Here is a 72,089-nt window from a genome sequence, read left to right on the forward strand (position 1 = left end):
TTAAAAAATAATAGTATAGGGTAAGTTGATAAAATCTTTTTGTCTGAGTTTATTCATCTGTATAGCAGGAAAAACCTCTATTGGGTTCTAATGAGAATTAATTCTTATAACATCCTTAGGATTTTGGCCATTAGTAATTGCCCAAATGATAGTGACTCCTGCTAGGCACTTAACTATATGTAGTTCTTGCTTAATTCTTATAAACCCTAATAGGCAGTTATTATTGCACCTGTTTTGCAAACGAGGGACCAAGGCTCAGAGAGGTTAATTCACTTGCTCAAGGTCACAGAGCTAGTATGATAGTTGTGTCAAAATATAAATGAAATCCACAGGTGTTCATCGGATGCCTTTTACACACTGTCCAATAATAATTCATGATTTTTGAATGCTGTATAGCTATTGTAATTTAAGTATGTGACATGGCCAGTTAACAGTGCACTCCGGTTAGAATGACGACCATAAGAGTTTATCATGTCTGAGCATGTAATGCTATTACTATTTTTCTACTCTCCATCCTACCAGATTAAGAAAACAATACTGAAACTTCTGATTTATAATTTTGACAGGGTGTAAATGAGAATTATTTTATTAAGAATTTAGCTCTCTGGGTTAGGGAGTGAAAGTTACCTAGGTAACTCCTGAGGACTAATTTACGCAACAGGAGGGTTAAGCTCAATGTGGTGTTTATTTTTTGCAAGGGAGTTTATTCTCAGTTTTATTTTTTGCCAAGATTTATATTAGACTGTTTCCATGTTTCACCAAAGCAAAATTGCGGGCATGGATATATTTTGAAATCCAAGAGGTTTAAGTACTTGATAAGCTTGAGATAACATTACTCTTAATAGCAATTTTTATTTGCATACTGCTGCATATTTTTATCCTGTGTTCTAAGATATTCATTGATTCCATCTCACCATAAGCTCTCAACTTTATCCATACCGATCTCCTCACAGCCCTCTACACAAGTGCACTTCAAGTATAAACTTGCTCACGCTGTTTCCCCTTCCTGGGATGTTCGTTCTCCTCCATACACATCTACCCCATCTCTCATGGCTCAAGTCTGCCCTCCTATAGGATACTTTCTTTAACTGTTCCACCCTAAAGTGATGTCTCCTCTCTTTAAACCTCCACTTTTAGATTTTATAACTTATGGTTCTCCTGAGCAATTCTTTGGAATTCCACTGTGAACTGGGTAAACAGGCTGTTTCCTATGAATTAAATGCTAGGAAGTTTATAACAAATTTCTAGGCTACGCAGAGCAAGGGTAAAGACTTCACAGTAGGCATTTTTCTCTGCGCTTCATTTCTTTTTTTTGTTTGTTTGTTTTTGTTTTTTTGGCGGTACGCGGGCCTCGCACTGTTGTGGCCTCTCCGGTTGCGGAGCACAGGCTCCGGACGCGCGGGCCCATCAGCCATGGCTCACGGGCCCAGCCGCTCCGCGGCATGCGGGATCCTCCCGGACTGGGGCACGAACCCGTGTCCCCTGCATCGGCAGGTGGACTCTCAACCACCGCTCCACCAGGGAAGCCCTGAGCTTCATTTCTTTTTTGTTCTTGTATCAACTTTTTTTTTTATTGGGGTATAGTTGATTTACAATGTTGTATTAGTTTCTGAGCTTCATTTCTGGCTCCATTTTATATCCAAATATTTCTACTTCTATACACACACACTCACACACCTTTTCTTTATCATGCAGTTCTAATATAGGTTTCATTTTTGTATTCTGTGTAGACCTTTTAGTAGACCTTCTTGTGCATTTTATAGAGCGTGCAAGTTGAAACGCAAATAAATGGATACAAGATATATCTGTCAGGGCTTCCCTGGTGGCGCAGTGGTTGAGAGTCTGCCTGCCAATGCAGGGGACACGGGTTCGAGCCCTGGTCTGGGAGGATCCCACATACCGTGGAGCAATTGGGCCCGTGAGCCATAACTACTGAGCCTGCGTGTCTGGAGCCTGTGCTCCGCAACGAGAGGCCGCAATAGTGAGAGGACCGCACACCGCGTTGAAAAGTGGCCCCCGCTCGCTGCAACTGGAGAAAGCCCTCGCACAGAAACGAAGACCCAACACAGCCAAAAATAAATAAATTAATTAAAAAATATATATATATAGAAAAAAAGGTATATCTGTCAGAGTCTTCGTTTTGCAAGTGACAAAATATAACCCGCCTTAAACTGGTTTAACCAACAAAGAAAATGTGTTGACTCATGTAGGAAAAAAAAATCTAGAGGCTTTGGCTGGAGCGTGATCTGCAAGTTCAAAGTATACCACCTAAAGCCTGGCTACACTGTAAGTGACTCTTCTCTGTCTTCTGCAGTCTCAGCTTTATTCTCAGACCTCACAAAAATGGCCCCTGGAAGTTACAGCCTCTTTCCTTATGGTAGCAAAATGGAACCACACATTCAAAGCACCCACACCCCTAAATTCACAGAAGAAGGAAGATTTCTTATTGTTGTTTCTGTAGGAGAGGCCAGATCATTTTCTCTCCAGAAATATATGTCTCTTATCTCATTGTTTCTAATAGGGTCATGTGTCTTTCTTAGAGCAAATCATTTAGCTGCAAGAGCGTGAGTTTTACCACCATTGATTTTTTTTTTTAAATATCTGGTTTAATATGGAGATTGGGTGATTTTCAAAACAACTTTGGGGTACTTTTAGTAAGTTGGAGTTAGAAGCTTGGTGACTCAAAACTTAATCATTCTCTGTGTAAGGAGTTTTGTACTTAATTGCTTTAACTTATTTCTAGGTGTTAGCAATTTCGCCGCAAGTAGATGGCAGGCTCTTCAAGCGAAGAATCAATCTTGGGCTTTCTTTGTAGGTTTCACAGTAGCCGGATACACTAGGCTCCCAGCTGGTTCCCATCCTACCTACTTGTGGCTATTGCTGTAATTTATATGGTAGTTCACTTGTACAACTGGACTTTAGACTATACCTCATCACCATAAAAAGAGAACTCAAGAACTCCTCTCAGGGATTAATCTGTGCAGTGGCAGAACAGGTTTGATATAGGGTTGACTGCTCAACGGACATTTGGGTACTTACTGGCTGAAATCAGACAATTCACACCACGAGATCTGGGATGGAAGATAAACAGTACCCTCCTTGTACATTGTCATAATTGCACTAGGAATATTTTCTATGTCCACATATACCCAGGACCCTGGAATCAGGGATGGGATGTAGAACAACTGGGTTGTGAACTGCACTAGGGCTTCTTCATGCTGTCCTAGTACAGAGAGCCTACGTAGCAAGCATAGCAGATAATGTTGCCAGATTTAGCAAATACAAATACAGCACACCCTGTTAAACTTGAATTTCAGATGAAAAACAATTTTTTTAAAATATAAGTATGGTATATGCAATATTTGTAGTAGTGATACTGATACTGTTGTACCAAGCAGTTTAGTCAAGGCGGTCATTGAATTTTTATAAATCTATGTTGTACGCTGGTTAACAGCTTTCATAATATTTCAGTCTTCATGGGAATCTAAAGTGAAATGGAATCCTGCTTCCATTGCTTACTAGCTATGTTGCGTTATGTAAATTCCCTAAATTCTTTGAGCTGTAGCTTTATTTTCCACAAAATAGAGGAAATAATAGCTCCTACCTCATAGGGTGATTGTGAGAATTAAGTCCTATACAGTATATAAAAGTTTAATTTAGGGCCTGGCATATAGTATGCTCTGAATAAATAATGGGTGTAAAGTATGAAGACAAATATTTGCAGCTATTCATAGAAGGCTTTTAAATTCTGTGTGATAATTCACTTCCCTTTCTCAGTGTAAGGTGGGAACACAAAAAAAATCGAAGCTTAATGAGGAAACCTTTGACTAGTACTGAGTTATTCATTCCACAAGTATTTATTTAGGGCTCACTTAGCACACAGCAAGCATGACTAGTTGCTGGTGATGGGGGTAAAACTGTGTACCCTAGCTTTGGTTCATGTGGAACACGTAACAGTGGAGGGACTCAATGAAAAGACAGCTGGTGCCTATGGAATTTAAAGATTTCAGTCAGAGGATAAGTTCCTATAAACCTTCACAGACAATCTCTCTCAAAATGAAAACTTCTGATGGAGCATTTTGTCTTTTAATGTCTTCCACAGTACAGGGTATCTATTAGGTACTCAATAGATGTTTGTTAAAACAGAGGGAATATTAAATGGGAATTGTTTTCTATCTCTTATTGGAGGGAATTTTGTAGCTTCCAAAGAAATTGGAAATCTATAGAATTGGGGTTTATCTTCTGTCAAGAGGGTGGCCATGTAATTTTTCATCCAAACTGGGACACTTTTAGAAGAGTGAAAGAGAGTGCTAATAATAATTAAACAGACACAATGGGCATATGCTGGAGCCTTCACAGGCAAACAGGACATCTTAGCTGCAATCATCACCTGCCAGCCAGGGGCTGAAACATATGAAGCATTCCAGGTACAAATATGTATTTTCCCCTTGAACACACATAATTCTGATTTGAGCAGAGAATGAAGGGCTACAGGCATAGTTTTGCCATGGTCTAGCTATGCCCACCACACCTGGAATTAGTATTTAATTGTTTTAGTTTTTTAATGGTTGACAGTCACTAAATCATCTTCAGGTTATACACTGAGACTGTACCAAATAATCTTAGACCATCAGTTCTAGAAACAGCCTAGAGGTCATAGGGTCTCATTCCCTCATTGTTCTCAATGATACAGTAGGCCAGAGGGAGGCAGCTGGGAAAAGAGTGAAAAGAATGCTGGACTTCCTCAAAAGACTGCATTCACTATTTGTCCACTACACCTCAGTAAAGCCGAAAACACACAGGAAAAACTGCATTCAAATCTGATTCTCGGATCCAGATGCCAAACTATGGCCCGGGAGACAAACCCAGCCCAACACGTTTTGTAAGTAAAATTTTATTGGGACATGCCGATTCATTTATGTATTTTGTGTGGCTGCTTTCTAGCTACAATGGTGGAATTGAGTACTTGAGACAGACTGTATATTCTGTAAAACCTAAAATACTTATCTGACCCTCTACAGTAAAAATTTTATAAACCACTGCCTTAATCTAGTTATAGCGGCAATCTCTTCCACCTCCATTTCTTCTAACCCCTGCCCCTCCTCCTAGCTACTGGTCATTGAATACTGCACTGCAAACGGTAGACTAAGTGCCCCATGTACATGGTTTTGCTAAATTATCACAAAACCCTGAAAAGGGAGAGTAGCAGTCTGTGTGGTGGTTATAATGCAGACTCTAGAAGCCAACTGCGTGTTTTGCATCCTGATTCCATCACCAGCCAGCTCCAAGAACCTTATCTAAACTTCCACAGCCCTAAGAAGTAGGCCCTTTAATTAGCCCACACTTCACAGCTGATAAAATTGAGGCTTACAGAGGTTATATTTGAGTCAGCACTAGAACTCAAAGCATTCTGCCCCCGGAGCATAAGCTCTTAAACAATATTATACTGTCAATGTGAAGGTAAAATGATACACTAGATATTAAATGCAGTGCGAAAAAGATATGAAACACGGTGCCAATATAAGGAGCCCACTCTGGTCCTTCTTACATGATTATTATTTTTCTACTCTGTGCAGTCAAGGAAGTCCCACATCTTGGGATTGATTCCAAACCAATTAACTAGTAATCTTGGGTTATTGTTTACTGTTGCTCAATATTAAGTATTGGTGACAATAATGATCATTAGAGAGACTTGCCTCCAGATTATACTCTTCTTCCTGTCACCCTAATTTGGTTTTAGAATTTTCAAGTTGGCTTGCTATCTGCATCTCTGTTGCTTTGCTGTGAGCCCCTTACTTGCCTGACTTGGATTTATTTCACTGAGTATAAAAAATAATCTTATTTACATTGCTTTAAATTGCATCTTTACCCAAGCCTTCGCACAGCGTTTGGACAACGCTAATGGGAACAATTATTTATAATAAGAATGAATGTGGGGAAGCCACTGAGTGTGTTTACTTGTTGGAGAATAATTATGTCATTCACATTTCCTTAGACCACAGTTTGTGAATAATATGTGTCAGGGTTTTAATGATACCCCCTTTTTACTAAATAAATTGTAGTATTTTGGGCAGCAAATTGTAGTTTGCATTGGAAGTAAATCATTTGACACTTTGATCAATCACATTCCCCCTGGGTGACGAAGAGCAGCTTTCTTTAATTGCAATAGGCTTGCACACCTGAGGTGGAGGCTACATATTGCTCGCCTTCTGCTAGCAATCATCACTGAAATTAAAAATGGAAAAGTACCATACCATGCCTAATCACTTCATCTTTCCACTGGCTGAAACAACATGTTTTTGGAGGCCAATCTTCTGTTGCTTGCAGAACAAAGGAAACCACCAATTCAGTGGAAAAATAAACTCGCTGACCATATGAAAACAGTCAACAAATTGAAATGATTTTATACTCTTCAACTCATCATTTTGGGTCAAGTAGTTATAACTCGGGGTTGAATCACCATTATGCCAAACACTTATTTAAGCAGAGGAATGCAGAGCGTATCCATAAAACAATTTTTCAGCTGGACTTTAGACTTGCATGTCTTAGTATTCAGAAAAAGACACAAGGGTATTCATTCCTATGCCGAGTTATGCAGTTCTTTCCTTTTATAGTTATCTCCTCCTTGGAGCCTCAGCCTCTCTGAAGTTTTGCCTTTTTGTCCTTCACTCAGCAAGATATCCCTGCTCTGCTTAAGATTCCTCTCCCTACGCAAGGGTCAGGAAAGTGCTTCCAAGCAGAAATCTGACTTGCTCAAAGGGTGTCCTTTACGTGTTTGCCTTCTTTCAGGGAGTTTCTGATAACATAATTTTTTAGCACAGTTATTTCATATATGTTGTCCATTTTTCTAGTTGTTTATGGTGGGAGGATAAAAAACTTAAGATCAATATCACTCATAAACATAGATGCAGAAATACTTTAAAAAATATTAGCAAATCAAGTTCATCAGTACATGCAGAGGATATTACACCATGACCAAGAAACATTATCCCCAAAATGCAGGGTTGGTTTAACATACAAATATCAATCAATGTAATTGACTATATTAAGAGGATAATAGAGAAAAAGCTTTGAAGAAAATTTAAGCCATTCTTATTTTTTGAAAACCTCAGATAATTAGGTGTAGAAAGAACTTCCACAATTTGAAAAGGACAATGCAAAAAAACAGACTTTAATATTATACTTGGTGAAAACAAGCAAGATGGCCAATACTCATTACTTACATCCACGTTTTATTGGATGCCTCACACAAAACAATAAGTCAAGAGGAAAATTTATGAAAATATAAAAGAAAGAGTGGGGGAAGGGAAGGGGGAAAGAGAGAGAATAAATGTATAGCTATATATAGAGAGATGATGATGATCTTGTCTGAGTGTAGAGTTAGTGAGGTAGAACTGACTCACTTAGAGACAGTTATGTTAAAGGAGAAAACGCATAGAGAAACAAAGTGATAACCAAGGAGAAGACGTTGAAGAATTCCTTAGAGTTGTAGAATTTGCCCAAATTAGAAAACTAGGAGTAATCCGTGCCGCTTCTTGTTTCAGTCGTCTAACTAATTAGAATAGCAATGTCCTGACAATACCAATTTAAATCTCCCTAGTTGGAATTTCCATCTTATTTTGTCTTGAACATGGTAATAACAGCCTTCAGTATTAAATCATCTCCAGATTCATTAGGGAAATGAACCCTAATCCATTATCTATTATCTATAATTCATCCTGATCACTGTTTCTAAAAAGCAAATATAATCATACTATTCCACTTTTAAAACTTTTAATAGTTTCTGCTTCCCTTTAATAGGAAACAAACACCCTACATAATCTTTAGAGCTCTTCAGAACTTGGTCTCGTTCTCACACTCAACGCATATCTCTTGCCAGTTTTCTGCAAGCATGTGAACTTCTATTCACTCTAACTTCTTAAATTCCTTAATACTGCCACGTACTCTAAAGAACACTCTCCCTCAAATCCCACAGTTCAGTTTACTTCCCAAATTTATCCTAATAATTGAAGTATCAACTTAATGTTACTTCCTCTGGGACACCATCCCTAATGTCTCAAGTGTAGGGCAGGCTTTCCTACCGTGTGTTCCCGTAACACTCTGTATACCCTTCCCTGAAGGTACTTTTCACACCACGATTGATTGTTTCATTGCTGTTTTCTCCACTCATTTCCTGTGAAGGCAGGTATTGTCCTTCTTGTTCAGTACTGTGCTTGGCACAGAGAATGTACTAATTACGTAAATGTTAAATATTGAGGGAATAAACATGAAGGGAAGTCAGTAAAGGACTGTTTGGGAAAATAGAACCTGAATCAGCAAAGTAAGAGAAGTTGCACTTTATAAAACTTGCATTTGTGAAATTCTTTAAAAATACATAAATTATTTTCCATGCTTCTGTTTTGATTTGTAGAGCACTTTCATCCTATGAAGTGGTTCGTGTTCACTGTCCTCACTGTATAAGTTCTGGAACTAGTTTCCTAGCATAAATTAGGGCCAGGTATAGCAAACCTCAGATTAGAAACATCCTTTGATCCTAAATTCATATGTTTTAGTCAGAGTAAGTAACAATAGCTGCTGTACCAAACAACTCAAAAGCATGGTGGATTTATACAATAAAGGGTTCTCTCTCATTAGTGTTAGAGTCTGGTGTGCGTGGAGGGAATGAGGGTGGTTCTGCTACATAGTCTTCAGTGACATGGATTCTTTCCATGCTGTGCCTCTTCCACCTTCAGTAAGTGGCTTCACAAATTTGACATCACATAGGTTATCATCCATTTGGCAGGGAGAGGGAAAAGGGAAGGAAGAGATCAAAGGGAAGGTAAATTGATCATAGCTTCTTGGACCAAACAGCAAAGTATCTCTTCCCTTTACATTCCATTGATGAAAGCTAGTCATTTTATCTCTATATGAAAGGAAGTTTGGGAAATGAGGATTAGCTGTGCGCTCAGGAAGAGAAAATGGGTTTTATGAGCATCTAGCCAGTCTCTGCCAAAACATATATGTTGATTAATTAGTTCCTTTATTTTTTTGTTTAATAACACTTACTAAAACTGGGAACTATTTAAAATATGGAGAAACAGGGCTTCCCTGGTGGCTCAGTGGTTGAGCGTCCGCCTGCCGATGCAGGGGAAACGGGTTTGTGCCCCGGTCCGGGAAGATCCCACATGCCGCGGAGCGGCTGGGCCCGTGAGCCATGGCCGCTGAGCCTGCGCGTCCGGAGCCTGTGCTCCGCAACGGGAGAGGCCACAGCAGTGAGAGGCCCGCGTACCGAAAAAAAAAAAAATGGAGAAACAATAGTGAATAAAACATAATCCCTGCTGTACACCAGAAACTAACACAACATGGTAAATCAACTATACTTCAATTAAAAGAAAAATCGTAATCTCAAACTTGATGAAACATATCCTAATGATGGCATGCAGATTAAAAAAGTAAAATAGGGCTTCCCTGGTGGTGCAGTGGTTGAGAGTCCGCCTGCCGATATAGGGGATACGGGTTCGTGCCCCGGTCCGGGAAGATCCCACATGCCGCGGAGCGGCTGGGCCCGTGAGCCATGGCCGCTGAGCCTGTGCTCCACAACCGGAGAGGCCATAACAGTGAGAGGCCCGCGTACCGTAAAAAAAAAAAAAAAAAGAAAAAAAAAGTAAAATAAAATTTTCTGTAGAGAAAAGAAAAGCAGTATAGAAGGGTGGAGGTACTACCTCTATAGAAAGGCCAAGGAAAACATCTCTGATCAGATGATTTTGCAGAGAGAGCTGAAGGAAGTAAAGGAACAAGGCAGGTGAATATGGGGGGCTTGGGTGAACATCCTGGCAGAGAATAACAGCTTCAGAGGCCTCATGCGCTTGATGTGTCTGAAGATCAGTAGGTGGCTTCTCTAGCTGCAGCAGAGTGAGAGAGGAAGAGGCGGGTAGAAGATGAGGTCAACAAAGTGATGGGTTAGCGTTTCAGGTAGAGCCTTGTAGATCACTGTGAAAACTGAGCTGGGAAGAGGTTGGAGGAGTAAAGTGATATGACATTTTCACAGTGTCACTCAGAGGAAAACAGCTAGACATCTGTAGAACAGCTCACTAATTCTTTGACGTATGGTGGATGATAATGTCTCATGTATTTTACTTTTTAAAAAATTGAGGTATACTTTGCATAAAGCAGTATTCACTGTTTTTGGAGTAGAGTTCTGTGAGTTTGGACAGGCACATACGGTCATGTGGCCACTAATACAAGCATGATGTGAAACTTCCATCACTCCTTAAAATTCCCTTATACTGCTGCTGGTATATAAACCAGCGGCATGCCAGAGGTATGTAAACCTCTCCCCCATCCCCATGGCTTCATCTGTTTTGTCTTTCTAGGGTTACCTTTTCCAGAATGTCATATCAAAGGAATCATAGAGTATGTAGCCTTTTGAGTCTGACTTCTTTCACTTAGCATTATGAATTTAAGATGCATCCGTGTTGTTGTGTGTTTTGGTATCTGTTCCTTTTCATTGATGAATAGTATGCTGTTGAATGGATGTGCCACATTTTCTTTTTCCATTCACCAGAATTTTTTTTTTCCAGTGTTCATCTCTTTTGAGTAAAGCCTCTAAAAACATTCGTTTGTGTGTGAATGTAAGTTTTTATTTGTCTTGGATAAATATCAGGAATGGGGAATTTTATTGATACTTTAAAAAATCTGATGCGGTTGGGCATTAAACTGCAGAGGAAGGCCATTTATGCATTAACTGACTACAAATGAAGGCCATACCGTGTGCAAGGAGTTAAAGCTACCACAGTGAACACAAGGCCCTGTTCTCTGAGTAATATGGAGACGTGTGTATGCCAACTATATTCCAGGCACTCTTCTAGGCACTAGAGGCAAAACAAAGGATAAAATAGAATTAGCTCTTTCTAGTATATGAGCAAATTAATAATCAAGAAGATATCAAGCCTTGATAAGTACAAAAAAATAATAAAATCGGTGCTGTGAAAGAGGAAGAGGGTAACTCTAGAGGCGGTGACCAGAGGAAATTTCTCTGAGAAAGGCACAAGTAGGCTGATGCTAGAGCCCTGACCTTAATATCTTGGACAACGGTGTTTAGGACAAATGTCTTATTTTGGGAACAGGCAATGAATGTTCAATGAGGTGAAGTAATTGACAGTTACTGAGCAACTATATACCAGTCAACATGCTAAGGGGTTAACCTGTGTTCCAGGTTACAGCATATTCTTCATTTGAATAGAATACCTAAATTCCCAGTAAAACTGTTAACCTGTAAGATATGGAGTAATACTTAGACTTATAAGGAAGAACGTTCATGTATCTAAGTATCAAGTGTATAATATCCTGGTGATCACCACTGCTCTCCTAAGCTAGACATAAATTAAAGCTGAACGAGTAAGTAGGAGTGAGCTCACTCCATGGCTGTCGGCACATACAGTGGGTGTAATTTAACAGTGATGCCTCAGTGCCTCTCAAAATGGCATCTCACTTACTCTAAAAATATGGAATAGATAACACGCCAGAGGTCTTAGGCAGTATGTCAAGATACTTTATAGAGACAAAGAAAGCTATAAAACAAAGCAAACCAACTACCAAGTATTCACTGACATATAAAAGAAATAGTCTGCTTGGAGCTGAATTTTCTCTGCTTCTCCGATTCAGTGTTCTTCTTTCCCAAATGTATACTCTTCTTGAGATACTAAAGCCTCATGGAGAGATGACGGCATTTTCATCTCAGTACTTTATTCCAGTCTTCGTGATCTTTCATTATGTCTAATTTGTGCTTTACATAGATGTGGCAACTGTGGATGTAACTTTGCAGTAGTAGGTTAGAAGAGTCCAGGTAGAATGAGAACAATTGATTTTTGATCAATCACATTACCTAAGTGCTTGAAAACATAGGTGACAACAGTTAAAAATACTAATCTAAACATCGCCATGTGTCCTGCCATCTTAACTGCAATGTCATCAGAATACAAATTCTGTTTGATAATAGTGATACTTCAGAGTTGAAACCAACCTAAAAACAGGATTATCAGATAAATGGTGGGGTAGGACTTAGACCAAGGAATGTGTTCAAATATATGGGTGTTCATAGGGTTTGAAATATGGCAAAAGTTGGGTATGAGAGGATTTCTTGAAATTGAGAGGTGGGACTTTAGAGTACTGACAGGGATATAATAGCATGCTTAACATTATCATTTATTACACCTGTAAATAGATGATACAGAAATGGATGAAAAGACCTCTGGTCCAATGAAGTAGACTGAATGTACATGTTTATGTTTGTTATTTCTCAAAAACACCAGTGGAAAAAAATGACAGTGAAAAAAATAGAGATATAAGTCTACAAAGAAAAAGAATGAGAGAGAAGACCCCACATGAGAGATAGCGTAGCATACAAAGGAAGGAAATGGATGGAAGAATGGCAACAGACTCGAAGAGCAAATGAAGCTGAAATTGACCTGCATAAAGTGAAATAGCCAATTAGCAACTAGCCAGAGTTAGCCACTGAACCTCAGAAAGGTTCAGGATTTGGAACTGTTGTGTAATTCTAAGGTAAATGGAGAGAGGTGAGGCTGAATTGAGAGGACTGTTTGGAAAACTGTGTAAGACTTAGTTGCCCCACTAGCCCACCCCACGTTAGAGCTCTCCCATCACCCACCACTCCTCACACCTATGTGGCCACTCTTTGCTCACCCTCAGTTGCTGAGAGTTTCACTGGATGGGGAAATTGAACCAGAGAACCTCTAGACCTGTACCAGACTGTATGACTACACCGTTCTATTACATTTAGTACTTGTACTTACTTATTTATTTTCATGACTGTTGATTATAATGCTAAATAGATGAGCCATACGTGTGTTTTTTCAGTGTATGGTTGTGAATACAAATATTCTAAGGTTTGAAATATTAGCTTTTACTTTAGGACTAGAGGCACATGTAGTTTTACCTAAAATAACTATTAGTGATCCTCTCCCTTTTTGCAGCTTTCCCCAACATAAGCACTTACCTCTTGAAGTGGTCCTGCGTATTTATTGAGAAAATTTGAACAAGCCTAGGTAAAGTACACAGTAAATGCTACGTAACTACTTGTCTCCATTCTTCTTTCTTTCAAGTCATCGTCCTTCTCTCCCATATGGACATCTTTTTTTAAGCCATCCAATATCCATTCCCTCATTTTTATTGTATTAGAGCCATAATTTTCCCCTGGCTAATTCTCTACTTAATTGCTAACACCTTGGTTTGGAAATAGCCGACTTCACTAAGCCACCTCCAAGGGACGGAGATGAGACCTAAACGTAGCTAATCCATGGCCACGGTCAATGGTTATTGACCTGTATGTAACACAAGCCAATCTAATCACACCAGTACACACAGTTTACAGGAACTAATAAGGAAGAGAAGCCCTTTCCACAGGGATTGCTAGGCAATGAGGGTAAAAGCCTGGAGCCCTTGGTGACCAGCGTGACTGGGGAGCTTGCCTGAAGGCGAAGTCAAAGGACAGCGTGCTGGAAATGCAGCTTGACTCAGTTCAGACTATGGCATGGAGCACCTGACTCAGCTCTGTCTGAACTTTTCAGCTATGTTAACCAATAAATCTCCCCCACTTTCTTTCCTAAGTTGTGTTGAAGTGAGTTTGGTATTTCCAAATATGAGTGTGTGACTCAATCATATTCGTGTATTCATTCCATCCTTTCAAGATGCGCTTCTCTATTACATCTTTTTACTCAGTATTTCTTTACACATTTTTCACTATCCTCACTTTTTTTAACTGAATTCTATATTGTATTCAGAAATTATTCATTATTAAAAATGCTTATTTCCGTAGAACCACACATTGTTTAATGTAATCCGTAAGGATAAGAAAAATTACTTGTTCTTTGACAAATCCTAGTTGTATGATTTGGGGAAAATTCTTAGTCATTCATAAATCCACTCTAATTAAATTTTTGCTTTGATCATTATAATGAAAATTCTCTTGTCAAGGTCACTAATGTCAACCACATTGATATATTCAATGCGCGATTCCCATCCCTCATCTACTTGACTTACCTGCACCGTTTGACAAATCTGATGACCTCTTCCTCATTGAAAGGCTTTTTTTTACTTGGCTTCTAGGACTCCACAGTCACCTGGTTTTCCTCTGGCCTCACTGGCCATTCCACCTCAGTTTCTTTCATGGTGACTCCTCATCTTTTGGGTCTAAGTGTTGGAGGGCTTAGTTCTTGGACCACTTTCTCATCTTCGTTTCCTCCTTTGGTGTTCTCTGTGCATCTCATGGACGTAAGTGCCTCCATAAACCTGACCATACCCACGTTCATTATCTCTTCTGAACCTAGGCTTGGTTACCTAACTGGCTATTTGATGTCTCCTCTTGAAAATCTGATAAACTTCTCAAACTTAACCAGTTCAAAACTGAACTCCTAATTGTCCCACCAAAACTGTATCACCCAAATCTTCCCCATGTTAGATAAGAACTATTCTTCCAGTTATCAGGCACAAATACTTGAAGTCATCCCACACTCCTTTCTCTCTCACATAAGCACACCCATGCCTCAGGGTCCTTGTACTTGCTGTCCCCTCTGCCTGGAATGCCATTTCCTAAGATATCTGCATGCTTCACTTTTTTACATCATTTAAGTTTTCGTTCAAAAGTCAGTTTCTCAATATGGTCTTCCCTGACCAATATGGTCTTCCCTGACCATGATATTTAAAATGTGTGTCTCTAAAGCTGGACAGCCCAGATTTAAATGGTGGTTCTGCCATTCCTTAGCCAACTCTCACCAGTAAGTTATTTAATACATCTTGGATTAATTTATTTATCTTTAACGTAAGGCTAATAATTCTACTCATATCATGGGGTTTTATGAGGACTAAATGAATTCACACATGTATAGTGTTTAGAATGTAACTTATTATTGCTTTCCACGTAAAGTTAACAGGAAAATGATGTTATTAGAAAAGGAAACACAATTTCTAGCAACATACATACCACAGGGTATAAGCAGAGGGATATGCATTATTATGTAAAGCAAAAATTCTCAAACCATGAGACCATCACACTCATTGGCTCTGCTCATAGGTAAATTTCTGATCAGTAGGATGCCTGATCTACCTTTCTAATTCAGAGTTAGGAGTGCTCCTATAGGAAAGGGATAAAATCAAAATTATCTTGTGATGTGATATGCAGCAAAGGTGACAACAGGTTCTTTTTCATCTTCCTGAAATAGATGCTGTAATAAAGAAAACTTCTGACATAAAAGTGAACTACTCAAGAAGATCAGGTTATTTATTTAAAGTGTAATTTTCTATCTGTTCCACAAGGCAACATACTGTGTTGCTTCTCACCAACATAGAAGCTGTATATTTAAAACTCCAAAGCAAACATTGATAAAAGAAACAAAACCACTGGATTTTATTTCCAATTCAAGCAACAGCTTAGACAATTTCTCTTCCCAAAATTGATTAAACTAGGTTATATTTCATTTTAGTTTTGACATTATAGAAACAAAAGAAGGGAGGGAAGGGGAAGACATCAAAATAACTCTTAATTTCTATTTATTTTTAAACATAATTTAAACTGTTAATACACACACGTGCATGCACACGCACACACACACACATTTTGGAAAACTGTGTGAGAAGTTCACCATGAATGTTTACTTAATTATGAAAACTGAATTGTGTGGTCATATTGTTTTTATTATCTATTGACTACATAAAAGAAGTTAGGGGCAATGTTGATGAAAAAGGGAAATTCACATCAGAGCAGAAGCCAATTTTTTAAATTTCAGTGTTGAAATAAGGGGAGATCAGAGCCATGAGGAAAGAGCAGGGGCTAACTCCAGTCACTAACCTAGATCATTTATACTGTCCATCTATTTGACACAATTTGATTTATTTTATGTAGGATACGCATATGGTATCATGCTGGGGAGAAATTAGTCGCTTCTCTAGGTTCTTTCTAAACCAGAAAGCCCATGTCCTTCTACTAACTGAGTTGTTTACCCAGGACCTCTCCAACCCACAGGTTCCAAAACCATTGTCTCCTTAGAACTACCAGAGAGCCATGTCCTCTGCCTGCTGAATGCTATAATCTGGGGGGGGAACAGAAACCCTCACATACTTAATGGCTTTAGTTTATTATTTAAAATATAGATGAAAAATGTCCTACGTAAGAAGAAAATAGCTCTTCCTAAAAGCTTATTTACACACGAGGCTTTATTTTACCCTTCTTTGCCCCTTAGCATTTATTTCACTTGTGGGAACTGTGTAGGTATTGCTCTCCCATCTAAAGATTAAGCAACAGAGGCGTTAAGTGATCAAATAGCAATTATGTCTTAAAGCCAACCTATGAAGTGTGTACTGCTGTCTCTCAACTTGTGTCCTTGTGAAAATTTTAATTTAAAAATTCTTAAAGAGGGGGTTTGAACTGCTTTTTACAGTTCCTAAGAAAAGTCCCCTTGCCTATATGGCCTTCGTGAATGCTTTAGGATGTAGTGAGTTTTGATGCCTAGTTTTCATTCCTTCAGTTGTTTGATAAATACTATGTGAGCATCAACTTTGCGCAAGACACTGCTCAACAGAGAGAGGGAAGTTGGGACTGCGTTGTAAAGCAATAGCACAAAAGCCCACATTAGCTGTTCTCCTTTTGGTGGTTTTATAATGTATGTGTGTGCTCATGTGTTTGTGCATATGTATGTGTTCAAATAGGGAGACCCTGTTTGGCTCAGGTTAGATTTAAATCCCTTATTATAGTAAGCTGTGATCATGGGTTTTATAGACCTAGAAGGCAGGATACACTCCATAAATCCTTTCACTTAACACATATTTATTAAGTACCTCCTACGTACCAGAATTCTAGACACAGATTTCAGCAGTAAAGAAACAAATAAAATGTCTGGCTTTTTGGATCTCACATCACAGTTCATGTTAGCTTTTACTCCAAACAAATCTAACCTGGAGTTTACACATGTAAGAGCCAGAGATGAACATTTACAAACCAAGAAGATCAATAAAGCTCAGCCACTTTTTTTTCCTACGGTCACTCACTTGTTCCTTTATTTAATACATCATTTAAACATATTATATGCCCAGGGATTATGCTAGCCACTGGGGAAACTGAGATGCATAAAACACAGCCCTTTCCCTTAAGGTGTTTACTGTAGAGTTTGTGAGACAGACCCTCAAATCAGCCAATTACATAAAAAATGTAAGTTTTTTAAACATAAGAAAAAATTCCAACCTCGTACACAATGAGATAGAATTGAAACTTAAAACTACAATGAGATATCTATCATTCCTTAACTTTCATATTTACAAAGGCCCAAAAGTTCCAAAACACACTTTATAGAAGATGCTATGATGAAATACCCTTTCATCCACTGAAGCTCAGCCACTTTTTTTTTTTAACATCTTTATTGGAGTATAATTGCCTTACAATGGTGTGTTAGTTTCTGCTGTATAACAAAGTGAATCAGCTGTACATATACATATATCCCCATATCTCCTCCCTCTTGCGTCTCCCTCCCACCCTCCCTATCCCATCCCTCTAGGTGGACACACAGCACCAAGCTGATCTCCCTGTGCTATGTGGCTGCTTCCCGCTAGCTATCTATTTTACATTTGGTAGTGTATATATGTCCATGCCACTCTCTCACTTCATCCCAGCTTACCCTTACCCCTCCCTGTGTCCTCAAGTCCATTCTCTATGTCTGTGTCTTTATTCCTGTCCTGCCCCTAGGTTCTTCAGAACCTTTTTTTTTTTTTTAGATTCCATATATATGTGTTAGCATACAGTATTTGTTTTTCTCTTTTTGATTTACTTCACTCTGTATAACAGTCTCTAGGTCCATCCACCTCACTACAAATAACTCAATTTCGTTTCTTTTCATGGCTGAGTAATATTCCATTGTATATATGTGCCACATGTTCTTGATCCATTCATCTGTCGATGGACACTTACGTTGCTATTGGCTATTGTAAATGCCTTGACTATTGTAAATAGAAGCTCAGCCACTTTTAACTCCAGTGTATGAACCCAAAATGTGCCTAAAAACCAAAATCTTCAGGCATACTAGCTTCAAAAGTAATGGTAGAAAAAAAAAATTGGGGTCTCAACTAGAACTTAATAAATCAGTTATGCCTGAGTATTGAATTTTAGAACGCTTCCACTTCTACCTTAAATATCATTTAATATGATAGTGTACTGGATTCATTTCATAATCTAATTTTTCATTTTGCTTGCAGAATTCCTCAAATATTTTGTAAAAGAGATTATAGTAGCTGAACTTGTTAATGTTGCTCTTTCACTAGTAACATTTTAATTCCTTTCATTAAACTCACAAACTGAGCTTTCTTTAAGCAATGAAATGTGGAAGACCATACTGATAGGTGGTAAAACCTTGCCATGTTCCAGTATGATGTCATTTTAGTCATCACAACAGCCCTATTAGGTGGATTCTCTTTTCAAATTCTATTTTTAAAATAAAAAAAAAAGAATGATCAGGTAATGTTTTCAACGTCTGACTGCTCCTAAGTGCAAAAGCTAGACACAGCCTCACACCTTTCTGAAATTAGTAAAGAGGTGTATGTACTGAATACTTAGTATGTGCTCAGCACAGAGGTAAGATGCTTTATATGAATTGACTTATTTAGTTATCACTATGATAACTCAAGAAAAGTCACATTATTCTCCCAGTTTTATATTCTTACAAGCTGAAACTCAAAGAGATTAACTAGCTTGCCTAATCTTATATGTCTGTTAAGCAGTAGTGGGTATTTGAACTTGGGCAGTCAGGTGACAAAGTCCCTGCTTTCTTTCTTTTTAATTTTATTGAGGTATAGTTAATTTACAATGTTGTGTTAATTTCTGCTGTACAGCAGAGTGACTCAATTATACATGTATATTTTCTTTTTCATATTCTTTTCCATTATGGTTTGCACAGGATATTGATTATAGTTCCTGTGCTATACGATAGGACCTTGTTGTTTATCTGTCCTAATATATATATTATATTATATAATATATGTATATAATAGTTTGTATCTACTAATCTCAGACTCCCAATACTTCCCTCCCCAACTATCCCTCCCCCTTGGCGACCACAAGTCTGTTATCTATGTCTGTGAGTCTGTTTCTGTTTTGTAGATATGTTCATTTGTGTCGTATTTTACATTCCACATATAAGTGATATCATATGGTATTTGTATTTTTCTTTCTGACTTCACTTAGTATGATAACCTCTAGGTCCAGCCATGTTGCTGCAAATAGCATTATTTAATTCTTTTTAATTGCTTAGTAATATTCCATTGTATAAATATACCATGTTTTCTTTATCCATTCATCTGCCAATGGACATTTAAGTTGTTTCCATGTCATGGTATCTTTCCAAATTATAGTTTTGTCTGGGTATATGCTCAGGAGTGGAATTGCTGGATCATATGGCAACTTTCTTTTTAGTTTTTTGAAAACCTTCATACTGTTTTCCATGGTGCCTGAACCAATTTACATTCCCACCAACAGTGTGTAAGAGGGTTCCCTTTTCGCCACACCCTCTCCAACATTTATTATTTGTAGAATTTTTAATAATGGTCATCCTGACCACTGTTATGTGGTACCTCATTGTAGATTTGATCTGCATTTCTCTAATAATTAGTGGTGATGGGCACCTTTTCACATGCCTCTTGCCATCTGTATGTTTTCTTTGGCGAAATGTTTATTTGGGTCTTCTGCCCATTTTTCAATTTGGTTATTTGTTTTTCTGTTACTAAATTGTATAAGCTGTTTGTATATTTTGGAAATTAAGCCCTTATCAGTCACATCATTTGCAAATATTTTCTCCCAGTCTGTAGCTTGTTTTTTTGATTTGTTTATGGTTTCCTTTGCTGTGCAAATGCTTGATTAGGTCCCATTTGTTTACTTTTGCTTTTATTTCTATTGCTTTGGGAGACTGACCTAAGAAAACATTGGTACAATTTATGTCAGAGAATGTTTTGCTTATGTTCTGTTGTAGGAGTTTTATAGTGTCTTGTCTTATATTTGTCTTTAAGCCATTTTGAGTTTATTTTTGTGTATGGTGTGAGGGTGTATTCTAACTTTGTTGATTTACATGTGGCTGTCCAGCTTTCCCAACACTACTTGTTGAAGAGACTGTCTTTTCTCCATTGTACATTCTTGCCTCCTTTGTCAAAGATTAATTGACTGTAGGTGTGTGGGTTTATTTCTGGGCTCTCTATTCTGTTCCATTGATCTGTATATCTGTTTTTGTGCCAGTACTATGCTGTTTTGATTACTGTAGCTTTGTAGAATTTTCTGAAGTCTGGGAGGGTTTTGCCTCCTGCTTTGTTCTTTTTCCTCAGGACTCTTTTGTCAATTCTGGGTCTTTTATGGTTCCATAGAAATTTAGGATTATATGTTCTAGTTCTATGAAAAATGTCATGGATAATTTGATAGGGATTGCATTAAATCTTAGATTGCTTTGTGTAGTATGGCCATTTTAACAATATTAATTCTTCCAATTCAAAAGCATGGGATATTTTTCCATTTCCCAAAGTCCCTGCTTTCAAACATTATAATATGCTGAATCTAGTAGCTACTGAGAAATATATCTGGGCCCAGAAATAAAATGTGGTCCCAGTCAGCTATAAATATTGGTATTACAAATGAGAGCAGATTTTTTTTTTTTTTAATACAGAGTAGTACTCATGAGTTAGGAAAGGAGGGGAGCCAATTTTGTGGGGGACGATCATGAAGTCAAGTTGAGATGTGATGCATGAGAAGTAACTGGGTGACACCCAGTGCTGATGGTGGATAGGAAGTTGGATGGATGGGATGTAACCCATAGAAAGGGACTCTTCTGGAGACATCTATGTGAGAAATGTCCTTAGAAATGAAGCCAAGCTCATGAGTGGTAACACCTAGGAAAAGAATTAGGAGTAATAAGAGGAGAAATTCAGGAGAAAGCATTAAAGACAGTCCACTTCTTTTTTTTAATTGAAGTATAGTTGGCTTACAATGTTGTGTTAGTTTCAGGTGTACAGCAAAGTGATTCAATTATGCATTTATATATATATATTTTTTTCAGATTCTTTTCTCTTATAGGTTATTACAAAATACTGAGTATAGTTCCCTGTGCTATACAGTAGGTCCTTATTGGTTATCTATTTTATATATAGTAGTATGTATATGTTACTCCCAATCTCCTAATTTATCCCTCCCTGCCCCTTCCCCCTTTTGTAACCATAAGTTTGTTTTCTATGTCTGTGGACCTATTTCTGTTTTGTATGTAAGTTCATTTGTATTTTTTTTTAGATTCCACATATGATAGCATATGACATTTGTCTTTCTCTGACTGGCTTACATCACTTAGTATGATAATCTCTAGGTCCATCCATGTTGCTGCAAATGGAATTATTTCATTCTTTTTTTATGGCTAATATTTTATTGTATAAATGTACCACATCTTTATCCATTCATCATGGATATTTAGGTTGCTTCCATGTCTTGGCTATTGTAAATAGTGCTGCAATGAACATTGAGGTACATCTATCTTGTTGAATTATGGTTTTCTCCAGTTATATGCCCAGGAGTGGGATTGCTGGATCATATGGTAGTTCTATTTTTAGTTTTTTAAGGAACCTCCATACTGTTCTCCATAGTGGCTGCCCCAACTTAAATTCCTACCAGAAGTATGGGGGGGGGTGTCTCTTTTTCCACACCCTTTCCATCATTTATTATTTGTAGACTTCTTAATGATGGCCATTCTGACTGGTGTGAAGTGATACCTCATTGTTGTTTTGATTTGCATTTCTCTAATAATTAGCAGTGTTGTGCATTTTTTCATGTGCCTTTTGATCAGATGACCAAAAGACAGTTCACATTTAAAGCCCTGGGAGAGAAGGCTGAACCAGCAGTGTCTGTGAGCCCTGTCATGAAAATTGGTTCCCCATGATGAATAAAACAGGAAAGAAGGAAGGAGGGAGGGAGGGAGGAGGGAGAGAGGGAGGGGAAGAGAAGGAAGAGTTTGCCAAACCAAATACATCCTACCTACTTCTGATATTTATATTCTCAGTAACATTTTCACCCTATTTTAATTCTGCAAAGTAGTCATTTAAAACAATCCAGAGCAAAAAGTTGGATACAGAAAGCTATCTTTTCATATGTATAGACCTGGAAACAGATTTTTCCATTACAGTCTTGGGTAAGTGACTTAACCTTTTCAAATCTTGACTTCTTTTCACTTTTAGAAAAATTAGACCAGAAAAGAGAAGTCTCATATAACTTACTCTGGAATCTTCTCTATTGCTCTGTAAATATCAAGTGTTTTAGAAATACTGAATTATAAATGAGCAATTTTTATGTTCATGGTAAAATAACATGTTCATTATGCTTTTTTGTTTGTTTGTTTGTGATAGTACTGCTAATTCTCTGCAAAAGGGAGAAGAGTTGAAGAGTTTCAGTAATTAATAAAATCCCATTTGTCAAATAGTTTTCCTTGTGCATATATTCGAGAGTAGTATAGAACGAGGAGCCAAGGGGTACTAAAAGAGGAATGAACAAGAATTCCAGCATCAGCTCCCCAATTAATCGACTGCGTGACCTCAGACTCTTAAGGCTAGGTAGCCCTGGAAAGTTAGTTACAGGAAGGATATTAGCTGATTGTATTTATTTAGCACTTTATTATGAGCCAGGTTCTGGCTCATACGTTTTCCATATATTATTTCTATTTCCATCTCACAATATCCCTGCAAGATTTGAATTATTATCCTCACTTCAAAGGTAAGACAACTGAGGTTCAGAGAGTTGAAGTTGTTTTCCTGTTGTGGGAGCTAGTAAGTGTTTAAGATGGAATTGTGATCCAGCACTTTTATGTTTAAAGCATAGACTACTTCTAATAAATCACTCAAAAATAGGTAGCATGTAAAAGTGCTTTATAAGCTGCCAAAAGCTATAGAAATACAGATTGTGATTGCAATAAATTAGTTATTTTAACCAAAGCCTATGAAGTTGATGTTGTCTTTACCTCTCTACTATAATGTTACAATGGAAGTGTAATATAACATTGAGGTAAAATCAACTGCAGACAGTAATTTAGCAAATAGATCCTGTTTTCTGCATTCTGGGTTCATTTGTTACCATAACCCACTGAGACACTTCCCTCCTTGTCAACTAATAGGCTTTTGATGAGACCGTTTTAGATCCATCTAGAGATACATTATAAATCTTAATTTGCTCTATTTATTTAATGAAAGTTGTTGAGACGAATCCTCGTTTTCTTGCAAGTGTAAAAAAATGATTTCCATTTAATTAAAATTAACGACCTTCACACTGACAAAGATTTTTTTAGTTCATAGAATGAAATTTAAGACAGTGCAAAAAGGGGAGCCTGGCACAAATGTAATAAATTGGAAGAAGCCTTCTTTGGCACATGTGATGACAATTACCTTTGCAACATTCAATTCCCTCGTCTCCAAAATCAGTGAGGATAAATTGCAATGTGCTAATAGAATGTTGGAGTCTGGAACAGGTGACACTGCTTTGGTTTTGGTCTCCTGTCTCATTTATGCCTAAATATTGTATTTTACTTAATTTGAAAATTTTTCCTTAATATGAATGGGCAAAAGAGGAGTGTAAATGGAATTTAAATACCGTAAAAGTCACCCTTAATACTGTTATTTTGTGCCCAGTTGAGCTTTGGATATTAATGGGAAAATTAAATTAAAGGTTTTAACATAAAACCAGAAGATTAGGCAAACAGCAGAATACATTTTGTTGTGCATGCCTATTGAGTATACTCCTCATGTAAAGCCTCCCTAGCATACTTTAAGCTGTTTGTGTAATTTATTAGAAAAGTAAAAGTAAAATCCCCTCATGCTAAATTGCAGAAATTACTTTTCCTTAAAGTCAATGGACATAGTAAGATATTTTTAAATAGCTGAGATTCAAGGACAAATCCATTTAAGCCTCTTTTTTAATCTAAAGTCAAATTTCACTTAGCAGATATTGTGAAAATTAAAGGGCAAAAAAAATGAGAGCAGCCATGATTTCTTCCTAAAACCACAGGTTGTCTCATTTGCAGATTGCGCCTCAGTCAGCAGTTCTGGTTCACGTCCAGTGTGGCTACTTTCTTTACTCTTCCTGCAAAGGAGAGACTGGGGAAAATATCCACAACATGTCACAGACCATATTCCTAAGACGTTTATTCAGTGGGCCCTTAGGTGCTTTGAAAAAAAGTTGAGTTGTCCCGGGAATGCAGGGAGAATGGTTAGAAATGGTCTGTTGAAAAAACATTATACCTGTTAAATCATGAAATACTGCTCTAAGTGGACTGTCTGTGGCAATCACCTGGGATGATTAGATGATTTATTGCTCCCGAGGGAAGAAAGAAGAAAAAGGGCAGTTTCTGTTCAGACTTGTCTATCAGTAGCAGTATTTGAGAGTCGTTCTTTTGGAACCAGTGGTGGCATTTGACCAGAACAGTGAGGGATAGGTTAGCCAAAGACTGACTGGATTTATTCATAATGAAAGGCAAGGAAGACAAGGGCTGAAGCCAGCAAGTTTTATTTAAAAGAATTTGTTTTTAAAATAACATCTGAGATAATGCTTCCTCGGGGGTTGTGTGAAAGTAATCAAATGCCAAAGCTGCCAGCATTTAGGAAGCTCTGCAATGGGGCCTGACAAGCTGACAACAGTATCCTGGTTTGTTTTGATCTTCCAGGACTCATCAGGCTTTGCAGCTGTTCTCTCTAAAAGTGCTCGGACAGGAGGAGAATAATTCATTTACCCTGAGCACATTAGTCAGCTTCAGAAAGCAACAGCAGAAAGGCCAAGGGCAGGGCTCGTGGGTTGGTAGATCCTCCCATTCTGCCCCAGCAGCCTCTTTCAGAGCTCTGCAGGCTGCGTAGCCAGAATGCAAGTGGAAAAAAGTGAGGCTGCTGGGTGTACCCAGAATGTCTGTGAAAAGTGTGCACTCAATGGCTATTAAAACTCTAGTTGATATTCACATTGTTCTTAATCCTGCCTTCCTCTAGAGTATGTAAGGAATATAGAGAGAGGTATTTCATATATTTCAGAATATAGGAAATATGTAGTCATTTCACTGAAAACAAGTCTTTTACTCAATGTCTACTAAGTGCCAGGCACCATGCTAAGCACTGGGGACATAAACATAAATAAATATATGAAGTTCTTGCCCTTGATAAGCTTATTTTAGTGTCATAGGCAAGGCATCACACAATTATATCTGTGTATGTATAAATAAACACAAAATATGATATGGCTTCTGAATAGAAAGTATAGGGTGCAATGATTGATTATTGTGGGGATAGCTGATCTAGCTGAGGATATGTCATTTTAATGCAGACAAAAAGAAATAAGGAAGATTTAACAAGGTATGGAATGTAGAGAATAGTCCAGGTATTACGAAGAGCCTAAGGAGAGGGAAATCCTTTTGAGCTCTAGAACTAAGCAAAAGCAGAGGCTACATAAGAGCAAGAAGTTAAAAGGAAAGGTGAGAAGACATTAGGGTGGTTCATGGGTACAAGTGATGAACTACAGGTCAGAAAGGGGGTTGCCTTGGAAGGAATCAATATGAACACATCTCCTCAAATCCCCCTTTTCTGTGACGTGTGAACAAAGGAGAGGACTCATACTCCCTGGTGCAGTTAGCAGGCCAGGGAAAACACAGACCACATCCATTGATGCCAAAGGAGCTCCGATTTTTAAAAAGGACAGTTGAGCTGATTCCCCATGAGAATTTACCTGGTATGGCAGTTGTATGTCTTTGTGACCTGAGTTGACATTTAGGCAACACAGTTAAACAATCAGTAAAAGTATTTTTAATCTATGTGCCTTCATCTTGGACCTACGTATCCTGAATCACTTGAGTGCATCTCACAGTTGAGTGCTTTAGACCCTGGTTCCAAATGATCCCTCTGATACACAAATCAAATAGAACTTATGGTTTCTTGTGATAACTTAAGACGACGCATTCTCACCAGAGCGTGGCATAGAACATCAGGACAACGAGTAGGAAAGGTTTTTGGAGCTTCCCAGTTCCTCATGGAAGATGCTCTTGATATTCTTCCAGTCTAGGGTGAAGTGTTGCCAGGTCAAAGGAGGCTCTAAGAGGGACTTACCAAGCCTCTTAAACTCATGGTCACACATCCCTGAAATTCAGGCATGATTACCTTATTTGTAACTCACCTTTTGCACGATATTAATTAGATGTAACAGTTGGGTTCTTGGTAAAGTTTTGTTCGGAGCCACAAGCATATTTTTGACATTGATTCAATTACGTTGTAACAGACCGTAAACAGATGCCGTAAGTTTCTCACAAGGCCTGGGAAGGGCTGAATATGGCAGACCAGGCTGGGGCCTACCATGGTCACTTACCATGGCAAAAGACAGAAAAATGTACCCAATGAGCCTTTTAAAAAGTCTTTATTTGCACACCTAATTGAAAAACTTACAAGCTGGTTTTAGGTATTGCTTGATTCCAAACTCAGACTTTACTACCATATCTCAACTATGTTCTCTCTAACATGGCTTTATCAATGTGGTAGGAAAAGAACAGTAGCAGTGTCAAACCTTCTATTATTCTTCCACTAAACCCTGAGGAATATAGAGAAGCTTGTCTTTTGTAACCCATAAGTGACAGAGAAGAAATTTTCCTTTCCCAGAATTCTCAGTGTTTCTTCTTTATTATTCTTCTTCAGCTTTATTGAGATATATCTGAAGTATAACACTGTATAAGTTTAAGATGTGCAATGTGATATATAGAGATATAAGATATATTTACCATAATAAGGTTTGTTAACACATCTGTCATCTCACATAATTACCTTTTGTGTGTGTGTGTTGAGAAATTTTAAGATCTACTCTCCTGGGAACTTTCAAGTAGTTAAGTAACTGTAGTCACCATGCTGTACCTTATAAGAATTTATTCATCTTATAACTAATAATTTGTATGCTTTGACCACATTTACCCATTTTCCTTCTCTACCCCATCCTCACCTCCCATCTCTAGCAGCCACCAATCTACTCTCTGTTTCTATAAGTTCAGTTTCTTTGATGCCACATATAAGTGAGATTATAATGTCCTCCATGTTTATTCATATTGTCACAAATAGCAGGAATTTCTTCGTGTTTATGGCTGAATATTTCTGTTTGTGTATGTATGTGTGTGTATCACATACCCATTCATGTGTTGATGGACACTTAGGTTGTTTCCATATCTTGCTATTGTAAATGATACTTCAGTGAACATGAGGGTAAAGCTATCTCTTTGAGATAGTGATTTCATTTCCTTTGGATATATACTTAGAATTGGAATTGTTGGATCATATGGTAGTTCTGTTTATAATTTTTGAGGAAACTCCATCCTATTTCCATAATGGTTGTACCAATTTACACCCCCACCAACAGTGCACAAGGATTTTCTTTTCTCCACATCCTCACCAACATTTATTAGATCTTATTTTTTGATAATAATCATTCTGCTATGTGTGATGTGTATCTCATTGTAGTTTTGACTTGCATTTCCCTGATGATTAGTGATGTTGAGCACCTTCTCATGTGCCTGTTGGCCAGTTGTATACTTTGGGAAAATGTCTATTCAGATTCTTTGCCCATTTTTTAATTAGATTAGTTGGTTTTTCAATATTGAGTTGTATAAGTTCCTTGTATATTTTGGATATTGAAACCTTATCAGAGATATGATTTGCAAATATTTTCACTCATTCTGTAGATTGCCTTTTCATTTTATTGATTAGTTCTTTTGTTGCTGGAAGCTTTTTAGTTCAATGTAGTCCCACTTTATTTTTGCTTTTGTTGCTTTTGGTGTCATATCCAAAGTCATCTCAAAGACCAAAGTCAAAAAGGTTTTTTCCTATGTTTTCTTCTAGAAATTAGTGTTTCTTTGGTAATTGTTTTGAGGGTGTTCCATACTAATCCATTAAACAATTAGTGTGACCAGTGGATTGCCATAGAACGATTGCCTTAAGAATGATGTCAGTTTCATTCAAGCCCCATGGCTGAAAACAGGAAAAGAGTAAACAACTATAAAACTGGTGTGAGAAGGACAAGGGGAGGTGGAAGCAGGAGAAAAGTAGAGAGAGAAGACCAGAGGTGAGGAGAGGACGGGAGAGGAGAGAGATTTATTTAAAAAAAAAAAAAAATTGGCAGTGGAATTGCAGAGTCTTGGTAAATCCAAATTCAGCAAGGCCGGCTGGGAAGCTGGAGAACCAGGGATGAGCTGCATTTAGAGTCCAAAAACTGTCTGCTGGCAGACGTTCATCTTGCTTAGAGGAGGATTTACATGAGGAAAAAATGAAAACACATTGACCTGTAAAGCCATGTGGGTGACAGGGTTTTGGTGCTCTGACTGGGTGTCAGGCCTGTGCCTCTGAGGTGGGAGAGCTGAGTTCAGGACATTGGTCCACCAGAGACCTCTCGGCTCCATGTAATATCAAACAGCGAAAGCTCTCCCAGATATCACCATCTCAATGCCAAGAACAAGCTTCACTCAACAACCAGCAAGCCACAGTGCTGGACACCCTATGCCAAACAATGAGCAAGATAGGAACACAACCCCACTCATTAGCAGAGAGGCTGCCTAAAATCAAACTAAGGTCACAGACACCCCAAAACACAACACGAGACGTGGTCGAACCCACCAGAAAGACAAGATCCAGCCTCATCTACCAGAACACAGGAACTAATCCCCTCCACCAGGAAGCCTACACAACCCACTGAACCAAACTTAGCCACTGGGGGCAGACACCAAAACAACCAGAGCTACGAACCTGCAGTGTGCGAAAAGGATACCCCCAAACACAGTAAGTTAAGAAAAATGAGAAGACAGAGAAACACGCAGCAGATGAAGGAGCAAGGTAAAAACCCACCAAACCAAACAAATGAAGAGGAAATAGGCAGTCTACCTGAAAAAGAATTCAGAGTAATGATAATAAAGGTAATCCAAAATCGTGGAAATAGAATGGAGAAAATATGAGAAACGTTTAACAAGGACCTAGAAGAAATAAAGAGCAAACAAACAATGATGAACCACAAAATAAATGAAATTAAAAATTCTCTAGAAGGAATCAATAGCAGAATAACTGAGGCAGAAAAACAAATAAGTGACCTGGAAGATAAAATAGTGGATATAATTACCACAGAGCAGAATAAAGAAAAAAGAATTGAGGACAGTCTTAGAGACCTCTGGGACGACATGAAACGCACCAACATTTGAATTATAGGGGTCCCAGAAGAGGAAGAGAAAAAGAAACGCACTGAGAAAATATTTGAAGAGGGTATAGTTGAAAACTTCCCTAATATGGGAAAGGAAATAGTCAATCAAGTCTAGGAAGCTCAGAGTCCCATACAGGATAAATCCAAGGAGAAACACACCAAGACACATCTTAAACTCTCAAAAATTAAATACAAAGAAAAAATATTAAATGCAGCAAGGGAAAGACAACAAATAACATACAAGGGAATCCCCATAAGGTTAACAACTGAACTTTCAGTAGAAACTCTGCAAGCCAGAAGGGAGTGGCAGGACATATTTAAAGTGGTGAAAGCGAAAAGCCTACAAACAAGATTATTCTACCCAGCAAGGCCCTCATTCAGATTTGACAGAGAAATTAAAAGCTTTACAGGCAAGCAAAAACTAAGAGAATTCCACACCACCAAACAAGCTTTACAACAAATGCCAAAGGAACTTCTCTAGGCAGGAAACACAAGAGAAGGAAAAGACCTACAAAAACAAACAGAAAACAATTAAGAAAATGGTAATAGGAACATACATATCGATAACTACCTTTAATGTAAATGGATTAAATGCTCCAACCGAAAGACATAGACTGCCTGAATGGATACAAAAACAAGACCCATATATATGCTGTCTACAAGATACCCACTTCAGACCTAGGGACACATACAGACTGAAAGTGAGGGGATGGAAAAAGATATTCCTTGCAAACGGAAATCAAGAGAAAGCTGGAGTAGCAATTCTCATATCAGAGAAAATAGACTTTAAAATAAAGACTATTACAAGAGACAAAAAAGGACACTACATAATGATCAAGGGATTGATCCAAGAAGAAGATATAACAATTGTAAATATTTATGCGCCCAACATAGGAGCACCTCAGTACATAAGGCAAATGCTAACAGCCATAAAAGGGGAAATTGACAGTAACACAATCATAGAGGGGACATTAACACCCCACTTTCACCAATGAACAGATCATCCAAAATGAAAATAAATAAGGAAACACAAGCTTTAAATGATACACTAAACAAGATGGACTTAATTGATATTTATCGGACACTCCATCCAAAAACAATAGAATACACTTTCTTCTCCAGCACTCACGGAACGTTCTCCAGGATAGATCATATCTTGGGTCACAAATCAAGCCTTGGTAAATTTAAGAAAATTGAAATCGTATCAAGTACCTTTTCCGACCACAACACTATGAGATTAGTTATCAGTTACAGGAAAAAATCTGTAAAAAATACAAACACATGGGAGGCTAAACAATACATTACTGAATAAAAAAAGAGATCACTGAAGAAATCAAAGAGGAAATCAAAAAATTCGTAGAAACAAATGACAATGAAAACATGACAACCCAAAACCTGTGGGATGCAGCAAAAGCAGTTTTAAGAGGGAACTTCATAGCAATACAATCCTACCTCAAGAAACAAAAAACATCTCAAATAAACAACCTAACCTAACACTCAAAGCAATTAGAGAAAGAAGAACAAAAAAAACCCAAATTAGCAGAAGGAAAGACCTTATAAAGATCAGATTAGAAATAAATGAAAAAGAAATGAAGGAAATGACAGCAAAGAAAAATAAAACTAAAGCTGGTTCTTTGAGAACATAAACAAAATTGATAAACCATTAGCCACACTCATCAAGAAAAAAAGGGAGATGATTCCAATCAATAGAATTAGAATGAAAAAGGAGAAGTAGCAACTGACAGTGCAGAAATACAAAGGATCATGAGAGATTACTACAAGCAACTATACGCCAATAAAACAGACAACCTGGAAGAAATGGACAAATTCTTAGAAAAACACAACATTCTGAGACTGAACTGGGAAGAAACAGAAAATATAAATAGACCAATCACAAGCACTGAATTTGAGACTGTGATTAAAAATCTTCCAACAAACAAAAACCCAGGACCAGATGGCTTCACAGTTGAATTCTATCAAGCATTTAGAGAAGAGCTAACCTATCCTTCTCAAACTCTTCCAAAATATAGCAGAGGGGGGAACACTCCCAAACTCATTCTACGAGGCCACCATCACCCTGATAACAAAACCAGACAAAGATGTCACAGGCCAATATCAGGCCAATATCACTGATGAACATAGATGCAAAAATCCTCAACAAAATACTAGCAAACAGAATCCAACGGCACATTAAGAGGATCGTACACCATGATCAAGTGAGGTTTATCCCAGAAGGCAGGACTTCTTCAATATATGCAAATCAATCAATGTGGTAAACCATATTAACAAATTAAAGGAGAGAAACCATATGATTATCTCAATAGATGTAGAAAAAGCTTTTGACAAAATTCAACACCATTTATGATAAAAGCCCTGCAGAAAGTAGGCATAGAGGGAACTTACCTCAACATAATAAAGGCCATATAGGACAAACCCAGAGCCAACATCATTCTCAATGGTGAAAAACAGAAAACATTTCCTCTAGGATCAGGAACCAGACAAGGTTGTCCACTCTCACCACTATTATTCAACATAGTTTTGAAAGTTTTAGCCACAGCAATCAGAGAAGAAAAGAAATGAAAGGAATCCAAATCGTAAAAGAAGAAGTAAAGCTGTCACTGTTTGCAGATGGCATGATACTATACATAGAGAATCCTAAAGATGCTACCAGAAAACTACTAGAGCTAATCAATAAAATTGGTAAAGTAGTACAATACAAAACTAATGCACAGAAATCTCTTGCATTCCTATACACTAATGATGGAAAATCTGAAAGAGAAATTAAGGAAACTCTTCCATTTTCCATTGCAACAAATAGAATAAAATACCTAGGAATAAACCTACCTAAGGAGAAAAAAGACCTGCATGCAGAAAACTATAAGATACTGATAAAAGAAATTAAAGATGATACAAACAGATGGAGAGATATAACATGTTCTCGGATTGGAAGAATCATCATTTTCATAATTACTATACAACCCAAAGCACTCTACAGATTCAATGCAATCCCTATCAAACAACCACTGGCATTTTTCACAGAACTAGAACAAAAAATTCCACAATTTGTATGGAAACGCAAAAGACTCCGAATAGCCAAAACACTCTTGAGATAGAAAAATGGAGCTGGAGGAATCAGACTCCTGGACTTAAGAGTATACTACAAAGCTATAGTAATCAAGACAGTATGGTACCGGCACAAAAACAGAAATATAGATCAATGGAACAGTATAGAAAGCCCAGAGATAAACCCACGCACCTATGGTAACCTTATTTTTAATAAAGGAAGCAAGAATATACAATTGAGAAAAGACAGCCTCTTCAATAAGTGGTGCTGGGAAAACTGGACAGTTACATGTAAAAGAATGAAATTGGAACACTCCCTAACACCATACACAAAAATAAACTCAAAATGGATTAAAGACATAAATGTGAAGGCCAGACACTATAAAACTCTTAGAGGAAAACATAGGCGGAACACTCTATGACATAAATCACAGCAAGATCCTTTTTTACCCACCTCCTAGAGAAATGGAAATAAAGAGAAAAATAAACAAATGGGACCTAATGAAACTTAAAAGCCTTGCACAGCAAAGGAAACCGTATACAAGATGAAAACACAACCCACAGAATAGGAGAAAATATTTGCAAATGAAGCAACTGACAAAGGATTACTCTCCAGAACTTACAAGCAGCTCAATATAAAAAAACAAACAACCCAATCCAAAAATGGGCAGAAGATCTAAATAGACACTTGTCCAGAAAGATATACTGATTGACAACAAAGACATGAAAGGATGCTCAACATCACTAATCATTAGAGAAATGCAAATCAAAACTACAATGTGGTATCACATCACACCAGTCAGAATGGCCATCATCAAAAAATCTACAAAGCATAAATGCTGGAGGGGGTGTGGAGAAAAGAAAAACAGTCTTGCACTGTTGGTGGGAATGTAAATTGATACAGCCCCTATGGGCAACAGTATGGAGGTTCCTTAAAAAACTAAAAATAGAACTACCATTCGACCCAGCACTCCCACTACTCATACACCCTGAGAAAACCATAATTCAAAAAGAGTCATGTACCACAATGTTCATTGCAGCACTAGTTACAATAGCCAGGACACGGAAGCAACCTAAGTGCCCATTGACAGATGAATGGATAAAGAAGATATGGCACATATATACAATGGAATATTACTCGGCCATAAAAAGAAACGAAATTGAGTTATTTGTAGTGAGATGGATGAGTCTGTCATACAGACTGAAGTTAGTCAGAAAAAGAAAAACGAATACCGTATGCTAACATACATTTATGGAATTAAAAACAAAAAGCAGAAAGCAAAAATGGTTCTGAAGAACCTAGGGGCAGGGCAGGAATAAAGACACAGACAGATAATGGACTTGCGGACACGGGGAGGGGTGAGGATAAGCTGGGAGGAAGTGAGAGAGTGGCATGGACATATATACACTACCAAACGTAAAATAGATAGCTAGTGGGAAGCAGCCGCATAGCACAGGGAGATCAGCTTGGTGCTTTGTGACCACCTAGAGGGGTGGGATAGGGAGGGTGGTAGGGAGACACAAGAGGGAGGAGATATTGGGATATATGTATGTGTATAGCTGATTCACTTTGTTATAAAGCAGAAACTAACACATCATTGTAAAGGAATTATACTCCAATAAAGATGTTAAAATAAAACAAGAACTGGTGCTGTTGGGGAGATAAATGATGGAGAAGCACCAAAAAAATGTCTTTTTCACTTCTCCTCTAAGTTGCTCTTTGTGGTTTGCTGAGAACAATTTTAACCATTTTAACTGTTAGAGAGACAGAGGGCATTAGACTTGATTATTTTGTATTTTTTCTGAGGATATAAAGTATAGCAAAGGCTCTGTATGGAGTAAAATTCATTCTGCTACTTTCTAGTCTGAATTTTGAGCTCCCTCAAATGTTCCCTTTTCTCTCTCCCTGTTGCATGGTCTGTTCTATGGATATGTGATCCTCCAGAAGTCAGCTCAGAAAGGAAATCATAAGTCAGATCTTGGGATTTCCCTGGCAGTCCAGTGGTTAGGACTGACTGCTTTCACTGCTGGGGCCGGGTTCAATCCCTTATGGGGAACTAGGATCACACAAGCTGTGGGGCATGGCCAAAAAAAAAAAAAGTTAGGTCTCCACTAGCAGAATGATATACTGATCTACTTCCTGACCCTGGTCAAGACTCCAAAAGTCCCTTTGTATGACTCAGGCTAGCTAGTTACCCCCACTCAAAATGACCCCCAGCCTTTTTTATCCATTGTATGCTTTGGGTGGGTAATTAAGTCAGAGATTGGCTAGGGTGATAGAGAAACTGCTTCCTGACTCTGCAGAGTGGCACCAGCATGCCTGAGAATAATTTGGGAGATTCAGGTGAGGAGAGATAACCTTATGGATTAGTAATTTCTCAGGGAATAATTTACCTTATTTCTTATCTCCTCTGAAACAACTCTTCTCTTAGGGACATGCTTAAGGGCTACAAGCCAAGTGCTTTTCTCCGGTTAGAAAATCCAGTAACTAAACAAAGGGAAAGGTGACTATCTTAAGCTTGAATAATTTGCTCTAACCTATCTTCTACTAATTCCTGATACAGTATCATCTTGTGTTCTCCAAAGATGTCCTACAATATTCTGAATCTGTATCTTTGTACAAACATTTCTCTCTCCATAAAACTACCATTTTTAACTCCCTAATTCCAACTAATTCTTCAAGGACAAAATCAATTTCTCCTTCTTCCTGGATTCTATTAGTAATAATGAATCTCTCCTTGTAGGCTAGACAATAGACAGCAAAATGATTTAAAGTTCAAACTCCGCAGTCAAATTGTCTATGCTTCTGATCTTTTTTTACCAGCTTACAGACTCATACCCTTGGGCACATTACTTAATGTTCCTGAACTTCACCTTTTTCATCCATAAATGGAAATAATAGTAAGCTCCTCATCAAAGGACTGTGGTGAGTGTTTAAAGAGATTTATGTAAAGTCTGGTTTATAGGAAATGCTCAAAATATGTTAGCTGTCTTGAATGGTGAATCTTGTATCCTCACCTGCTTCAAGGATAAGACTAGAACAATAAATATATGCTGGGTTGTCCAGAACCAAGTAAGGGACCCTGTAGGTATACAGATATTTGAAATAGTGTGGAAGGAAAGCAGTAAGAAGCAGCTAAGCCACTGTACTAAAACAACATGTTTTAAAGAAGCTGTGTCCCTAGAGAAACTTCCACATCATACTCACCTCTTCATGGTGAAGTGTCTTCACTTCTTGCTGCCCCCTTGACTGGCTCCGTCTCCTTCTTTGCAGTACTTTCTTTGAACTCTTATGAAATCTCTGGGTGTTTGCCTTTTCTATATAAATTTGCTGACTTTCTTTGAATAAAGCCCATTCTCATTTGCTTGTTTCCCATTCATTTGACAGAGTAATCCATAGAACTTTGTGGCTCAACTATGATATCTTTTTAACATTTTAAAATATTCTTATCATGGGTTATTAGAATAATGAAAGAATGGTAAGTGTGGATTGTACAATCTTTATTCTCTAGTTACTAGAAAGAAGACAACTAGGAACAAATAGAAAATTTCCTTAGAATCACCCGGCTGCCACTCAGAGTCCACACTGGCTACATGCCCTTGTGTTCACTGTTCTTGGGGGTGAGATTTCTCAGCACTTGCCAATTGCCCTATCCTGTTCTGGCAGCCACCAGCTTTATAAAATTGTATGAAATTCTAAAACCAAATAAAGGGGAGAGGGGGAGAGAGAGAGAGAGAGATCCAACAAATTTTTATTTCCACATTTCTTCTACTCTTGAAGCTTATTTTATTTGGACTTCAGTTGCAGCAGTTTTCATTTTTTAATTGCTTTGTTGAATAGAGTCATTTTTTTTTCATGGTCCAGCTGGTAAATCTTCACAGCATGTTAGGTTTTGCAAAGTTGTAAATGGCTAATTTATTTTACATTTATTTTTCTGCCAAGGTTGAAAGGACATACCTGACTCTTAACATGAATTTTTAGTACCTTTTCAACTACAGCATTTATTCTCCTCAATGATGTTGACTCCATCAGAAAGCTCATGAATCATCTAAGGTAGACAGCGTTTGGTAGTTGAGTTTATCTTCCTGTTTTGTAGTACGTGCAGGGGTTCGTGTCCCCAGCCCTCTCTCAGAACTAAAGAGCTTCCCGCAGCTGCTGAGAATACTGGTGGCTAACAGCACTTAGCAGAACCCCTCTCTGGGTAATGCTCTCAGCCAAAGAGTTTCTTCAAAGCCCAAGGATAAGCCCTCTATCTAGGGTCTGGATACACCCTACCCTGATCAATACACGGTTATGAAAGCTGGGCCCCTTGACTCAAAGGGAATCACATGGAAGGGTCATCACACTTCTTCCCATTTCTGTGGGGTTGATTGAGGCCTTTCTTGAGACTAAATCATAGGTAAATCTTCTCTCTTCCCAACTCTATTTCCATCTCTTCTTCAAATGTGTTTATCTTGAGAGCATTCCTCAAAGAACTGCTGTTTTGTTCTTGTTTGTGTGTGTGTGTGTTTTGCCACACCGTGCGACTTGCGGAATCTCAGTTCCCCAACCAGGGATTGAACCCAGGGCCACGGCAGTGAAAGCCTGGAAACCTAACCACTAGGCCACCAAGGAACTCCCAAAGAACTGCTATTTTAAGATAGGTTTTATTATGATTTATGTATGGTAAGGCCAACAATCAGGAATTGATTGCCATTGGAAAGATAGTTCGTTACCTACAGGCTTAGTATTGGCTATCTTGTGATAATTCCACTGGGCTCTGGGGCCTAGAGGCTGACCTTAGTTGTCTGGTGCCTGACCCTGGGGTGGTTAAGACATGTGGCTGGGGTATGGGTTCTGGATTGTTAGGTTTGCATTTAAAAGCATACTGGTGAGCAAATTGTTTACTATCTTTAAGAATCGGGTGGCCCCTCCAGTGTTGGCAAGGCTCCAGATGTCAAAGCATCAAAATACAAAAATTTAATAGAAATTCCACATAAAAATCTTCATCTCAGTCTGTCTCCCTGGGACCCAAACCAAATTCTATCTCAACATCCACAGTGCATAGTGTTTTAGACTCATAATCCTCCAGATGTTGTACTGGTAAATCTTTAACAGCTGATTTTCCAAAAGAAAAAAATCCCTGATCTATAGCATTTGCCAGTTTCCATGGTGTAATGCCCGCATCATGACTGATTTCAAGCTATCAATATGATGTCACTGAAAGTGAAGTTGGGAAGAATGCACACACATCAACACATCACTGCCTCCTCCTTAGGGAGAATAAATGGAATCAAACTGGCAATAATCATCTATACTCCAATACTCTTGTAAATACTTCCTCGGGATATTTAGAACATTGCATAGTTTCCTTAAGTATTTTTAGAAACTCTGTGTGGTGAATTAGACCCGCTTAAGAGCTAGCTGGCTCTTGCAGGATGATGTCAGCTAGATGGCAGAATAAGTAAGAAGCTTTGGACTCCCCTTCACCCATAAACATACTGATTCAACAACAATTCAGAGAAAAATTCCGTTGGTGAGACATCCAGAAGCTAGTTGAGAGGCTCCTGCACTTTGGGCAAGTGTGAAACCAGACACATTGAAACCAGTAGGGAAATTCAAGACACCTTCTTGCCAGAATCCCTACCTCTGGTATAGTGCCGTACGATCAGAAGGAAACACTGCTGCTCCTAGCTTCTCACTGGAGAAGGAAAGAGTTAGACTGCAGTCCATTGCTCCAACTTTTCCAGGAGCTCCCCAAAGGACTAGCTTCTGTTTTGCTGGTCATGTAACACTTCTGGGACCTGAGGTCCTCTAGACACCAGAAGGAAACCAAGATGGTGGTTTGGGCTGACACTCTGCATAACCCCTCTTCCTGGCTTAACACAAAGTGAAGGCATGAAAAACTCCAGCTCTCAGCTTCTCCCTGGGAGGGAAAGAGTTGGACCACATGGCAAATGCACCAACTTTTAGAAGAGCTGCTCAAGGACTGGCTTTCGTCTTGTTTGTCTCAGTGTGCTAACAGAACCCAGCATATTCTAGCCACCTGAGGACTAGTAAGAACAAAGACAGTGGTTTGATCTAGTATGTAAGCTCATCACTGCAGCCCTTCTCCTGGTTTAGCACACAGAAAATAGGTGAAAGGCCTCAGTTCCCAGCTTCTCCCTGGAGAGGTAAAGAATTGGAGAGAGGGCTTCCCTGTGGTGCAGTGGTTGAGAGTCAGCCTGCCGATGCAGGGTACACGGGTTTGTGCCCCGGTCCGGGAGGATCCCACATGCCACGGAGCGGCTAGGCCCGTGAGCCATGGCCGCTGAGCCTGCGCGTCCGGAGCCTGTGCTCTGCAACAGGAGAGGCCACAACAGTGAGAGGCCCGCGTACTGCAAAGAACAACAACAAAAAGAATTGGAGAGAACATCCAATGGTCCAACTTTCCTGGGGGCTGCCTGAAGAACCATCTTTGGTCTCACTTGTTTCAGAGCACTTACAGGATCTCTCATACTCTAAATGCCTGGAGGCTATTAAGAATGGAGAGGTGTCAGCAAGGCCATGCGCCCCCTGAAACATGTAGGAGCATCCTTCCTTGCCCTTCCTACCTTTGGATGGTTTTCTGGCCGTCTTTGACAATCCTTGGCTTATAGATGTGTCACTCCAGTCCCCTGTATCACATGGTGTTCTCCCTGTATGTCTTCACATTGTCTTCCCTCTGTGCATACTTGTCTCTGTGTCCAGATTTCTCCTCTTTACAAAGATATCAGTCATATTGGATTAGGGCCCACCTCATTTTAATTATTACCTCTGTAAAGGTCTTATTTCCAAATAAGGTCACATTCTGAATTACTGAGGGTTAGGACTTCAAAGTGTCTATTCTGGGGGGACAAAATTTTACCTATAACAATCACAATAAAAACTAATTATTGAAATACTTATAACAAACAAGAAATATAAAAGAACCTAAACCAAGGTACATTTTAATCAAATTGCTTGAAACTAGTGAAGAAAGAAAATCTTCAAATCAGCCAATGCAAATAGACATGGTATATACAGGGGAACAAAGACAAGTTCTTTCATGTTTCTCATGCTTGGGGTTTGTTGAGCTTTTCGAATCTGTGGGTGTATAGTTGTCATGAACTTTACAAGATTTTCAGCCAATTTTTTAAAATATATGTATATTTTCCCCTTTCTTCTCCTCTGGGGAGAGTAATTCTAAATGTTTATAGATGAAGCCACATCAAGTTGTCTCACTGCTCACTGATGCTTTCATTTTTTTCCCAGTACTTTTTCTCTATTTTATTTTGAATAATTTCTATTGCTACACCTTCAAGCTCACTAATCTTTTTTTTTTGTTTTACAATTTTGTATCTAATTTAACTTTTTTTAAACTTAATGAAAAGTATAACAGGATCAAAACATTTAAATTGAGTACACTTACTAATCGTTCCAGTAATTCATTTAGTCATATCAAATATAGGATATGAAAAATAAATTCAGAAGTGCAATTACTTTAGAATGCACTCCTTCCACTTTTGTCAAAGTTTATACTTATGTACCTAATCTATAGTGGAAGCAGAGTTTCTCTCTAAAAAACATTATCTCCTTAAACTCGCAAGGTGCATATTAGAGCCATGAGTAATTTCTTTCATGTAAAATTGTAGTACAGGCCTTTCAAATTTGACATTTCACTGGTATGATACCACAACTAACATATATAATCACTGTATAGTGCCTTGGCATTCCATTAACAACCATTATTTTCTTTAATGTAGAATGATTAATATATACTCTACAAGGGGCATTGAGGTTAGTAATTCTATAGGGTATATCCTGACATAATTTTCAAATTGTATAATGACACAAACAACTTTGTTAAGGCCATATTTTATTTGCTGATTAATGGAGAAAAGGGAGTGTAATTTCATTTTCTTAAAAGTCTGCATTCCTATAAATCATGAAAATTTGGAAAGATTGTTAAATCATTAAAACTTTAAATATATCTTACACAATCTTTTTTTTTTTTTTTTTTTTTTTGCGGTACGCAGGCCTCTCACTGTTGTGGCCTCTCCCGTTGCGGAGCACAGGCTCCGGACGCGCAGGCTCAGTGGCCATGGCTACAGGCCCAGCCGCTCCGCGGCATGTGGGATCTTCCTGGACTGGGGCATGAACCCGTGTCCCCTGCATCGGCAGGCAGACTCTCAACCACTGCGCCACCAGGGAAGCCCTACACAATCTTGTTTATACAAAACTATAAGTTAAATATAAACATGAAGCAATCATGATAATTTTATACAAATCTATTTTATGATCTTCAGTTATATATAAAATTTCTCAGTTCTGTTACTCGTGACAAGATCAATACCAGACTGAATTACTATCTACTGGCAAAAGGCCCAAAAAGCTTATTTTAGCGTTAATCTTTTACATGATTAAATGTATTTCCTACTTTGAAATCACCTAAACATTGGGGAAAAAAAGAAAAAAAAATGAAAGGGCAGTATATTCATAAACCAGCAAATAATTTCATTGAAATGTACCATAAAACACAAAGAACCACCATATGCCTGTATGAAAAACATGGTGCATTACATATTCACACAGAGATCTATGCATGCATGCGTGTGTATATACTCACACACACATATCCAGTCATAAAACAAAACCTATTAAGATTCTGCCGTATCCAGCTGGAGACGTTCCATATCCAGTTTTGCATTTTTTCTTACTACATCAAATAAATAGCTTTTTGTCATCATCCCATTCTTTTTTTTTTGCGGTACGCAGCCCTCTCACTGTTGTGGCCTCTCCCATTGCGGAGCACAGGTTCCGGACGTGCAGGCTCAGCGGCCATGGCTCACGGGCCCAGCCGCTCCGCGGCATGTGGGATCTTCCCGGACCGGCGCACGAACCCGTGTCCCCTGCATCGACAGGCGGACTCTCAACCACTGCGCCACCAGGGAAGTCCTGTCATCCCATTCTTGAACACTGTCTGGAGAAAATCATGACCTTATTCTTCAAAGTATTTTTGAAATGCAACAAAATTCCCTGCTGGTATCCTATGTAAAGGTAATCAGCCCTACCTGGGCCTTTTGTTGGGATCAGCAACAAAGTCCTTAAAGACATTAATCCCAAGGCCAGTAATTACAACATGACTATACTTGACGGAAACGTTCAAGAGATGCCTTGTTAATTGCTGTAGCAAAGCTTCCACCAGAACCAAAAGAAACATTTTCAACGCTCCATTTTTGTTTCTTGCTTCACACGTTCCACAGTCTCTTTAAAGGTGTTACATCTGCAACATCCCCTTGACTAACTCTAGGGTAAGGGGGCAGCAACTTGCAGCTCATTGAGTTCTCAGTAGCAGGGAAATTCGTACCTAAAATATCATAGTCTTTAATACAGTATTAAGAAGATTTCAAGAAACAGCTATGATTATTAGTGGTGCCTCTGCATACTTTGGAAACATTAAATGTCTTGGATCCTTACCCTCTATTATCTCTCACACATTATAAATGTTATAGTTATTGCAGACTACAAATCCAGGCGCTGATAAAAAACTGTTTCTTTATGTTCAGAAACATCTTTTTTATGGTCTTCACCTCAAGCTGTTATGGTACTGTGTTCTGCCACTAGAACAGAATAGACTAGAACAGGATCTTTTGTTCCATAGCATTTTCTTTTTAAACATCTTTATTGGAGAATAATTACTTTACAATGCTGTGTTAGTTTCTGCTTTATAACAAAGTGAATCAGATATACATATACATATATCCCCATATCTCCTCCCTCTTGCCTCTCCCTCCCACCCTCCATATCCCATCCCTCTAGGTGGACACAAAGCAATGAGCTGAGCTCCCTGTGCTGTGCAGCTGCTTCCCATTAGCTGACTATTTTACATTTGGTAGTGTATATATGTCCATGTCACTCTCTCACTTCATCCCAGCTTACCATTCCCCCTCTCCATGTCCTCAAGTCCATTCTCTACGTCTGTGTCTTTATTCCTGTCCTGCCCCTAGGTTCTTCAGAACCTTTTTTTTTTTTTTTTAAGATTCAATATATATGTGTTAGCATACGGTTTTTTTTTTTTCCTTTCTGACTTAACTTCACTCTGTATGACAGTCTCTAGGTCCATTCACCTCAAAACAAATAACTCAATTTCATTTCTTTTTATGGCTGAGTAATATTCCATTGTACATACATGCCACATCTTCTTTACCCATTCATATGTCAGTGGACACTTAGGTTGCTTCCATGTACTGGCTATTGTAATTAGAGCTGCAATGAAGATTTTGGTACAAGACTCTTTTTGAATTATGGTTTTCTCAGGGTATATGCCCAGTAGTGGGATTGCTGGGTCGTATGGTAGTTCTATTTTTAGTTTTTAAAGGAATCTCCATACTGTTCTCCATAGTGGCTGTATCAATTTACATTCCCACCAACAGTGCAAGAGTGTTCCCTTTTCTCCACACCCTCTCCAGCATTTATTGTTTGTATATTTTTTGATGATGGCCATTCTGACCGGTGTGAGATGATACCTTATTGTAGTTTTGATTTGCATTTCTCTAATGATTAGTGATGTTGAGCATTCTTTTATGTGTTTGTTGGCCATCTGTATATCTTCTTTGGAGAAATGTCTATTTAGGTCATCTGCCCATTTTTGGATTGGGTTGTTTGTTTTTTTGTTATTGAGCTGCATAAGCTGCTTATAAATTTGGAGATTAATCCTTTGTCAGTTGCTTCATTTGCAAATATTTTCTCCCATTATGAGGGTTGTCTTTTGGTCTTGTTTATGGTTTCCTTTGCTGTGCAGAAGCTTTGAAGTTTCATGATGTCCCATTTGTTTATTTTTGTTTTTATTTCCATTTCTCTTGGAGGTGGGTCAAAAAGAATCTTGCTGTGATTTATGTCATAGAGAGTTCTCCCTATGTTTTCCTCTAAGAGTTTGATAGTGTTTCGCCTTACATTCAGGTCTTTAATCCATTTTGAGTTTATTTTTGTTTGTGGTGTTAGGGAGTGTTCTAATACATAGTTTTATATGTACCTGTCCAGTTTTCCCAGCACCACTTATTGAAGAGGCTGTCTTTTCTCCACTGTATATTCTTGCCTCCTTTATCAAAGATAAGGTGACCATATGTGCGTGAGTTTATCTCTGGGCTTTCTACCCTGATCCACTGATCAATATTTCTGTTTCTGTGCCAGTACAATACTGTCTTGATTACCGTAGCTTTGTAGTATAGTCTGAAGTCAGGGAGCCTGATTCCTATAGCTCCATTTTTCTTTCTCAAGATTGCTTTTGCTATTAAGGGTCTTTTGTGTTTCCATACAAATTGTGAAATTTTTTGTTCTAGTTCTGTGAAAAATGCCAGTGGTTGTTTGATAGGGATTGCATTGAATCTGTAGATTTCTTTGAGTAGTAGAGTCATTTTCACAATGTTGATTCTTCCAATCCAGGAACATGGTATATCTTTCCATCTATTTGAATCATCTTTAATTTCTTTAATCAGTGTCTTATAATTTTCTGCATACAGGTCTTTTGTCTCCTTAAGTAGGTTTATTCCTACATTTTATTCTTTTTGTTGCAATGGTAACTGGGAATGTTTCTTAATTTCACTTTCAGATTTTTCATCATTAGTGTATAGGAATGCAAGAGATTTCTGTGCATTAATTTTGTATCCTGCTACTTTACCACATTCATTGATTAGCTCTAGTAGTTTTCTGATCGCATCTTTAGGATTCTCTATGTATAGTATCATGTCATCTGCAAATAGTGACAGCTTTACTTCTTCTTTTCCGATTTGGATTGCTTTTATTTCTTTTTCTTCTCTGATTGCTGTGGCTAAAACTTCCAAAACTATGTTGAATACTAGTGGTGAGAGTTGGCAACCTTGCCTTGTTCCTTATCTTAGTGAAAATGGTTACACTTTTTCACCATTGAGGATGATAATGGCTGTGGGTTGTCATATATGGCCTTGATTATGTTGAGGTAAGTTCCCTCTATGCCTACTTCTGCAGGTTTTTTATATAAATGGGTGTTGAATTTTGTCGAAAGCTTTCTCTGCATCTATTGAGATGATCATAGGTTTTTCTCCTTCAATTTGTTAATATGGTGTATCATGTTGATTGGTTTGCATATATTGAAGAATCCTTGCATTCCTGGAATAAACCCCACTTGATCATGGTGAATGATCCTTTTAATGTGTTGTTGGATTCTGTTTGCTAGTATTTTCTTGAGAATTTTTGCATCTATGTTCATCAGTGATACTGGTCTGTAGTTTGCTTTCTTTGTGACATCTTTGTTTGGTTTTGGTATCAAGGTGATGGTGGCCTTGTAGAATGAGTTTGGGAGTGTTCCTCCCTCTGCTATATTTTGGAAGAGTTTAAGAAGGATAGGTGTTAACTCTTCTCTAAATGTTTGATAGAATTCGCCTGTGAAGCCATCCGGCCCTGGGCTTTTGTTTGTTGGAAGACTTTTAATCACAGTTTCAATTTCAGTGCTTGTGATTGGTCTTTTCATATTTTCTGTTTCTTCCTGGTTCAGTCTCGGAAGATTGTGCATTTCTAAGAATTTGTCCCTTTCTTCCAGGTTGTCCATTTTATTGGCATAGAGTTGCTTATAGTAATCTCTCATGATCCTTTGTATTTCTGCAGTATCAGTTATTACTTCTCCTTTTTCATTTCTAATTCTATTGATTTGAGTCTCCTCCCTTTTTTTCTTCATGAGTCTGGCTAATGGTTTATCAATTTTGTTTATCTTCTCAAAGAACCAGCTTTTAGTTTTATTGATCTTTGCTATCATTTCCTTCCTTTCTTTTTCATTTGTTTGTAATCTGATCTTTATGATTTCTTTCCTTCTGTTAACTTTGGGTTTTTTTTAATTCTTCTTTCTCTAATTGCTTTAGGTGCAAAGTTACGTTGTTTATGTGAGATGTTTCCTGTTTCTTCAGGTAGGATTTATTGCTATAAACTTCCCTCTTAGAACTGCTTTTGCTGCATCCCATAGGTTTTTGGGTCGTGGTGTCTCCATTGTCATTTGTTTCTAGGTATTTTTTGATTTCCTCTTTGATTTCTTCAGTGATCACTTCATTATTAAGTAGTGTATTGTTTAGCCTCCATGTGTTTGTATTTTTTACAGATCTTTTCCTGTAATTGATATCTATTCTCATAGCGTTGTGGTCGGAAAAGATACTTGATACGATTTCAGTTTTCTTAAATTTACCAATGCTTGATTTGTGACCCAAGATATGATCTATCCTGGAGAATGTTTCATGAGCACTTGAGGAAAATGTGTATTCTGTTGTTTTTGGATGGAATGTCCTATAAATATCAATGAAGTCCATCTTGTTTAATGTATCATTTAAAGCTTGTGTTTCCTTATTTAGTTTCATTTCGGATGATCTGTCCATTGGTGAAAGTGTGGTGTTAAAGTCCCCTACTATGTTTGTGTTACTGTCGATTTCCCCTTTTATGGCTGTTAGTATTTGCGTCATGTATTGAGGTGCTCCTATGTTGGGTGCATAAATATTTACAATTGTAATATCTTCTTTTTGGATTGATCCTATGATCATTATGTAATATCTTTCTTTATCTCTTGTAATAGTCTTTTTTTAAAGTCTATTTTGTGTGATATGAGGATTGCTACACCAGCTTACTTTTGATTCCCATTTGCATGGAATATCTTTTTCCATCCCCTCACTTTCACTCTGTATGTGTCCCTAGGTCTGAAGTCGGTCTCTTGTAGACAGCATATATATGGGTCTTGTTTTTGTATCCATTCAGCCAGTCTGTGTCTTTTGGTGGGAGCATTTAAACCATTTACATTTAAGAAAATTATCGATATGTATGTTCCTATTCCCATTTTGTTAATTGTTTGGGGTTTGTTATTGTATGTCTTTTCCTTCTCTTGTGTTTCCTGCCTAGAGAAGTTCCTTTAGCATTTGTTGTAAAGCGGGTTTGGTGGTTCTGAACTCTCTCAGCTTTTGCTTGTCTGTAAAGGTTTTAATTTCTCCATCAAATCTGAATGAGATCCTTGCTGGATAGAGTAATCTTGGTTGTAGGTTTTTCTCCTTCGTCACTTTAAATATGCTCTGCCACTCCCTTCTGGCTTGCAGAGTTTCTGCTGTCAGATTAGCTGTTAACCTTATGGGAATTCCCTTGGGTGTTATTTGTTGTTTTTCCCTTGCTGCTTTTAATATGTTTTCTTTGAATTTAATTTTTGATAGTTCGATTAATATGTGTCTTGGTGTATTTCTCCTTGGATTTATCCTGTATAGGACTCTCTGTGCTTCCTGGACTTGATTAACTATTTCCTTTCCCATATTAGGGAAGTTTTCAACTATAATGTCTTCAAATATTTTCTCAGTCCCTTTCTTTTTCTCCTCTTCTTCTGAGATCACTATAATTCAAATATCGGTGCATTTAATGTTGTCCCAGAGGTCTCTGAGACTGTCCTCCGTTCTTTTCATTCGTTTTTCTTTATTCTGCTCTGAAGTAGTTATTTCCACTATTTTATCTTCCCGGTCACTTATCCGTTCTTCTGCCTTAGTTATTCTGTTATTGATCCCTTCTAGAGTATTTTTGTTTTCATTTATTGTGTTGTTCATTGTTGCTTGTTTCCTCTTTAGTTCTTCTATGTCCTTGTTAAATGTTTCTTGTGTTTTCTGTATTCTGTTTCCAAGATTTTGGATTTTGTTTTCTCTCATTATTCTGAATTCTTTTTCAGGTAGACTGCCTATTTCCTCTTCATTTGTTAGGTCTGGTGGGTTTTTACCTTGATCCTTCATCTGTTGTGTGTTTTTCTGTCTTCTCATTTTGCTTATCTTACTGTGTTTGGGGTCTCCTTTGTGCATGCCGCAGGTTCGTAGTTCCCGTTGTTTTTGGTGTCTGTACCCAGTGGCTAAGGTTGGTTCACTGTGTTGTGTAGTCTTCCTGGTGAATGGGACTAGTGCCTGTGTTCTGGTGGATGAAGGTGGATCTTGTCTTTCTGGTGGGCTGGTCCACGTCTGGTGGTGTGTCTTGGGGTGTCTGTGGCCTTATTATGATTTTAGGCAGCCTCTCTCCTAATGGGTTGGGTTGTGTTCCTGTCTTGCTAGTTGTTTGGCATAGGGTGTCCAGCACTGTAGCTTGCTGGTCGTTGAGTGAAGCAGGGTCTTGTTGTTGCGTGGTGATCTCCGGGAGATTTTCACCGTTTGATATTACATTGAGCTTGGAGGTCTCTTGTCGAACAGTGTTCTGATATTGGCTCTCACACCTCAGAAGCACAGCACTGGCTCCTGGCTGGAGCACCAGGAGCCTTTCATCCACACAGCTCAGAATAAAAGGGAGAAAAAAATAGAAGGAAAGAAAGAAAGAGGATAAAATAAAATAAAGTTACTAAAATAAAAAATAATGATTAAGAAAAAAAATTTTTTTTGAGTAAAAAAAAAAAAACACGGACGGACAGAACCCTAGGACAAATGGTGAATGCAAAGCTATACAGACAAAATCTCTCACAGAAGCATACACATACACACTCACGAAAAGAGGAAAAGGGGAAAAAGTAATATGTCTTTCTCCCAAAGTCCATCTCCTCTATTTGGGAGGATTCGTTGTGTATTCATGTATTCCACAGATGCTCGGTACATCAAGTTGATTGTGGAGATTTAATCCACTGCTCCTGAGGCTGCTGGGAGGGATTTCCCTTTCTCTTCTTTGTTCGCACGGCTCCCGGGGTTCAGCTTTGGATTTGGCCCCGCCTCTGCGTGTAGGTCGCCTGAGGGCGTCTGTTCTTCGCTCAGACAGGATGGGGTTAAATGAGCAGCTGATTCAGGGGCTCTGGCTCACTCAGGCTGTGGGGAGGGAGGAGTACAGATGTGGGGCGAGAATGCAGCGGCAGAGGCCCGCATGACGTTGCAGCAGCTTGAGGGGTGCTGTGCGTTTTCCCGAGGAAGTTGTCCCTGGATCCCGGGACCCTGGCAGTGGTGGGCTGCACAGGCTCCTGGGAGGGGAGGTGTGGATAGTGACCTGTGTTCGCACACAGGCTTCTTGGTGGCTGCAGGAGCAGCCTTAGCGTCTCATGCCCGTCTCTGGGGTCTGCGCTGATAGCCGCAGATTGCACCCATCTCTGGAACTCCTTTAAGCAGCGCTTTCAATCCCCTCTCCTTGTGCACCAGGAAACAAAGAGGGAACAAAAAGTTTCTTGCCTCTTCGGCAGGTCCAGACCTTTTCCCAGACTCCCTCCCGGCTAGCCGTGGCGCACTAAACCCGTCACGCTGTGTTCACGCCACCAACCCCAGTCCTCTCCCTGTGATCTGACCTCTGAAGCCTGAGCCTCAGCTCCCAGTCCCCACCCATCCCGGAGGGTGAGCAGACAAGCCTCTCGGGCTGGTGAGTGCTGGTCGGCACCGATCCTCTGTGCGGGAATCTCTGTGCTTTGACCTCTGCACCCCTGTTGCTGCGCTCTCCTCTGTGGCTCCGAAGCTTCCCCCTTCCGCCACCCGCCGTCTCTGCCCATGAAGGGGCTTCCTAGTATGTGGACACCTTTCCTCCTTCACAGCTCACTCCCACTGGTGCAGGTCCCATCCCTATCCTTTTGTCTCTATTTATTCTTTTTTCTTTTGCCCTACCCAGGTACATTGCGAGTTTCTTGCCCTTTGGGAGGTCTGAGGTCTTCAGCCAGCGTTGAGTAGGTGTTCTGTAGGAGTTGTTCCACGTGTAGATGTATTTCTGATGTATCTGTGGGGAGGATGGTGATCTCCGCGTCTTACTCTTCTGCCATCTTCCTCAACCTCAGCTTTTCCAGTTGTTTTTGGTGTCTGCCCCCAGTGGCTAAGTTTGGTTCAGTGGGTTGTGTTGGCTTCCTGGTGGAGGGGACTAGTGCCTGTGTTCTGGTCGATGAGGGTGGATCTTGCGTTTCTGGTGAGCAGGACCACATCCCATGGTGTGTTTTGGGGTGTCTGTGGCCTTATGATTTTAGGCAGCCTCTCTGCTAGTGGGTGCGGTTGTGTTCCTGTCTTGCTAGTTGTTTGACCTATGGTGTCCAGCACTGTAGCTTGCTGCTCATTGAGTGGAGCTGGGTCTTTTCACTGAGATGGAGATCTTGGGAGAGCTTTTGCCGTTTGATACTACATGGGGCCAGGAAGTCTCTGGTGGAGCAATATTCTGAACTCAGCTCTCCCACCTCAGAGGCTCAGGCCTGACACCTGGCTGGTGCACCAAGACCTTGTCAGCCACACAGCTGAGAATGAAAGGGAAAAAAAAAGAAAGAAAGAAAAAAGAAGAAAACTAAAATGAAATAAAATAAAATAAAAGTTATTAAAATTAAGAATATTAAAAATAAAAAAATTAAAAAGTAATAGAAAAAAAGGAAAGAAAGAAGAGAGGAACCAATCCAAAAAACAAATTCACCAGTGATACAAGCACTAAAAACTATACCAAAAAAAAAAAAAAAAGAAAAGATAGAATCCTAGGTAATTGGTAAAAGCAAAGGTATACAGACAAAATCACACAAAGTAGCATACACATACACACACAAAAGGTGAAAAATGAAAGAAGAAAAAATATAGATATATTTAAAAAAAGAAAGAGAGCAACGAAATCAATAAATGTACCAGTGATAATAAGCTCTAAATACTAAACTAAGATAAACATAAAAGCAGAAACAAATTAGATGCAGAAAGCAACCCCCAAGTCTACAGTTGCTCCCAAAGTCCACCACCTCAATTTTGGGACGATTCCTTGTCTATTCAGTTATTCTAGAGATGCAGGGTACATCAGGTTGGTTGTGGAGATTTAATCCGCTGCTCCTGAGGCTGCTGGGAGAGATTTCCCTTTCTCTTCTTTGTTCGCACAGCTCCTGGGGTTCAGCTTTCGATTTGGCCCCACCTCTGCATGTAGGTCACCCTCTGGGGTCTCTTCTTTGTCCAGACAGGAGGGGGTTAAAGGAGCAGCTCCTTAGGGGGCTCTGGCTCACTCAGGCTTGGGGAAGGAGGGATACAGAATGTGGGGCGAGCCTGCAGTGACAGAGGCCGACGTGATATTGCAACAGCCTGAGGCGTGCCTTGTGTTCTCCCAGGGAAGTTGTCCATGGATCACGGGACCCTGGCAGTGGTGGGCTGCACAGGCTCCCCGGTGGGGAGGTGTTGATAGTGACCTGTGCTTGTACACAGGCTTCTTGGTGGCTGCAGCAGCAGCCTTAGCTGTTCATGCCCGTCTCTGGTGTCTGTGCTGATAGCCGCGGTTCACGCCCGTTTCTGGAGCTCATTTAGGGGGTGCTCTGAATCCCCTCTCCTCTAGCACTCCGGAACAATGTTCTCTTGTCTCTTAGGCAGTTCCAGACTTTTTCCTGGACTCCCTCCTGGCTAGCCGTGGCACACTAGCCCCCTTCAGACTGTGTTCATGCAGCCAACCCCAGACCTTTCCCTGGAATCCGACCTCTGAAACCTGAGCCTCAGCTCCCAGCCCCCGCCCGCCCTGGCGGGTGAGCAGGCAAGCCCCTTGGCCTGGTGAGTGCTGGTTGGCACTGATCCTCTTTGTGGGAATCTCTCCGCTTTGCCCTCCGCACCCCTGTTGCTGTGCTCTCCTCCGTGCCTCCGAAGCTTCCCCTCCCCACCCAGCCCCATCTCTGCCAGTGAAGGGGCTTCCTAGTGTGTGGAAACTTTTCCTCCTTCACAGCTCCCTCCCAGAGGTGCAGGTCCCATCCCTATTCTTTTGTCTCTGTGTTTCCTTTTTTCTTTTGCCCTACCCAGGTATGTGGGGAGTTTGTTGCTTTTTTGGGAAATCTGAGGTCTTCTGCCGGCATTCAGTAGGTGTTCTGTAGGAGTTGTTCCCCATGTAGATGTAATTTTGATATATTTGTGGGGAAGATAGTGATCTCCACGTCTTACTCCTGTGCCATCTTGAAGGTCCCCCCTCCATAGTATTTGTAATTAAACCAATCCCTGCTACTCTATCTTTTCCTTTGAAATTAACCAAGTCAGCAGAGGCTCCAATGCCAGCAGTCTCTTAAAAAGAGACTCCTCTGTAGCCAAAATCATGTAACTTACATACAGGACCATCTAGGTTATTGGAAATTTCTAATAAATATTTGGCCAATATTTTCTTCTGCTCTCTAGCATTTGTGACCGCTGTTATTGGATACTAGGACTGAACAAGAATAGTCTCAATCCAGTTTGTTAGCAAGTAACACTGTGAATCTGAGTTTTCTACTGTGAAGAGAAACTTTCTCTGAGAATGACAGAGCCTGCAGGAGCAGTTTTTATTTCTATTGGAAGATGTCCATCATATTTCTCAAGAACGTAGTTCTATCCCTTTTCATGAAAGACATCATCTGGAAAGTTCATTAATCTTTTATTCTGCAATGTCTATTCTGCTGTTCATCCTATCTAGTGAATTTTTTATTTAAGCTCTTGTAATTCTCATCTTTATAAGTTTGATTTGGCTCTTTTTTTTTTATCTTCCATGCTTCTACTTAGCACATCCAGTCTTTCTTCCAATGTGCTAACTCTGTGGAGTATCTGGAGTGCTGGCAACGTTCTATTTCTTAACCTGGCTGGGGGATACTTGGTGTTTGCTTTACATTATTTGGTAAATTTTACATTGATGTTTTTCATACTTTTCTACATGTATATGATATTTCAAAATGAAAATTAGATGGTCCAAGGAATCATATTAGCTCCACAGACTTTCAAAATCCAGCCGGTTACCACAAACTTCACCACTACTACTCTGATCCATGCCTCCATCATTCATAAACTTGTTAATAGCAAAACCCAACCCACCAGACTTCCTTCTTCTGCTCTTGCCTGCTATAGTCTACTTTCAGCTCAATGGCTAATGTCTTTCTTTTAAAATACAAGTTCAGTGATGTCATCCTCTGCTCAAATCCCAATGGCTTCCTATCTCAGTCAGAGTCAAAGTCAAACTTTTTATGGTTTACAAAGGCTTAGATGATCGGGCATCCTCTTATCTCTCTGACTCCTTTCATAACATTTGTTTCCTCTATGTTAGCCATCCATTCTTCTAACTTACTGGGCATTCACCTGCTTCAGAAATACTGCACTTAAAATTTTCTCTGCCTACAACGCTCTTTGCACTGGTACCCCCATGGCTCACTTCTTTATCTTCATCAAATCTACATTCAGATTGTATCTTCTCGGTTGGACTTTCCTGACCTTATTTAAGTCATTCACCTTTCACCAGTACCTCTGTTCCCTTCTCCCTTCCTTTCTTTCTTTTTCTCTCTCTTTCTTTCTTTCATAGTACTCATCACTGTCTATCATACTTCATATTCATTTAATCTTTGTCTTCCTCAGACTAAACATGAACTCTGCAAGAGAAATAATTTTTAACACTTTTTAAAAAAAATTCATTGCTTGAAGCTTCAGTGCCTCTATTAGTATCTCATACACATGAAGTATGTACTCAATAAATATTTATTGAATAAACGCTCTTAAACCATTATTCTCTACTTTCGGGTAATTTTTCCTCCTTGAAATTAAAAAAAAAAAAGCCTCCATTGTTTATTTCAGTGGTGCATACGTAATGTGCAATGATAGCTGTTTGTTGAATGAACGATTCTGTGCCTTGCTAGGGGCAGTGTAGTCCTGTTATCCTAATTGTTACAGGTGGGGTGTAGGAGTATGCACTCTGACAGTCTATTGGCTCTTTCTCTGATTGCATTCAACATACATCAATATTCATTAACTGTTTATTTTGGGACCTAAATATCAAACACCGATCTAGTAAACATGTTTGTATGGAAAACACTGGACAAGCCACTGCAGATTAAAATAAAGACCACGTTTTCTTCCAGGCTCCCAAAATATGCATGCAAAATGAAATGTGTCCCTGCATTCTACCGTGTGCTGCTGAACGTGCATTTGCATAGGCAGAAGCCAGATTCTGGCAGCAGATCAGTTAATTGCCAATACAAAGCAGCCACTGAGGACATATTTACTTCTCTTTTAAAGGCCAGTACATTTGTGTGAGCCACAAATGACATGCATGCTGTTGGATTTGCAGGAATGGTTTCGGAGGTTGGAAATGATTACCTCTTAGCTCAAATAGATTAGGGAGCTGTTGCTGTCAGTTCTAAAAGTCCCTGCTTTCTCAAATAGAAAATATCATTTGTTTTCCATGAAAATATGCTGCTGGTCAGAAGAAATCTACTTCTGTGCCTCAACTCTGGCATGTTTGGAATGGCAGCCCTCACTCACCCATCTTTAATTAAACCTAGAAGAGTGTTGAAGGCGAGGGAAGGACCCACATGCTCTTGCCTGGCTGTGGTGCTGGCCAGTCTTGACTCTACTCCAGAGAGTGAAAGTCTCTCTGAAATACAGTGGCCGGCCCTGCAAACAGGACTTATGAGTAGTCTGATCAATGCAGAGCCTAACAGAACTAATATTTCCCATATTGTGGGGGTCTGTTTAAAGTATTTGCAAAATGTTATAGTAGGCATCTGATCTAATATCACCGCTTTACAGATGGGATAATACAGGCCCAGAAAGGTGAAGTAACTTGTCCAGAGTCATAGAACTTATTACTTGCAGGGTGGAATTAAGACCCAGGTCACCTGACTTCTGATACCACGGTCTTTCTACTGTATTATTCTCACAGCCATGAGCCTCCTGTTAGCCACACTTGATCTCAAATACCGGCATTTTTGAAAAGTCACGCTTGGAGCAAATAAAAAATGTAGATCTTTGGGACCTGCTTTCCAGAGATTCTAATTTGGAAAGTGAATAAAAGAGCAAAGAAATTGTGTTTTAGCACATACCAGGTAAATCTGATAGAGATAGCATCAGGCCACAACTTGAGAAATTCTGGTATCTGTCAGGGATCTTTAGGGAGAATGTATAGTATATAGATTAGCATCATCACTGCAGAGCCAAAAGACCTGTATGTACAATCTCGGCTTTGCCACTTACTAACAATGTACATTTGAATGAGTTCATTATTTAGCCCTCTCTGAGTGTCAGTTATCCTACCTGTGAAATGGGAACTCACTGGGCTATTGTGAGAGTTATACACATATAATTGTGTGCATCTGTGTAGCACAATGTGTCTGGTACATAGTAAGTGCTTAATAAATGTTGGCTGTGGTTATTAATAAAGTCCTGGTCATATACTTTATGCTTTTAAATATTCCTTAAGCAGTGCATGGTATTATTGGTATTTTGAGAGAGCAACTAAGTCATTTCCCAATTTCATATATACATACATATATATACACACACACATGTACAAAAATATAATATGTATATGTAAATATATACATGCTATATATAACATACTGTGCATAAAACTATATTTTTTCTTTGGCTATACCCTAGTCTCCTTATTGCTTCTTTCTCAGTCCCACCAAATCTGTAATAGAGAATGCCTGTCTGAGGGAACAGGCATGATATCAATGAGATTATTCATCTATTCTTTAAAATGTTATTTTCCCTTTCCTTCCAATGGGCCTTAACTAAAATGGCCAATTGCATTCAACAAGCCTGGTGAGAACTCAAATTTCTGATTGAGAGGAAATATGTTTAAGTAATTTAGACCTTTCAGCATGCTTATTCCCACCTGGACTAGAGGTCTTTCGGTCCAGTGAGCTTGTCAAGTGCAGTGAAAATATACTCAACCCAGGTTGTCATTTATATGTATCAACTTACAGGCTGCTGAAAAAGTCTACCAAGAGATAAAATAAATAAGTGCCTCAACTCATCCAAAATGGTGACTTGAGTGGTAGTTTGTCATCAATTGTCTAAAATAACTTGATTGCAAAGATTCTGAGGATAGATAGTGGAAATAAACTCAAGTGTGACGTGACAGCTATGTCAAGAAACATGGAGTTGGCTGTCAGAGAATTCCAAGTGGCTTTTGGGCTACGTGAGTGCTTTAGAGAGCACAGATCGTCTAGGAACCTCACAGTCTGTGACTGACTTTAAGCTGTTGTCATTAAAATGTATTGAGAGTGGCAAACAGTTAGCTTGGCTACAGTGATGCGTCCTATTATTGAAAATGGCCCTCAACATCACATTCTAGTTGGTGGTGATAGTGGTAGTGATTCCAATGTTAGTAGTGGTGTGGAGGGTCGCTATTTTTTTTCTTCTAAAAATCTAGATAGTTAGCATAGCACACTGGATGAAAGTGGAAACTTAGAGTTGAATGAGACCACGGTTTGAATCCAATTTGGTACTTCCTAGCTGTGTGATATTGGACAAGTTGTTTGGAATCTTTAAATTTCAGTTTTCTCATCTATCACACAAGAATAAATCACTGACCTTAAAGGGTTGCTTATATAATTACATTAATTTATATAAATATTTGTGAACTATTTAATATGTAATCTAATTAGGTAAAGTACCTGAATCATAGAAGATCAATAAATGCTTTCTCCTTCATAGTAGCATTAGTGGTAATAAAAGTATTAGAAGGAATAGGGTGTTTTTGAATGATGCAGCCTAATTCTAGTTTAATCTGCTGTCTAAACCTAACATTTAGGTTGTTTGAATGACATCCTACTCAAAAATGAATTTTCCCAATGGAAATGAATAAATGGTGAAAAACTCTAAGAAGAAGGAAGAGATTCAGAATAGTCCAAGTTATTTTAAACATATAATGAAGACAAACAGAATTAACATGCCAGAGCCTAGGAAGTATAGGAATGGATCTTAGATCCGTATTTATTATTACACTTTTAGGGTAGTAGGTGATAAAGCGTCCATCTGAATCTGATTAAAAACAAATAATAAACTGCAAACATTTTTATCCATTGTTAAAAGTGTTAAATGCCAAGACCTTGAGCAGAGTTCTAAGATTACTAAATTACATCAACTTCTCCTTAGATTGGTAAAATGTGAAAAGGCACAGGTTCCCACAGGTAGGGTAAGCCTTCGGGAGTGAACTCACCTTCCTCTTGGGGGTCCTATTGTCCTGTGATGCGGCCTCATTTGTACCCATAAAACTTAGGTTTCTGGAAGGAGCCAATGAGCTTATTTAAACTGAAATGTAAATGACTATTATTGCTTTGTAAATTCTCTTCTCAAGGAAATATTTTTGCAGGATTGAAGAGAAATAAATCCCTAGTTTTAGGATGCCACATATTAGCAAGTAGATGAGGGACAAAGGAATAGGTATCTCTTTGGTTACTGTAATCATATTTTTAAATTAGTTCTTTGCTATATCTATGGAAAAGTCACATTCATTGAGAAAAAATTGGAATATACAAAAAAGCCACAAAAATGAAAATGTATCACCTGTATATTTAACACTCAGACTTAAGAATTGTCTTATTAAGTATTCAGTGCATACAATTTCAAACTTTTTTAATAGTCATTTTCACATGCATGCACAGAAGTGGTATTCCATATATGTATTTACAAAATGTTCTTATATAGTGACTATTTCCATTTCATTATATTTTGACATCCTGATTTTAATAGCTGCAAGTTATTTCATCATATAGATGGACCTTACCATTTTTAACCTGTGTTCTATGGTTCTAAGTTTTTGCTTCTCAGAGCCAAATAGAGATTAATATTCTTGTGGATTAAACGTTTCAGAGTTTCATGATTAATTTCTTTTTTTTTTTTTTTTTTTTTTTTTTTTTTTGCGGTACGCGGGCCTCTCACTGTTGTGGCCTCTCCCGTTGCGGAGCACAGGCTCCGGACGCGCAGACTCAGCGGCCATGGCTCACAGGCCCAGCCGCTCCGCGGCATGTGGGATCTTCCCGGACCGGGGCACGAACCCGTGTCCCCTGCATCGGCAGGCGGACTCTCAACCACTGCGCCACCAGGGAAGCCCCCATCATGATTAATTTCTTAAAGTTCTAGAAATAAAATTGCTGGATCAAACTGTATGCAAATTTTGAGCTATAATGATATATTAATAAAGTTACAGAGAGTTATTATCAAATTTAAGGAGAATCAGCACTTTCCCCTACTCTACCACTGGTATCACTATTAAAAGCAATGGAGCACACATACAGAATTGCAGCACGTATTTCACTTAAATGTATGAACAACCCACCCCAGTGATGGGATATCATTGCTTACTCTTTTGAAAAATTATTCTACTCCCCTATTTTGTTTCCAGCTATGCCCATTTCATAGCTAGAGTTAACAGCTATGAACATCTGAAAGCTTGATAAGAGAACCATAAGAGGGTGGTGAAGTAAGCATGCTTATATATTTTCTCTCCACACTAACAAAGACATAATTTAACAATTTCTAAGGGCCAACGCAATGACACAACCCAGTGGGTTTCCTTTATAAAGGAAACAGCACATGCATGTATCTTTCTATTTTAACAGAGGCAATAAACACATACAAATAATGTGATGGTGCTAGAATTGGAATGATTCAAAGATGGTGCCTGTACCAAATGTCAGTATGTACAAAAAAATCCAATCATTGTTGTAATCAGATAAGGCCTCTTTCTCCCTATGGACTGTAGGTTGTTTTTAAAGATACAAAACAACCTGCTTTTTTTTTTTTAAGCTATGAAAAGCATGATCAATTCTTGCTTTCTTCTTATCTAAAATACTTAAGAAAAAAATTTTCCCCTTCTGTAATCTGAAGTGAAAAAACCAAACTGCAATTGCTTTTTTTTTTTTTTAATGAAAACACATATGATTAACAATTGCCCAAGGTTGTACTGTAACTTGGAGATGTGTGGTTTGTTTCACAGGCCTCAATGTTTTAAAAAAGTGATTTGTCAAGAGAAATTGGATACAAACTCTAGTATCATTTCCTTATAAAAATAATAGGAAAATTTTAAAAATCAAATAAATGTAGTTAATTAGCTCTCCATTCCAGGCCTTTGTCTCTCCCTACTTTGTACCCTTTTTTGTAGCAATCTCAACCACATGCAAAGCTGTAATCACCATTTATTTGCTAATGACCCTCAAATTTATGTCTCAGACTTCACTTTTTGAGCTCCCTATACATTCAATTGCCTTCTTGATTTCTCAGCTTGCAGCTCCGCAATGCCCATAAAACATGAGCAGTCTGAAATCCATAAACATCCCCCTCAAAATGGATCTTCTTCTAGCTACCCTGAGTGAAGGCAAAAAGAAGTAGCCACGGTCACCTCTAATCCTCCCATCAGCAAATCTTTTTTTTTTTTTATTGTTCTACTTTTTTATTATATTTTCTGATTTTCTCATCATAATCATGTATATTGATTTTTTTTTACATCTTTATTGGAGTATAATTGCTTTACAGTGGTGTGTTAGTTTCTGCTTTATAATAAAGTGCATCAGTTATACATATACATATGTTCCCATATCTCTTCCATCAGCAAATCTCATCCTCTTCTCTTCCTAAATATGTCTCACAGGTATCCTTTTCTACTTCCTTGACCCTTTTCTGGATTCAGCTGGCCTTCTCTCCCACCTATCTGAGCCTGCTCCCTACACGCCGTTGCACTCAGTCTCCTTGAGTCCAGATCTTCCTCCCCTGCCCCTGGTCTGAGCACTTTCCAACATGTTCTCCCAAAAAGAGTGAGAGTAGTCTTTTTACAACTCAAATATGATTATCTCACCTGCAGCTTATAACTCTTTAAGGGGTTCTCAGTGATCGTGGTACTGAAAGATGTCTTGAACAAGGCCTGCAAAGGTGTGGTGTTCTGCCTAGTTTACCAGCCTCATTTTGCACTACTGCCCCTCCCATTCCCTGTGCTAAAAGCACACTTCCTTTGTTTCGGTTTCTCAGTTGCATTTCGTGTCAGCTGACAAAGGCCTTTGCACATGCTGTCCCCACCCCACAGCCTCCCCCTGACTTGGGACGTGCTTGTCCTCCTTTTCATCCTCTTTACTCATCATCACTCTTCATTGCTCACCTCAAGCATCATTTTCTTACGGACACTTTCTGTGACCCACCAGCCTAGGAGAGATTCCTTTAGTCTCTGCTCTCACAGAATTGTATTGCTTTGCTTCATATGCCTTAGTTCAATTTTATAATTATATCCCTCTTATTTGGAATTATTTGATTAATGTCTGGCTGATAAGCTCTATGAATAGGGACTATGTTAGTGTACTAGGGGTACCACAAAATCAGTGGCTTAAACAACAGAAATGTACTGTCTCACCGTTCTGGAGGCTAGAAGTCTGAAATCCAGGTGTCGGCAGGGTTGGTTCCTTTTGAGGACTGTGAAGGAAGAATCTGTTCTAGGCCTTGCTCCTTGGCCTGTAGTCGGCCGTCTTCTCCGTGTCTCTTCACATCATCTTCCCTCTGTGCATATCTGTCTGTGTCCACATTTCTCCTCTTTATAGTATAGGGATACCTGTCATCTTGGGTTAAGGCTCATCCTTATGACCTCATCTTAACTAATTACATATGCAATGACCCTATTTCCAAATAAGGTCACATTCTGATGGACTGAGGATTAGGACTTCACCATATAAATTGGGGGGGAAGTAACTCAACCTATAACATGTACCATATCTGTTTTGTCCTCCAATGTGTTTCCAGTCCTAAGCAGTATCAGAGCCATTAATAAATAAATAGACCAATGGTTGCTTCTTAGCATTCATGTAGCCAACATTACCAGGAGCAGGGACTAGCTCCTTAACATGGCTGGGTTATTCCTGTATTATTTCTTCTCTTCCATATTCACCATAATGTTTTCTCCTTTTTCTAAAAAAAAAGAGTAGGGATACATTAAAATAGAATTTTTTAGTACAACAAAGTGTGACTGAGACCATTATCTGAATTCAAGGATGTGTGTGACTGTAACAGAGAGACTGTCCCTTTGTGGAAACTCAATAAATTTTGATGGAAGAGAAACAGGGAGGGGAAATGGCAGAAACAGAGAAGCAACACCATTCCCAAAGGCTTTAAGGATTTGAAAACACAATCTGGAATATGAATAGAGTAGAACTGTTGTTCTCCATGCCTGAGACACCAAATGTGGCATATTGCATTTTCCAAAGATAATTGCAATAGCTCCCATCCCAACACTCTTCGGCAGTGTGGTTTTGTCACTCCCCCACAAAAAAACAGAGTCTACCACTCTGCACCCTTGAATCTGAGCAGACCCTGGGACTCCTTTTAATGATAGAATACAGCCAAATCGACACTGTGCCAGTTTTGAGGGGAACTTTCAACTGGCCCAGCAGTTTTCATTCTTTTCTCTTGGAAGTCAAACACCGTGGAAGAAGTGTGACTATCCTAAGATCACTATGGTGTCAGAAGACCAAGCCATGTGGAGAGGCCCATAGAAGAGGTGAGACCATGTGGAGAGAAGGAAGGAGGACAAGGAACCCTGGGGGGGCAGATCTGTGAGGGAAGAATCCTTCTTGGATCCCAGCCTAGATGAGCCTCGCGGTGGCTCCAGCCCCCGCTGCTATCTGACTGCAACCTTGTGAGAGACCTTTGGTGAGAACTGCCCAGCTGAGCTTAGTCAGCTCTCAGGACTGTGAGAGATAATAATACATTGTTGTTTTCAGACATTCAGTTTTAGGGTTGTTTGCTACGCAGCAGAGTAACCAGAACCACCCAGTAAATGTTCTATAAATGCCAAGCATATAGCAGGTGTGAAATGTCTTGCTGCTGTAGAATGGATAAATTTATCTCCAGGGTCCAAAGGGAACGAACATAAAGAATTCAGTGAAATTGATCTTAGGTGCAAGATGTGAAAAGTCCCCTCTTGCATGTTTCTGTCAGAATGCTTTTTCTTGAAAGCCTCCACGGGAAGGCTTTCAAGGTACCATAGAGCTGACCTTAAATGTCAGGTCAGGCAACCAGCTCAGACCTCAGGAACCACGGAGGCTTTGGGGAGGGAGTTCCTGATGCTGAGAACTAGAGGTGTGAAATAACTCCTTGGTGGGCAGCTGTGAGCTGAGAATTTTATTCCTAGAAAGTGTTAAGATTTAAAGAGAAGACATTTAGCCACTTCAGTTCAATAGCTTGTTAAAGTGTAACCTACTTCATTTCCCTGCACCTCCCGCCCCAAACCAAACCCCAGTCTGAATTATTTGACTAAATACAGTGTTTTTATACAACTATTCTGAGTGGTGAAGAAACTTTAGTTGGAAATTGACTACTGGCAAATTAATCAACTTCTAATTGCCTTAATTTTCACTTGTTTAAGAGACTAGGGTGATAAGAGAGAGAGTTATTTCTTTATTGATCAACTTTGCATGGGATTAAAAGAGCTTTAGGCATCACAACAAACTCTTACTTGCAAAATAAGCAAATCTCAGATCTTTAAAAATATTAAAAAACACTTCTCACACTTTAATGCATAGCTGTCCAAGTATAGGAAAAGTCTTTATGTTGAAGTTCTCAAAAGCATAATTCTGATGCTTACATGTGTATAGGCACATATACACTTTTGTTGTACACCCCTACCCTTACTCATATGCTGTGCATGCACACACAAACACACACAAAGAAATACACACATACACATCTTCTCAGAGGTTAGACAGCTTTTCCAGTGATACATTATCCAATTTCAATCTCTTTTATTTGTTTTAAAAATTAAACCAACGTGCTTATTTGCATTCAAGAGCCACGTAAGTTATACTATTTATTTCCACTCTGGGTAGTTTTCAAAGAAGTGCACCAAGCATGTATTTATAAGATTATCTCCTGAGAAGTGTAGAATAGCTTATAACTTCCCACACATGCATTTTTGCTTTTTCAATATTGTTAGACTGAGAATAAGCTAGACAACTTAAACAATAGTTATTTATAATCAAAGTCTCATTGTCAGCCAGTTTTATTTTTTGCATCTTAGAAATCATCAATGTGCAAGTGTCTAATCTAGGAAAATATTTAGAATTGTCTTGTGTTTCTTCAGTACAAACATGTAACCCTTTAGTCTTTTTTAGACCAGTTGGAGGACTGAGGCCCAATAGAAGGAATTTTGTCATACCATACTTGAAAAACAAACACTAAGCTTATTTCAAAGAAATGATGAATATTAATGGACAGAGGAATACAGCTTTCATAAGCAGATATTCTGCAAATTTCCATTGTACATGTTTTTATGACTGAATACCTTTCTAACTAGACAACTTAAAGAAGTTCTTAAACCATTTTCTATTTTAACTCATCATCCTTGGGATATAGTCAGTAAAATGACCAAAGGAGAGTTACAAAGAGACCAGTAAAGTCTGACTTTGAATCAAAACTAACCAGTCTATGTAGACTACACTTATATAAGGAATGCTCAGTTGGTAACAAAGATACTCAATATTTCAGAGAGCAAACCCCAAAGTGACCAATCATAGGAGCTTAAAATTCTGATGTGAAGCATTATGTGATACTAAATTTCTCCTTTCTCTCTCTGCTGAAGGCATTCAGAAGAGTAGCAAGGAATGTGGTTTTTAGAGAGGAACTAAACAGGGGAAATATTTTTTGGACCACTTGTACAGAGAAGATATTCTCTTTACTATAAACAATATATTGGCAAAAGAATAGTACTGTCAGTCAGAATGCAGTTGTCATTGCAGCACATTCCTGGCACTTTCAGACACTGTGTCTCATTTTGCCAAGCTTTAGAAAGACTCTGTCTTCATACTTGACAAATATTGTGATTCCCAACTCAAAGGCGTATAAGGAGTAACCGAGAAGATGTACTATAGAAATACTAGACATTAAAATAGACCAATCTGGGAGAGCTGCATTCGAAGGTTGTCAGGTGGTACTCATCCACATTTCCTTACATTCCAGAGCCCTGTAAACTAACCTGGGCTCCACCATTCATTCTAAATGGCTGTATGCCTAGGCAGACTCCTTTTCAACTTGGCATTGTCTACATAAATAAGCTATATTGGAATTGGGGGTCAAGGAGAAGACTCATGACTTAGCTGCTTAAAATCAAACCTTTCTTTAGAGGCTCTCAACCGGTTACAGAAAATGGACTTCCTTAAGGACTTCGGTGTTCCTAAAGAGAGTGAAAGTCAAAGGGTGGTCTGGTCTGAGAATGTGACAGTGCAGTACAGTTCAGCATCCCCAGGCCCCTGGGAGGAGAATGGGATGCCTTGTGCAGATATGATGCTCTGTAGCTTCATCATTTCCATCAAGAAAACAGATCTGACGGCTGCAGACCTGAACAAACAGGAATTCTTATCCCTTCTCTATTAAGCACGCTTCTCATTCTGACTATTTGGTAACTCTACCAAGTTTATCCAAAAGAAGTAAAAGAAATTTACTTGAGTTCTGGAAAATTCTTCTTGGTTTGGCACTTGTTAACTTTATATTGGACTTGGTTTAATAGGATAGTAGAGGTGAGGCCATGAGCTTTGACATCAGATAGATTAAGGTTTGAATCTCAGCTGTGCCCTATTTGTAAAATATGGATAATAACATTTTCCCTAAAGTAACATGCTTTGCATTGAATGTGATACTTTACAGAGGGCTTAGCATGTACTAAGTCAATCAAGTATTACAATTGTTGATTTTCTTTGCCATTATCATTATTGTGGGCTTGTAAAGTTCTTCTGTGAGAAGAAAATAATTCTGCGGTGTCAACAATACCAAATTATCTGTGACAACATAGAACAATTTCAGTAGGAAGTGAAATTATTCAAAAATAATCTATAACATTTTCCCAAAGTAGGAAAAGTCAATTATATTGTTTTCTAATTATAAGGTTAATATACGCTTGTGGTAAAATGTAGAATGACAAAAAGTTAATATGGTAGAAAGCAAACCCTTCTCGTAATTTTATACCCCCATGATTTGGGGTTATTCTTTCAGATATATTTAAATGTATACTCACATATATACATACAGGCATGTAAATATGTATTTTTAATCTTCACCTGATTCAATTTGGTTCAACAATATGAGCTAGAGATTTTTATACAGAGAACTCATTATTCTGAAATTCTACACAGTGTTCCACTACTTTAATAAACTACAATTTTAAACATCATAGTGCTGGACATTAAGACTGTTTCAGATTTCTAGCAATCACAAATAAATAGACGCTACGTGCTAGAGAATGGTTGCCAATGTTTCTAATCTTTAAACAGAATTAGTAAAGGATTTTTAGCTGGGTTGGTATTATAATTCTTTTTATATTAATAATGAACAGATAGCATTTAAAACATCTTAAAGCCACTTAAATGCTAGTACATATCTTAAAGGCCAGAGTGTTCTTTGCCCACATCACAGCAAAAGTTTAAGCACATATTTGCAGGATATATCTTGAAAGAGAGAAATGTGTCAAAATGAGATATTTCAATGACATTTACCATCAGATGAAGTAGACATGACAGTGGATGTAGGAAAAATGGAAGCATTCAAGGCATATATTTTTGGAATTTAAGGCAAAAACGTGACTCTAGTCAGTCTTTATGATACTCATAAGATGAATATGGTATGAGAAGGTTGCAAGGAAAAATGAATTCTATTTTGATAGGTGGCTTTGTTTTCTTTTAATTCTCACAAATACTGAAATACATTTCAGAATGCATGAGAAATATTACAAAATAGACAAGTTATCAGAATTTGAATGTAGATTAATATTGTGCCAGTTTTCTTTTAAAAAAAAATTTCAAAATTTATAAACAAACAAACCTGATTCCGATCACAAAGAAAAAGTCACAAGTAGCTTATTTACTGCTAGGCTTGTGAGTGTACAGAAAAGACACCAGTATGCACTAGATACCCATGGAGATCTGCTCTGAACCAATCATACCTTATTAACAGTCTGATTTTCAAGTTGTTTTTCCAAACTTGCAAATGATATGAATTTCATCAACATGGTCTAGCAGAAAAATCAGCTAAAAATTTGGACAAAGTCATTCTTGCTCTGGCTGTGGGTAAGATGATGTGTGAATTACCAGTGTTTTAAAATTCTTTAGAAGAATGTCTCTAAGGTCATTCCTTAATGGTTTTTCCTTATAAAGTTTTTATCAGTTACTTGGGCGAACTCTATGTTTTTCAGATGACTCAGCACTAGGGAGGACAAATGAGTAGAGAATCAAAACTTTTTCAGATTAATATGAAACATTAATAGAAATTAAAAAAATCATAAACTTGAAATCTTACAGAGTTTTCTATTGTGATCAGAGTCATTTTGCTGCCATCATGCAGTCACATTCAATGAATGAAACAATTCCTTCCAGATATTGCACATAATTTGAAATAACGGGACTAAAGTTTTAAACCCATCAAAAATAAACTGTTCAACTCTGGGCAAATTAACTAATTGTTTATCTTGGAAAAAAGATTAAATTTTTACTGATACTGTTCATATAAAGGTAAAGTAAGATACTCTCTGCTCTTCTTCATTTTTCCTCTCCCTCATTCCTATCAAGAAGTATGTATTCATGAAAAGCCAGCTAGATGCTATAGGAATTTTTAAAAAATAAGTTTTAAAAGTGCCCTATTGGGGCTTCCCTGGTGGCGCAGTGGTTGAGAGTCCGCCTGCCGATGCAGGGGACACGGGCTCGTGCCCCGGTCCGGGAGGATCCCACATGCCGCGGAGCAGCTAGGCCCGTGAGCCATGGCCGCTGAGCCTGCGCATCCAGAGCCTGTGCTCCGCAATGGGAGAGGCCACAACAGTGAGAGGCCCGCGTACCGCAAAAAAAAAAAAAAAGTGCCCTACCATCAAAAGGTTTATAATTCCATAATTGTGGTCATGTGGTATAGTATACAGAGTAAAGACTTCAGGATAAAAAAAAAAAATTCAGGCTCAAATTTCTAGTTTTCCATTCCTAACTGAGGCCTTTTAGGCAAGTTCCTGAAACTTTTTGAGCCCCCTTTCCATCATCTGTGAAATGGAAACAGTAATATATATTCCATAATGTTGTCATGAGAATTAAATACAATAATATATGGAATCATTAGTAGTAAGTATTTAATAAAGAGTAACTATTTACACAAGAGATTTAGATAATAAAAATATTCATAATAAAAAGGAGTGAACAATGAGAAAGTTGAGCTTGAAGTATTGTTGGTGCTAAGAGTGATAATTTTTAGTTGATTAATCTCTGCTCTTTTATTTACAACTTTATATCATGGAAACTTTCAAATAGATACAAAAATAGACAAGCAGCACAATAAACCCTTATGTACCCCTTATATGCCTTCAAGAATTATCAACATGTTTTGCTCATAAGTAATTATTCTTTTCTTACTTTGCTTATATTATCATTATTTTCTCCTCTAAATACTATTGTGGCCTAAATTCCTTCTTTAATCCCAAAGCTACTTTGGAGAGACAGAATAGCAAAGTGGTTACACACACACACACACACACACACACACACACACACACACACACACATTGTAATTAGGCTGCTAGGTTTAAATCCCTCATATATAAGTTACTAGCTGAGTAACTGGGCTCATGTTACATCATCTCTCTCTTGTTATAAACTTATTCACTTGTGAAATGGTAACAATAGCAATATCTATAAAGATTTTGTGCAGATTAAATGAGCTGGTTAAGGCAAATCTCAGCACTCTGAAGGTATGTAGTAAACATTCAGTAAATGTGAGCTATTATTATTCTAATTTCCAAGTTATTTGAATTGATTTGTTTATGCTGGTGTTACTGATTTATAGCTTTATGACATTGATTATGGAGAATGTTGACTGTAACATTACTTGATTCTTGATTTATTGCCTGAAAGTATGGTTCTCTGGAATAATACAAGGCAATGTTTTGCAAATACTCAGTGGATCCTTAAAAGAGGGTCTATTCTGAGTTTGTAGCTAGAGAAATTCAATATATAACTATAAATTGACCTAATTAATTGTTTTATTTCTCTATTTTCAAATTATTTATGGACTATTTGATCTTTTAAAAATTGAAAGGCCTTTTGAAGTGTCCTCCTAATATCATGCTTCATATACCTCTTGACATCTGTTTTCTTTTTTCACGTAATCAACTAACGTACCTCAAGGGTGAAAACGGTATCCCCAGTTGTATCCCCAGTTCTTATCTCCTGCCTGGAACTAGGTAAATGCCTCAGGGATTTCCCAGTGCCATTCCACTCATCTGTAGTCTGCCTTTTCACTTTCTTCCCCCTGCCTGAAAGCTACTCACCCTTAAAGTCTTAAATTCCCTGACTCCCTCATAGATTAGGTCTTGTTTTTATGTGTTCCTCATTGAATCCTGTGCTTTTCCTTCCCCCACTTATTATCCAATTGCAATTTTATAGTTATTTGTTGGATTACTTGTTGACGTCTAGATACCTCCAGATTGTAAGCTCATGAATGACGGGGCACTGTCTGCTTTGTTCACCCCTCTATGCTAAGCACTCTGCACAGAGTCTGGCCACAGACGTTTAGGACCCTGGCTTCGAAGCTGAGGGCCAGAGTCAGAATTCCCCAGTTCAAATATTAGCTTTGGCACTTACAAGCTGTGTGACTTAGGGCAAGGCACTTAGCTTTCTGGCTTTAGTTTTCTCTTCTATAAAGTTGGGATGGTTAATAGTACCTACCTTATAGAATCATTATGAGGGTTAAAAGAGATGCATTTGTAAAACAGTGTTGGCAGCTACGTGCCAAGCATGTTTCTAGGTACCAAGGATATGGCTGTAAACAAGACAGATGAGATCCTTGCTCTCATGAATTTATATTACAAGGAGAGGGTGAACAAAGGGGAAAAAAAGAACCAAGTTCACAAGAGAAGTTAAGAAGTGGTAAGTGAAACTGAAAAGAAAAAGAGGAGGAAGAAGAAGAAAAAGGTTAATGTGTGAAGAGTAAGTGGGTTCAAGTAGGTGATAATGTACACTGAGTGTTCAACATGGCCTCTCTGTAGACCTAATCCTCGAGCCGATATTTGAACGGCAAAAAGGAACTGTGTATCCATGTGAAAAACTGCGGGGAGAATGCTCTGGTGAGAGGGTTCAGTAAGCCTCTGCCATAGGAATGAGCTTTGGTTGCCTGGGGACAACAAGAAAGCCAGCGTAGCAAGAGGGAAATTATAGGCAATTTTGTATTATAGGCAATAAAGTGGGAGAGAGAAGAGGGGCTAGTATTATAGGCAATAAAGTGGGAGAGAGAAGAGGGGCTAGAAGGTAATTCAAATCCTGACTGACACATAGTAAACACTCAATAAATGTTAGTTGCTAGTAATGTCATGGTTGTAGTTTTAGTTATTGGAAATAATAAATAGTTTTGAATGAATAAATCAATATTTGAATGGAAATGAATATGATTGCTCTCAGGGAGGATGAAAATATTGGGGCTTAGGAAGATTGAGAAACTTATCAAGGTCCATTTACCCTTTGCCTACTGCAAACATGTAGCAGGAGTTAGGGATAAAACTTATTTTGTTTTGAGGAAGCCACAATGAGTTGTAATATGAAGCCACATGTTTTGAAGGAAGTACAGTTAAAATATCATGTTCATTGAGTGGAAGCAGAACATTTTGTTCATCAGTGGAGTTGACTGTAACCATCTGCAGTGGAAATTTGTTGGTGTAACCTGATTAGTATAGTTTTCATTTCTTTTTTGTTGGGCAAAATACCCTGCTTTTCTTCTGGAAGAATTCTCTTCCTCACTTTTTTTATTTTTATTTTATTTTATTATTATTTTTTAACATCTTTATTGGAGTATAATTGCTTTACAATAGTGTTAGTTTCTGCTTTATAACAGAGTGAATCAGCTATACATATACATATATCCCCATAGCCCCTCCCTCTTGCGTCTCCCTCCCACCCTCCCTATCCCACCCCTCTAGGTGGTCACAAAGCACTGAGCTGATCTCCCCATAGGATGCAGCTGCTTCCCACTAGCTATCTGTCTTACGTTTGGTAGTGTATATATGTCCATGCCACTCTCTCACTTTGTCACATCCTACCCTTCCCCCTCCCCGTGTCCTCAGTTCCATTCTCTAGTAGGTCTGCGTCTTTATTCCAGGAATTTATTCCTGGAATAAAGACGCAGACCTACTCTTCCTCACTTTTAATGCTTGTGACTTTAGTGGAGTAGCATTTGACTCAGGTCAGGCCATTTCCAACATTTGTATTCTTCATTGACAAGGTCAGAGAAGATCAAATGATACCAGGTTGTTTAATTATAAGCCAATTCTAAATCTTTGGATGGAACTACATGAGAAGCGTCCTTTTTCCACTGGATATGCTATAACACTGAAGTTGGCAGCTACTGTAGCCTCAAAGGGAGCTGCAGCTTAAAAATGGAGGCAGGAAGGAAGTCAGGGCCTAAACAGAGAGAACAACCACTGAAGATACTGCTGAGCACCTAGATCCCAGCAGGCTGAATACTCCTACACTTTTAAATTATTGATACAACAAACTCCGTTTATGCTTAAGCCCATTTGAGTTAGCTCTTCTGTCACTTTCAAAGAACACGTCTTAACTGGAAGAGAGATTTTTTTTTTTTGTTGTTCTATAATTCAGACTTAACTTTTATTTCCCAATTGGGCACAATTAATGATATTTTACTACAAATACTGAAGTGCGAAAGTCAATGATAATTAAGAGCTTTACAATACAGAAAGGTGAACTGAGAATTCCTGTGTTGAAATTATGAGAGAAGAAAATACTAACATTGCACATGGTGAGAAAAAATGAAATTGAATGGGAAAGAGAAAAAAAATAGAATGAACAGAATGTGCAATTTTATACACAACTGAACATAAAACACAACACTAGAAACGTAAGAAATGTCAAATTCCTTCTGCTGGTGATAATTCAATGTCTCTTCTTATTTTAATGTTTTCCCCCCAACAAAGTTTGATTTCATCCATAAGCACCTATAGCATCTTTTTTTTTTATTTATTTATTTTTTTTTATTTTTTAACATCTTTATTGGAGTATAATTGCTTTACAATGGTATGTTAGTTTCAGCTTCACAACAAAATGAATCAGTTATATATATACATATATTCTCATATCTCTTCGCGCTTGCGTCTCCCTCCCTCCCACCCTCCCTATCCCACCCCTCCAGGCGGTCACAAAGCACCGAGCTGATCTCCCTGTGCTATGCGGCTGCTTCCCACTAGCTAACTACCTTACTTTTGGTAGTGTATATATGTCCATGCCTCTTTATCGCTTTGTCACCGTTTACCCTTCCCCCTCCCCATAGCCTCAAGTCCATTCTCTAGTAAGTCTGTGTCTTTATTCCTGTTTCACCCCTAGGTTTTTCATGACATTTTTTTTTTTAAATTCCATATATATGTGTTAGCATACGGTATTTGTCTCTCTCTTTCTGACTTACTTCACTCTGTATGACAGACTCTAGGTCTATCCACCTCATTACAAATAGCTCAATTTCATCTCTTTTTATGGCTGAGTAATATTCCATTGTATATATGTGCCACATCTTCTTTATCCATTCATCCGATGATGGACACTTAGGTTGTTTCCATCTCTGGGCTATTGTAAATAGAGCTGCAATGAACATTTTGGTACATGACTCTTTTTGAATTATGGTTTTCTCAGGGTATATGCCCAGTAGTGGAATTGCTGGGTCATATGGTAGTTCTATTTGTAGCTTTTTAAGGAACCTCCATACTGTTCTCCACAGTGGCTGTATCAATTTACATTCCCACCAACAGTGTAAGAGGGTTCCCTTTTCTCCACACCCTCTCCAGCATTTATTGTTTCTAGATTTTTTGATGATGGCCATTCTGACTGGTGTGAGATGATATCTCATTGTAGTTTTGATTTGCATTTCTCTAATGATTAGTGATGTTGAGCATTCTTTCATGTGTTTGTTGGCACTCTGTATATCTTCTTTGGAGAAATGTCTATTTAGGTCTTCTGCCCATTTTTGGATTGGGTTGTTTGTTTTTTTGTTATTAAGCTGCATGAGCTGCTTATAAATTTTGGAGATTAATCCTTTGTCCGTTGCTTCATTTGCAAATATTTTCTCCCATTCTGAGGGTTGTCTTTTGGTCTTCTTTATGGTTTCCTTTGCTGCGCAAAAGCTTTTAAGTTTCATTAGGTCCCATTTGTTTACTTTTGTTTTTATTTCCATTTCTCTAGGAGGTGGGTCAAAAAGGACCTTGCTGTGATTTATGTCATAGAGTGTTCTGCCTATGTTTCCCTCTAAGAGTTTGATAGTTTCTGGCCTTACATTTAGGTCTTTAATCCATTTTGAGCTTATTTTTGTGTATGGTGTTAGGGAGTGATCTAATCTCATACTTTTACATGTAGCTGTCCAGATTTCCCAGCACCACTTATTGAATAGGCTGTCCTTTCTCCACTGTACATTTCTGCCTCCTTTGTCAAAGATAAGATGACCATATGTGTGTGGGTTTATCTCTGGGCTTTCTATCCTGTTCCATTGATCTATCTTTCTGTTTTTGTGCCAGTACCATACCGTCTTGATAACTGTAGCTTTGTAGTATAGTCTGAAGTCTGGGAGCCTGATTCCTCCAGTTCCTTCTTTCGTTCTCAAGATTGCTTTGGCTATTCGGGGTCTTTTGTGTTTCCATACAAATTGCAAAATTTTTTGTTCTAGTTCTGTGAAAAATGCCAGTGGTAGTTTGATAGGGATTGCATTGAATCTATAGATTGCTTTGGGTAGTAGAGTCATTTTCACAATGTTGATTCTTCCAATCCAAGAACATGGTATATCTCTCCATCTATTTGTATCATCTTTAATTTCTTTCATCAGTGTCTTATAATTTTCTGCATACAGATCTTTTGTCTCCTTAGGTAGGTTTATTCCTAGATATTTTATTCTTTTTGTTGCAATGGTAAATGGGAGTGTTTTCTTGATTTCACTTTCAGATTTTTCATCATTAGTATATAGGAATGCCAGAGATTTCTGTGCATTAATTTTGTATCCTGCTACTTTACCAAATTCATTGATTAGCTCTAGTAGTTTTCTGGTAGCATCTTTAGGGTTCTCTATGTATAGGATCATGTCATCTGCAACCAGTGACAGCTTTACTTCTTCTTTTCCG

The 72,089-nt window shown here is 38.5% G+C and overlaps 1 pseudogene; it reads right to left on the minus strand.

Annotated features, from left to right (window-relative positions):
• Positions 1 to 40,936: 40,936 nt before the first annotated feature.
• LOC115844229 (nicotinamide phosphoribosyltransferase-like) lies at positions 40,937 to 51,586 on the minus strand (annotated as a pseudogene).
• Positions 51,587 to 72,089: the final 20,503 nt, after the last annotated feature.

This window comes from Globicephala melas, chromosome 3, assembly GCF_963455315.2.
Source record: "Globicephala melas chromosome 3, mGloMel1.2, whole genome shotgun sequence".
Taxonomy (NCBI): Eukaryota; Metazoa; Chordata; class Mammalia; order Artiodactyla; family Delphinidae; genus Globicephala; species Globicephala melas.